This window comes from Lissotriton helveticus, chromosome 5_1 (genome assembly GCF_964261635.1).
Source record: "Lissotriton helveticus chromosome 5_1, aLisHel1.1, whole genome shotgun sequence".
NCBI lineage: Eukaryota > Metazoa > Chordata > Amphibia > Caudata > Salamandridae > Lissotriton > Lissotriton helveticus.
Genome location: NC_136065.1, coordinates 1,910,254,036 through 1,910,326,124, shown reverse-complemented (window position 1 = coordinate 1,910,326,124; position 72,089 = coordinate 1,910,254,036). Strand labels below are relative to the sequence as shown.

Genomic DNA, 72,089 nt, shown 5'->3' with positions numbered 1-72,089 from the left:
GGATAACCCTGTTCCCAAATAGGTTCATTTTGAACGCTCCCTCTTGAAAGATTTTTCTTTTCAACAGGTAATTTTTATGTCAAATTTTACCTTATTGTCTACAAATCCCATTTGAAAATACTCCAGAGCTTTGCTATATAATACTTCCTCTAAGGATTTTACTCCTTTCCAATGTTTTTTGTCTTCCAGTGTATGGTACAATACATTTCTCAAATATAAAGGTAAATCATTTCACTACAAATACTGGAAAGAAAAGGGTATTGTTTTTGTTCATCAATTATTGCATGACGTTTCTATTATCCCCTTCTCTACCTTACAGTTACATTATCAATTACCTGATTCCTCTCTTAATGAGTATGATATTATTGTTAATGCCATACAATCTCATTTACTTACTTTTTCTCTCCCATCTCATGTACCGCCAATATCCCCTTCCACACCTTTATATTCTTTAATATCAACTCACAGCTCTAAAGCCGCAATTGTATATAAGTTATAATGTCAATTGTTGTTGAACACCCTAAGTCTCCAATTGAACATGCATGGGAAACAGATTTATCCGTTTCTTTATCTGTCATTACCTGGGACAAAATATGGTCCAAATTATTTAAAGTTTCTGCTGCTGCCCGTATTACTCAATCTTTGAATTTTATTTATCGAAGGGCACTTATTACTCCTATTACCATTTGTAAATTTTCACCTACTTCATCTCCATTATGTTGGTCATGTTCCACTGAAATGGGCACATTAACACATTTATTTTATGAATGTTCTAATGTTTTATCCTTTTGGAATTCTGTTTGAAATATTTGCATGTTAGTGTTTAACTTTACTACTTCTTTAACTTTACAGAATGTTTTCCTTGGATCCTTATCTCCTGATATAGATGTTGCAATTCCTTCTGCTAGATTATTTGATCTTTTTATTGCATTAGCTTTTAAAGTTATTTTATCATCCTGGAAGGATAATTCAAAGATTTCTTTACTCACTTAGTGGAATTTTATTTGTGATGAACATCGAATTGCTTCTTTTTCCTCCTCTTCTGTTTCCCAAAAAATCAAATCAGATCTTCTTTGGTTTCCTTTCACTACTTATCTTTCTAAACACCCTCCTGCTCGTTAATTTTCTCTCTCTTCCTTTTTCTATTATCGTTCAACATGATTTCCAGTTTTTTTTCCCCTGACTTTTTGCTATTCTTCTTTTCTTTCTTCCTCCTTTCTCTTTTATGCTCTTTCTTTCTCTCCCTTTCTTTTTAATCCTAATGTCCTTATTTTTGGTCATTTGCCATTTGCCTGCTTGTTTATCTTGCCTATGTTTTATATGATATTTTATGGCTTTGATATGTATTTGAAAAAATTAATAAAAACTTAATAAAAATTTCTTAAACAAGGAGAAACGGACACTTGAATCCGGTATGCGAATTGCAGAAGAATTTTATTTCATTTATTTGTTAAGTGAATCAAGAGTGCTACAAACCACCAATGAAAAACGGTTTACAGATTGTCATGTGACCATTAATGAGCATGGATGAAAGACTTTTACCCTTGGTCATACTTACAACCAACAGACTAGCGTTTTAACAAATTTTAACATTGAATTGAAATTACAAATATTGCATTATCTTTTGTTAATTTGAAGGTGATATTAATGTACAAATACAAATACAGACATTAAACAACCAATGAGCCATCAGAAAATTTCTTTACCACATATCACGATAAACGCGATTCTCAAAATTGATGGGGTGTTATTGTAAAAGATATCTAAACAACAGAAGAGTACCTTCAATAATCCAGGAGACAGTAAAGAGAAATACTCAGATTTGCCACCACCAAAAAGTATGAAAAAATATAATAATAAGGGGTGAAGTGGGGTTAGATAATATCAAGAAGAAAAAGAACCCTCAGGCACCAACAAAAGTCGGTAGCCAGTTGTCTTCATTGGGTTCTTGTGGTAAGTACGTGGAAAACTACGTAGTGAAAAGAAAGTGCCATGTTAAAAAAGAGTATTGGTTGAGAAGTGTGGCTCAATGGTTAGAGCAGGCAGACCTTGATGCAGAGCTCTGGCCAGGGACCAGGGTTTGATTCCCGCCTCGGCGGGTCTCCGGCTCTCTAATTCCCCTGACTGGATATTCTCGCCTCAGTGCCTGTTCTGATCATGGGTCCCACGCTGCAACTCTGGGCAATAGCTTGCTTAGTCTCCACAACGGCCCCAAAAGCGCTGGGATGCCTGGCTTCACGGGGGGGGGGCCAGGAGTGGACATTTGCCAGGAAAGCCAGGAAGGGTTCCTAAGCGGTATACGGACAGCGCCGGGACACCTCCGGTGGAGGTAGCTGTGCGCTTTACAAATTCCGACATTTATTTATTTACATTTACTCCCCGACCAAAGATTTAATGTGGGGCTAGTGCTAACTCTATTAAAAACAAAAGTGCAGAAAGTCGGACATGTATATGGTTAAGTTAATTTGAACCAAATGTCCTATTTAGAGGTTGACATGTTTCTTGCTATCAACGGCCAACATTCAGCCTAGCATTCTTCAGGACCAAACATATCCTTATCTCATGGACAGCACTCACTAAGGCGCTGAAAAACCATGGGAGGTACAAACAAAGTGAAATAAAAAAGTTACCAACTTGGTTGTGGGTTGCAGCACTGAGAATTACACGTGCACACACTCCAACATGTAGGTGCTGTTGGATCTGAAACGACAATATATTACAAAGAAGGAGATAGACAATTAATTCTATATTCCCGTTATTGTAAAAGAGCCACAAAAGCATAATTAAACTTCGCTTCTCCCTGCATAATACAGAATATCTTTGTAGCCCTTGACATACAAATTGCTCAGTTTAATCCATCTGCCTCTGAAAAACAGATCCAAATATCAATATTCAATGTTTAAAACATAGTCACATATACCTTTTTATAAAAAGTTTATTCAATCCATAAAGTGCTTGAGTGTAAAGTGTCAAAAATGAATTTTTTTAAATTACTAAACAGGAATTCCCAGCCGGGAATCCTATACTGTAGCAGGCATCAGAACGAACATTTCCTTACATATAGAAGTTCTAAGATTAATCTCAGAAACATCATATAATGAAAAACTCTCTCAGAATGTGGATCCATGCTTAAGACCCTAGATAAAATCCAGGGCTAAAGTGGCTAGTGCGTTGTAAATTATTATACATTTGATTAATACAGGAATCATATCTGTGCAAATGGCGCCAATAAATAGTATAAAACCATAAATTCATATACATAAATTCATGATAAAACACACACCTAACGGACACTAGATGGAGATATAAAAATTCATATCCATAATAAATAGCTAAAACCACTCTATTCAAAACTATACATAAATACTCTAGATCTAAAAAGAGAATTAACCAAAATTATGTACCCTCCCTACCATGCTCTTGTTTCTCTCCCATGCTGAGTTGGAGGATATTAACGGGTGTTTTAAAGATAATGATGTAAATCCTCACACATATTGAGACCTCTCGGACTTTTTGTGTCGAGCTCAAGAATATATCTTGTCTCCAACTGTCTCAGAGCTTTTTCCCTGTTGCCCCCTCTTTTGCTTATAGGGACACTGTCTATTACAAAGTAAGTTAGAACATTCAGATTGTTATTATGTTCGGATTTGACGTGTCGGGCAACTGGGTATGAAGAGTCCGAATTAACGGTTGCTCTCAAGTGCTATAAAATCCGTGCATGGACCTGGAGTTTTGTGCTCCCAACGTACTGGAGACCACATACACAAGATAGAACATACACCGCATGGTCTGTTTTGCAGTTATAGTTGCCTCCTATCTTGATCAACTCGTCTGAAAATGCATTTTTATAAGAGTTGGTGTTAACCCCAAATCTAACTGCACTTAAAAAAAACTTTTTTGGGAGAGAGCCAAGTATCCTTATTAGAAAGCTCAGGGCTGTTTTTAACCAAGTCACTCCGCATGGAACGAGCTCTCCGGTAGGTTAAATTGGGTTTTGATGGTAAAACTTCTTTAAGAACTCCATCTGTTAAGACTATAGGCCATTGTGAATTTATAATTCTTCTTATGGTCTGAGACTGCTTATTGTAAGTAGAAATAAATCTACATTGAGAATTAGAAGTATCATTATCCAACTCAATGGAATCAGATATTGATTGAGTGCTTCCAGCTATTGATATTTGGGGACTACCTTTAGTAATGTCGATCTGTCCTTTTCATTGGCTTTCTTTAGTGCCAGATCCAATTTGTATGCATCGTATCCCTGAGCCAGAAGCCTACGTTTGGCATTCTCTTGGGACTCTTTTAGTGCCCTTTCAGAGCTGCAAGCCCTTCGAATTCTCAAAAATTCACCCAAAGGAAGACTGGCTATGGTATGATACGGGTGGAAACTAGCGGCGTGTAATAAGGTGTTACCTTCCGTAGGGTTTTGATACAGGCTTGTTTCTATAACCCCTTCCTGGACAGAAACATGAATATCCAAGAAGTTGGTGGAATTAGAGTTAATGTGAGAAGTGAAAGTGAGATTGAGGTCAGTGGCATTGATACGCTCAACAAACATATTAGCTCCCTCAATACTTCCCTTCCACACAATAAACACGTCATCTATATAACGCCACATATGCATCACATGCAAGTCATAAAGTGCCCTGTGTTGAATCCTGAGGACATGCTCCTCCCACCAGCCCACATGTAAACATGCATAGCTGGGGGAGAAGCATGCCCCCATTGCCACGCCTCGTTTTTATCTAAGTACTTTGCCATCAAACATGAACACATTATTCATCAAACATCTCCTGATCATCTCCAAGAGCATATATATATATATATATATATACATTATCTTTATTTAAATAAACCGTCTTCACTGCTTTCCATTCTTGGATTCCTGGCATTCTTTGTGGCTATTTCATCTTGCTGGGCGTGAGGCTTCTGAGGTCCTGACCTGTTTGGTTCCGCCATTACTGGACGGGACTAGGACTGCTTTCTCATATATATATACATATACATATACATATACAAACAAAATCCTGCTACCAAAGTTCAATTTCCCCTCTGGGCTGGAGGAACCAAACAGGAACAGCCCACCAACAGCTTGTGATAGTAGGTGCTTGTTTATTTTAAGCATGACGCGTTTCGAACGGGTCTCCCTGGTCTTGCTTCACCGTTTGAGGACCTCACACGACGTTTGAATTAATCCATTTATTGTTGGAACACATCAAAGGTTAGCAACAAAGTCTCTTAAAACAAAATTCCAGTATTACCTCTGATTTAAAATCCAAACATGTTTCGGGCCACAATACCCTTGATCACTGGGTACCTCCGCGATCTTAAATCACCGCCGCACTGAGCAGGAACCCCAGATGCTTCCTGGTAGATAGAGTTCTACCGGAAAAAAAAGTCCATAGTGGGTGCTGCCAAATCCTGCACACAAGTAATGTTTTCCACAGTGGGTTGTTTTAATATCATCTCTGCCGCCCACCTTTATTTTCAGTGTCATCCAACTGGTTCCGTAGTTTCCAGCGCCTCTTGTCTTTTGCACTGTGTACCTGCTGATATGCAGCGGGGCTCCTCGTGATCTTGAGCCCACTGCTAAGAAATCCAAACAAAACGGCTCCACCGTTTGAGGGCCTCACCCCCCCCCATGTAACAAGACGGCCGCTCGGCTCTGAAGCTCTGTCGGAACTGCTGCATCAATGACGCCTGCCAGCCTGCACTGGGACCCTCCCTGCCCTACGGACATATGATATTGCCATCCTGAGTGGGGGGATCCTACTGGGCCCATTGGATGACACCTGGACTGCCAATGGAGTTGCTTTCCATCCATATAGTGCTTGCGGGCTGATGCGGCCCTCGGAGGCTCCGCGGCGACAGGGGCTGCGGTTGAGCCTGAGGACGGGTAGGCAATTCTTCCTGGTGTGCTGATTCCATACTGCTGGAAACCTTGCTGGATGTCGCTGGCCTACGTTGCTGTGGGGCTTGGCGCTACCCGACTCCCTCCCTGTATCAATGGGCTATGCTGGCTGGGAGGAGAGGTGCAGCGGCTGCTGAGTTACATGAGCCAGGGCTAAGTTTATCGCCTCCTCACACACAGACGAGCTGCCTGGAGGCCACCTAGCATTTCCTGGGTGCTGCCTTGCTGTGGGCTCTCCTGGACTCTCCCTCACTTTACCTTCGGGGGGTGCTGTGGGACACCCGGCCCTATTGTGGACCTTGGGAGCCTGATCCTGCTGACTAGATTGGAGGTACATGTTGGAGTGCCTCACCTCCATCGTACATTTCACAGGCCCCGCATGCGGCGATATTGATTCCTGTGCTGAGTGCCTGGACACTCCCTGAGATGACGACTTAGCTTTGCTGCAGACAGTTCATTGCCCATGTTTCACTGCAATATGTGACTGATGTATTTGCCCTGGTGAGGTTAATTCCTTGCTGGAACAATTGTTTGGAGTCATTTCATGCAAGGTCACTCGAGTGCTGCCTGTCGTCCTTATTGCATTTGGGGGAGAGGTGAGGCGCCGCGGCCAGGGCGACTGACGCTGGAATCTGGGGATCAGGGTTCGATCCCCGGCTCCGGCGGCAGGTTAGCCCAGCACCATGTGACTCTGGGCAATAGCTCGCTTAATCTTCCCGACGGCCCCCAGCGCCTAGAGACCCTTACGGGTGATTGTGCGCTTTACAAATGTGGATTATTATTACCTTTTATTCGCCTAGTTCGTGGTTGGTTTCCTCTTCTACTCCCTACTATTGCACCCTTGACTCATAGCATTGTGCGTACCCTTAAGTCCATCAAATTTTGACTGCTCCTGAGCCATTTTCAGAGTAGTGCAATGGGTCAAAGTGACCCTAAGCAGCAGTAACTCAATTTTGACTCAATCAGGACTCCCCGGCATCAGAGCTTGGAAGACCCCACTGAGGGAGATGCTGGTTTATCCCTATATGGTGTTCCCCCCCAAAGGGAGCTGCTGCCATAATGGCTGAGTTGAAATCAGTTGTCAAGGCCATAGACTCTTGCTTTGACGCTCTCTCTAGGCAGCTAGATGGTATGCATGAGCGCATGGAAAGACATGAAACTAGATTAGACGCTGGCGAGCAATGAATCTCCGAGATTGAGGAGGGTGGCACTGCAGTGAATAAACATCTCGAAAAAATGAAAACATGAAGTGGACCCTTAAGATGATGGCTCCAAAGATCAAAGATTTGGAGGTGTACTCCTGCCACAGCAACATTCGAATTACTGGGGTGGCTGAGACCACCAACACCGGGCATATGGACACTTTAGTTGAGAATCTATTATCATAGCTTTTTGGAAGGGACTCGTTCACAGCTACATTAATGGTTGAGAGGGCACATACGTCTCTCGGTCCCCGGACAGTATCGGGGGCAACCCCAGTCTCATTATTGCCAGACTTCTCCACCACAGAGACCATGATATTGCCATTTGTCTTGCTCTTGAGAACGGACCACTGCACTTTCAAGGTATGACTGTGTTGTTATAGCCCAATTTTACACCCTTCGTGCAGGAGGTGCACCTTAAATACAGTGATGTCAAACGCATGCTCCAGAAATGCAATGTACGTTATGCAATATTATACCCTGCCCGACTGAATTCAGCTTGATGGTTGCCAAAATATTTTTGATTCACCAGCAGACTTCGCCCTTTTCTGCAAGCCACAGGGACTTGGTACTGAGGTGACAGATGACCGTTCCTCAGCTTGTTCACCGGACCCACCCTCCAGGGATCTGCAGTCCACTTCACCATCCTGAAAGCATATATGGGCACATGCATCAACCTATTTAGGAAGTGCAAACGGTGCGAATCGGTAAATTCGGCCGTTTGCGCTTCCTAAATACGTTTTTGGGATGCATGAAACAGAGTTTCAAAATTCGCTATTTTTTGCATTTCTTAAAAATGCGAATGCATTTAAGGAATCTCATTTGTGCGATTCCTTAAATGCAATGCATCAATTTTTAAAAAATTGCGAATTTTGAAATAGGAAGTGCAAATTAACACGAGGTTGACCCTCGTGTTAATTTGCGAAAATCTTTAAAAAAGCAAAAAAATGCATTTTTTAAACTTTCATGTTACAGACACACATGTCCTTAGGACATGTGTGTGTGAAACATGCACTTTAAAATACATTTCAGGGGTGCAGGGGGGGTCCTTTGGACCCCCCTCTGCACCCTTGCAATGCATCAACAAATTGCGAGTGCAAAAAAAAAAATGCAAAACGGCATTGATTCCTATGGGCCTCTAGGCCCATAGGAATCAATGTAATGCCATTCCTTAATTGCGATTCGCAATTAAGGAATCGCAATTTCCGAAAATTAAGAAATCCTAAAAACTTTTTGGATTTCTTGATGCATAGGATTTTGCAATTCCTAAATTGCGATTCCTTAATTTTCGCAATTGAGGAAGTGCAAAATCCTACAATGATGCATGTGGGGGATAGACTCTGTAACATTGCTTACTACAAATCCTTCTTCCCCCCTCGCTAGACATACAGTATTTAATAATAAGGCACTATATACCCTCTTTTCAGTTTCTGTATTTTTTGCTCTCCTTACAGGCTTATAAAATCTTTGGGGCATATATACAAGCCCCTATCGCCACCACAATGTCACAACGTCACTTATAGTGACGTTGTGGTGGCGATAGGGGCTGCGCTGGGGCTGCGCATAAGAGCTGTGCCTTATGTACAAGCCAGAGTTAAGCCAATTAACATAGCTTAACTCTGCCTTGTACATAAGGCCCCCTTTCACGCTATGATCAGCGTGAAAGGGGTGGGCAGTGGGTGTCGCGGTGGGCATTCCACCACAACAGCCATTCATTTTGACGCTGCCCCCTATGTACAAGGGAGGCGTACATAGGAGGCATCGCCAAAATTAAGACCAGGTAAAAACTGGTCTTAAGATGGCGAAACGAGGAGAAATGCACTATTTATCCTCGTTTTTGCTTTCTCCATGTGTGCTGCCTTGTGCAGCACACATGGGAAAAGCAACATGCTATTGTTTGTTTATTTACAGGAAGGTGTCCCTTCCTGTACATAAACAAACTTTTTTTTAAAACTCCATTTTGTCACTTTCATGTATGCTGCAGGGAGCAACACACATGAATGGCATTTCTAGGATTGCTTATGTGCTCGAAGGGACACCTTCCTACACCTAAACAATCCTCCCCAGCACGCAAACACCATTGCACAATGGTGCAAGAGGGCCTGCATTGGCGCTAAGTTGCTAAACTTAGCACCATCGCAGGGGGTAATGCAACCCTGCACCACATTCTTGTAAATATGGTGCAGGCTTGCATTTCAGAAGTGGAGGAGAGCGGTGTGAAGCCAGGAAGGCTAACACCTTTCTCCTCCACTTCCTTGTACATATCCCCCCTTTGTTTCTTACCATTATCCTATCACAGCATTCCTCCCTTACCCCAAGGAGTACTCTGCCTGATTTCAGTTGTTGTTCTCCTTCTTTTGGGTACTAATAGGTTCCTTTGCCTAGCCTACTCTACACCAGTTCCTTAGACTATGACAACAGGATTTTCAATATTTTTCAATTTCCTAGAGTGTGTGCCTTATCACTTCTCAAATTGTCGTGGTGTAGCAATTTAATATCTTAAAACCCATCAGAGGCTTCATCCCACCCAAAAATCACCAAAGAATTGTGGAAAAAGTGTAAAAAAGCGTGGGAGAAGAGAGAGAGTACCTCACAGTAGAAACACCCAGGGGGCTGCTGGCTGGTACTCGCCAGTATGCCCACTTGTCATAATCGGTCACTCTCTCTCTGTATAGAGAAAAGATAAGTGTGAGTTCTCCTTTTGGAAGAATCTCCAACCAATAGGTTAAGAGTGACAGAAAAACATAAACAATCAGTGCCTAGTGTTTTTCATATATGTGCCCATTGGATCCCTGTGAGAATCTGAAAATATAATTCTCACCGTTAAAAACCGGTAAAGCTTGCTGGCCTGACACAACTTTATTGAATGCTGCAAGTTTCCCCAATTAAAAATGGTTTCCGTAAAACCATGATCAACTTTATACTGCCAACATGTTTCGTTGCTGAATCATCACGCAACTTCTTCAGGGCTGTAAGGGGTTCCAATTCTCAACTTCACTCGAGATTCACCTAAAACCTAGCTGTAGCAAAGCCTCCTCGTACCTGCAACCGTCTTAACAGTGGTACACGCGTCTTCCGATTGCATGCCCCTCGGGTGACTGCACACTGTCTAAAGCCCAAGGAGGCGGGTTGTTCAAATATCGGACAGGTGTGTGATTAACTTTGCTTTTCTTCTCGAGTCCACGCCACTGAGGAAGGGATGAACTCTCCTGAAACGCGACTGGCGTTACACGGACTTTGATGCTGTTTCTTGTCCGCTGCCAACATGCAAGCCGTCAATAAAACTGTATGAATTAAAATAAATTTCTACTTGTAAAGCGCACTTATACCCCAAATGGGGTTTCCTGGCGCTGTACGCATACCGCTGGGCACCCCCAAGATGAAGCCAGGCATCCCAGCGCTGTTGGGGCCGTTGTGAAGATTAAGCAAGCTATTGCCCCGAGTTGCAGAGTGGGACCCATGATTAGAATAGGCACTGAGGCGAGAATGATCAGGTCTGAGGAAATTGAGCCCAAGACACGCCGAAGCGGTAATTGAACCCTGGTCCCGGGCCAGACATCTGCATCAGGGTCCGCCGCTCACACCATTGAGCCACACTTCTCCACTTCTCTATGAGCAATGCTTCGTGTCTGAGGCCTGACTTCACTTGGGGCTACCTGTTTGTTTGGATTGAAGCGGCTGTTGCTCAGTCGCGAAGTCGGGCCCACTGCGTTCCAGCGGATCCTGGATGGCTCCAAACGGTGCCGTCATCTATGGAAGACACACAGCTCATATTGGCGCCTGTAAAGCGGGACTGGCAGCTGGCAAGTCCTGACATCAACCCACGAGGGCTTTGAATTGGGGTTTTATTTTCATGAAGATTAGCATGCCCACTGGGGAAAGTGAATATCCACACTACAACGACCAGAAGGCCGTGGGAGGGGCACGCCCAAGGAGGTGGGTTGTTCAAATATCGGACAGGTGTGTGATTAACTTTGCTTTTTTTCTCGGGTCCACGCCACTAAGGAAGGGATGAACACTCCTGAAACGCGTCTGGCGTTACACGGACTTTGATGCTCTTTCTTGTCCGCTGCCAGCATGCAAGCCGTCAATAAAACTCTATGAGCAATGCTTTGTGTCTGAGGCCTGACTTCACTTGGGGCTACTTGTTTGTTTGGATTGAAGCGGCTGTTGCTCAGTCGCGAAGTCGGGCCCACTGCGTTCCAGCGGATCTTGGATGGCTCCAAATGGTGCCGTCATCTATGGAAGACACACGGCTCATATTGGTGCCTGTAAAGCGGGACTGGCAACTGGCAAGTCCTGACATCAACCCACGAGGGCTTTGAATTGGTGTTTTAATTTCGTGAAGATTAGCATGCCCACTGGGGAAAGTGAATATTCACACTACAACGACCAGAAGGCCGTGGGAGGGCCACGCCCAAGGAGGCGGGTTGTTCAAATATCGGACAGGTGTGTGATTAACTTTGCTTTTCTTCTTGAGTCCACACCACTGAGGAAGGGACGAACACTCCTGAAACAAATCTGGCGTTACACGGACTTTGATGCTGTTTCTTGTCCGCTGCCAGCATGCAAGCCGTCAATAAAACTCTATGAGCAATGCTTCGTGTCCGAGGCATGACTTCACTTGGGGCTACCTGTTTGTTTGGATTGAAGCGGATGTTGCTCAGTCGCGAAGTCGGGCCTACTGCGTTCCAGCGGATCCTGGATGGCTCCAAATGGTGCCGTCATCTATGGAAGACACACGGCTCATATTGGCGCCTGTAAAGCGGGACTGGCAGCTGGCAAGTCCTGACATCAACCCACGAGGGCTTTGAATTGGGGTTTTATTTTCGTGAAGATTAGCATGCCCACTGGGGAATGTGAATATCCACACTACAACGACCAGAAGGCCGTGGGAGGGCCACGCCCAAGGAGGCGGGTTGTTCAAATATCGGACAGGTGTGTGATTAACTTTGCTTTTCTTCTCGAGTCCACGCCACTGAGGAAGGGATGAACACTCCTGAAACGCGTCTGGCGTTGCACGGACTTTGATGCTGTTTCTTGTCCGCTGCCAGCATGCAAGCAGTCAATAAAACTCGATGAGCAACGCTTCGTGTCTGAGGCCTGACTTCACTTGGGGCGACCTGTTTGTTTGGATATATATATATATATATATATATATATATATATATATATATTTATATATAGCACTCATTACCATTTTCTCCAATTGTTGTCTCTCCTTATAGTTGAATGGTCCCTTTTTCTCCAGGGATAGATTGTATGTTCCCACAATGTGATGGCCTTATGACTGTACATGAGATTCCATTACCTCTGTATTTCTCATGGTTCTTTTATTTTTGTTTCGTTCTGAATGTGAGAGAACATAATAAATCAAGATTACCAAAAAAAAAAAAAAAACTTCCGCTTCCTCTTGTTAAACTCCTAAAGTAGATGTGAACTCAGCTTTCACTACAATGCAGATGGGACACCAATATTTTGTGTGCCAGCAGCCCTCAAGAACACTCTTTCCAATTGGAGTATGATCTGCTTTCCTGGAATATTCATAGCAGCAAGTGGTTTTAAACTGAACGGTCTAAAAATTTAGCTAATCTCCTGGACCACAAACAGATGGCCACTCTGACTATGACTTTATGGAGAAGCAGAGGGTTCAAAGTTTCACAGGCAGATCTATTGCAGGAATCAATTTGCTAAATTATATTTATTGTTTTTGCACTGCATTTGCCAGAGGCATCTTCAGTGTGCTTTGCATTAATGGGGAAAGAAAGTGCCTTACTAATGCTTGATAGCCGCTTAGAGTAGTCTTCAGCTTTCTCTTGAAAAGAGTCAAGGACGTAGCAAGCTTAAGTTTAATGGCAAGGATTTCCAGAGTGAGCTTAAGTCTAATGGTAATGAATTCCAGAGTCAGCTTATATCCAATGGCAAGGAGTTTGAGAGCAAGCTTACGTCTAATGGCTAGGAGTTCCAGAGCAAGCGTATGTCTAGTGGCAAGGAGTTCCAGAGCAAGATTATGTCTAATGCGACCGCTGAGCCTGTCACCAGTCTAGGTTGCCCCCACGCACTGCTGCCTGCCTGCTACCTTCCAGGTAGCCTCCACGCTTCCTGTTTTTGCCAGAAGTCTTGCTGCTCGGACGACCCAGCCCCCGCTGAGCCGCCTGCCCCAGACTCTTCCCGCCGCTGCCTCCCTGCGGCCCCGCCCCCCGCCAGCCCATTCGCCGCCCCGCTTCCACCACCCCGCTGCTCCTCCCTCCCGGCTCCTTACTTATGACGACCCCAGAGCGACCGCGCAGTGGACGCGCGCAGCAGGCACGCCGATTGTGCGCCGAAGGCACGCCAAAGGCAAGCCCATCCGCGTCTGGACCGCGTCCAGCGCCAGGACCCCTGGCCCCCGAGGATGCCAGCCCACACGACGGACTTACGACGCCGCCACCCTCAACGCACTCAAACCCGACAGGAACCCCGCCTGCTACCGAGCCACCTCGAAATGCACCCACGGACCCTTCACCTGCCAAGCCTGCAAGTTCACCTGCATCCGGACCTGCACCGCACCCGCCAAGCCAGACACCAGCAACAACCACCTCAAGTGCATCCTGCTCAACACCCGCTCCGTCCACAGACACGCCGTCGAACTCTGGAACCTGTTCGACACAACATCACCAGATGTCGCCTTCCTCACAGAAACATGGATGAACGCCTCCTCAGCCCCCGACATCGCCATAGCCATCCCAGAAGGCTACAAGATCACCCGGAGGGATTGCGTCAACCAGACCGGAGGAGGCATCGCCATCATCCACAGGAACACCATCCGCATCACGACCAACTCCGACGACACCTTCACCGCCGCCGAACACCTCCACTTCCAGATACACACCGACCCCAAGACCACCCTCAGAGGCACTCTCATCTACAGACCCGCGGGACCACGTGCACAATTCAGCGAAGACATCGCAGACTTCATCAGCCCGCACGCCCTCACCTCCACAGACTACATCCTCCTAGGGGACCTCAACTTCCACCTGGAGAACAACAAGGACTGCAACACCGCCGCCCTGCTGGACAACCTCGCCAACCTCGGACTCAAGCAACTGGTGAATACCAACACCGACTACGCCGGCCACAGGCTTGACCCCGTCTTCTCCTCTAGCAAGCACATCTCCTTCAGCCACTCCACCGGACTACACTGGACTGATCACAGCTGCGTCCACTTCAACTTCAGAAGAACCACAACCCACCACTACCCGCAACAGGCTCCCCGAAGGAGCTGGAGCAAGATCACCGCCGACCAGCTCACCACGTACCTCAGCCAGAACCCTCCCACCAGCACAATGGACCACAACGAAGCAGCCCGCATCTTCACACAGTGGCTCACCAACTGCGCAGATGACCTCGCACCACTGAAGAACCCTTCCAGCAGACCCGGCAGCAAGAAAGCCGCACTGCCGCACCCTCGAGAAAGCCTGGCGCCATGAACAGACCACAGAAAACATGACTGCCCTCTAGAACGCCACCCGCAAACACCACCAGCTGATCCGCACCACCAAAAGAACATCACTCAAAGAACGACTGGACAACAACACCCACAACAGCAAGGAACTCTTCAGCATCGTCAAAGAGTTCTCCAACCCCAGCGCCGGAAACAACGACATCACCCCCTCGCAAGACCTCTGTGACTCACTCGCCTCCTTCTTCCACCGCAAGATCGCCGACATACACAACAGCTTCGGTGCACCTACCATGCACCCAACTACCGAACCAGCGCCCCCCACCACCACCCTCTGCGCCTGGACCCCGGTCAGCACCGAAGACACCACCCGCACGATGAACACCATCCACTCCGGATCCCCAACCGACCCCTGCCCCCACCACGTCTTCAACAAGGCCGACTCTATCATCGCACCCCAACTCAGGGACATCATTAACATCTCCTTCAATACCGCCACCTTCCCGGAGAGCTGGAAGCATGCCGAGCTCAGCACCCTCCTGAAGAAACCGACAGTGGACCCCACCGACCTCAAGAACTTCCGCCCCATCTCGCTCCTCCCTTTTCCTGCCAAAGTCATTGAGAAGACCGTCAACAGACAGCTCGCCGCCTCCCTCGAGACGAACGTATCCCTCGACCCCTCGCAGTCCGGTTTCCGAGCCACCCACAGCACCGAGACCGCCCTGATCGCAACCACCGGTGACATCAGATCCCTGTGTGGAAAATTAGTACGGTTTGGTAAACATTATCTGCGCCATCTTGCCTTTTCCCCTGATGCCACACTTTTTGTCATACGCACCCGCCATTTTAGGTGCCTCGATCAGAACCACCCTCTGCACGCCACTGGCCCCCAGCACAGCCCTTCGCCCTCACAAACCCCCCACGCACTGGCCACCCCCCCCCGCTCTCACATGCCTTGGGTCATAAACCCCTCTTCAGCGCAGCTCTGCCTCAGAACCCCATCCTGTTCCCAGCGCAACACCTCCCTTCGTTCCTTTCATGGTCCCAGACCCTTTGATACAAACCCCCTTTTCCTGCGTGCCCGTTTGTCTTCCCCGTTCCCAGGCCGCCACCTGGCCCTGCGGATACTGTTTATTGCCCCCCCGTACAGTAGGAAGCTTCCCCCATTAAAGGACCCTCGAATTGATCAAAGCCCCCACCCTATGATATCCGATCAACCCCACACATTCCGTGAATCGGCGGAATGTCCAGCTGCGCGATAATCATCACCTATTGTGACCGGGGTGGGGACTTCAACTGTAAATGTGTGTGGGAACGGGCCTGAAGGGGAGATTCCGAGGATGTCCTTTCATACTTCAAAGCATTGCAAGAATGTGTTAACTGCAATAAAGATCACAAAACTGTGTATAAGAGGCCAGGCCTCAGAGATGCGGTTAGAGCACCTCGTGACGATACTGGCTGTCCGAACTGATGTGTTCTCCTCCGGAGAGAATAAACCTTGTTTCCTGCCTTCCAGTCTCCAGCGCCTGCCTCTTCATTGATTAATATTTTGTGGGTTAAAGAGGCGATACCGCCGGGCAAATATTGATTGTCCCTGACCTGTTTTTACAATTGGCGTCCCAAGCGTGGGGCCCATCAGCGACACGTGGATCCAGTGGGAGAGGTCCTGACGACAGAGTGAACGACTGCAACGATCGGGAGAGCTCTTGCCCAATAGACCCTCGTCTGGCAGCCGATCATCCGAACTTCACTGGTTCCGAACAGACCTCTCTCGAGTGATCTACGGTCCTGACTGGGAACCATCTGGAGTGCCGCGAGGAATACGAGGAAAAGAGGACGATCGGGCGCTGGATTCGGAAGATAAGAAACTGTCCATACGGTCCGGGTAAGGTCGTGTAAACACGACGAATTGCGAAATGATTGTTTTATTGATCGGAAAATACTAGTATTACTCTTTGTTGACTTGTTTGGAGATTCACTGTCTGCAAACGGAGAAACAACAGGCTCTCTCTCTTTGCATACAGTGAAGGATAGGTAACGCAGCCATCGTGCCTATCTTTCTCCCCCACTGATTGATTGTTTTGAACTCTCGGGAGATTTCCCTCTCCCACACTGATTAATTGTTTTTGACCCCGAACTACTGTTCGCGGATTGTTTTCTGGAGATTCTCTGTCTGCAAACAGGAAAGAACAGGTTCCTCTTTGCAGATAGTGAAAGGGTAGAGGACGCAGACCTTTTGCGGGCCTACTTATTCTCCCCACTGATTGTTTATTGACTATTTGATATTGGTTCATGAGGTATTCACTGCCTGCAAACAACGTAGAATAGAAATATTCTGTCTAGTCTTTGCACGCAGTGATAAGATAGGCAGTGCTGACTTTTGTCCTCTTTGTGAGCCGTCATGTCTGTCTTCTCCCCACTGATTGGTAGTTGGTTCAGCCCGGACCGTTTATTAGAGGTGGACCATCTAGCTCCGCTGGAAGGCACCCCTAATAAAGACATGTTCACAAAGTATGGATTAGTTACCATAGCCTATAGTAAGCTGTGGCACAGGTATACCAAAGAAAATCAAGAGAAACAGTGGCCACTGATAGGATCCTTCGATCTTGATAAAATAGAAACGTTAGAAATAGCCCTTTGTAATAATAAGACAACGCCTATTATGCTCGACAGTCTCGGTATGTGGCGCAAAGAAGCAACGCAACGAAAGAAAAGAGACGAAGTCAGAGTAGGTAAAGGAATATATCGACAGGACAACCCCAAGACACAACGACCCGAAAGTAATCCCCCGACACTACGCACAGGACGACCAGACTTAGGGCAAAACCAATGTGCTTTTTGTAAATATTCCGGGCACTGGAAAGCCCAATGCCCGACTCTACTGAACGAGGGTAAGAGCAGAGGGCCGACAGAAATAACAGGCCGGCAGAAAGGGAAAAGGCGTGAGACAAAGATGAATCAGACTGACACGGACAGGCCAGATAGAACCACCACGTTTGATTATGCCCGATGGCACAGATTTCGCCAGACCGATTTCAGCGACATGTTTGAGTCCTCATAGATCGAACAACGCTAAGACGGGAAACCCAGTCTAGCTCTAAGTTACCCGGTGACGAACCCCGTACTACTGCTACTGTTCCCTAACACAAAAAAAGCCACCCTTTTCGGATAACCTACAGAAACAATACACAGAGTAGTCTCGGACAGATTAGTATACATTCCATTAATGAACTCAAACTTCGAGTGCAATGGGACTGATTACTCTCTGTTGCCCCCCCACTCTGTGAAAAAAAAAGAGCAATTACAGGCCTGCATAGACAACCCCCCATTACCCAGACATGCCTGTCCAAACAAAATACCTACCCCCACTCCGGAAGTTCCCGAAATGCCGCAGGTCACCGGTCACGCCCATCCGGAAGGTGAAACACACAGCACGTGTGGGGCGGGGCCTGCTGACAGCCATCGATCGAAAAGATCACCAGTGGGATGTCCAGGAGGCACCACGGGCCCGGCATGAAATGGCCGTCCCATCCTCTTCTTCGTGGGGTGGCGTCCCCCGGGCCACGAGTAGGGAGGGGGCGGATGCAGATGACCCCCTCCCTCGTATCTCCTGGTCCGGCCATCACAAATACCTCCGCTGAAGAATTGGTACGGGGTGGGCTGGGAGGGAGAGGCGACGCGAACGAGCCTCTCCCACCTCCTCGGATAGGAGGTTTCCCAGCCCCGGTCCGGCCATCACAAATACCTCTGCTGAAATTGGTACAGGGTGGGCTGGGAGGGAGAGGCGACGCGAACGAGCCTCTCCCACCTCCCCGGATAGGAGGTTTCCCAGCCCCCTGCCCGGCGCCGAAATCCTCCAGCCGGGCGGCGCCCATACTTGCGCAGCACAGGACATGCAACGGCGGCGCCCATACTTGCGCAGCACCGGACATGCAACGGCGGCGCCCATACTTCCGCAGCACAGGACATGCACCGCAGGCGGCCATACTTCCGCAGCACAGGACATGGGATGGCGCCGGCCATACTTGCGCAGCACAAGACATACGATGGCCCTCAAGTGTACTGTGGAGCACGGGATGTGGAGTGGCCATCATGTATGCCCGTGAGAAGGGGCGGCGTGGGGTGCACTGGGAGAGGGAGGCGGCGTGAACGAGTCTCCCTCGCCCCCCCAGGTGGGGGCACCACAGCTGCACCCTAGCCGAATGTCCTGCTCCCACGGCACGGTGTTCCATTTTTTTTCACCCCAAAAGGTCTCTTCCACTCTTGCAGACTCGACGAAGGGCGGCTGCTGCAGGGTCTCAAAATGGCGTCTGGGCCCCCTGGAAGGCGGGTCTAGGCCGCTAGAGTAACTTTGACCAGCAATGTAACTCGGACGCTTGCCCACCGGGGCACGAGCCCCCACCTCCGACAGCATCCCCACAGCCTTGAAGATTCTACAAAAGTCCCCGGAGCCCTCGGCCCCTGTAGGCTTCCGGTGAGGAACAACTGCCTTGGTCGCTAACGAAATAACCACGACATAGCCACCCCTTCTGTTAGCACGAGTTTTTTTGAACTGCCGAAAAGGACTCTGGTCCAACCGCCGGTTGTGGGAAACATTTTGTCCCTGATGCAACTTCCGGACTAACCCGGCCCCGCCCAAAATGGCGCCGGTGTCAATAAGAACTTACGAACACCTCGTGGTGTTTTTTGCTAATAAGACTTGATGTTCTGAGATATGTATATGATCCTTTGTACACTGAACGAAAAAGAGGGAGGGTTCACTCGACGAACATGTAAAAGGATCCCGTTAAAAATGTTGGTTTCAATGTACGATTTATTATGATATTATTGTAACTGATACATAACCTCGCTTGTGACACACGCCCACGATATACATTTAGGAAATTTGATTGCAACTAGTCTGACTGTGCTTCCAATTATGAAATGAATGCCCCTTGATCCCTCACCTATTGATAGACCTTTTTAGTTTCCTGCAAATGACTAAATAAACCATTTTAAATGTTTTTAATGCTGCAAAATACCCCCCTTACTGTACGTGCTTCAGCCATCGCCGTGTCCGGCCAAATACGATTGCACTCTCACATCTACATGCTGAACGATTGTGCAAATAAAGGTTTTCCAAACTATGAACAGGTATTGCATGCTTCTTTTAAAAATGTGGGAACAGCGGGACAGTTTTTCTGTGCACCCTGCTTTGTTCTCTTTTTAAGGTTATTAGAAGATGGTTGCTCAGCCCCGGATGGAGGATCGAATCTAAGACACGATACTCTGCCTCCAAGTATGCGACTGGCTCAGGAACTAACGCATGGAGAAGGACCTCGACTTCTGAGGACGGGTAAAGTGAAGCGGTGTAAATGATAGAATGTTATAAAGGTACGGCACTCAAAGGTACTAGGGAACAGAGTTGGCCGAAGAGCTGATATGCCTTAGAACATCACAGCGTTGGAAAAGATTTAAGGACCCCGATAGCTAGATACATCTACCAACTAGATACCTCGCACTAAGTGCCTCTGATTTTTAACGTTTCCCTACACCCGGCCTATAAGGACACACTGCCCCCCCGCCCCCCAGGCTTCAGAAACCAAGACCCCAGGGATTCTATCCCGAGGAGATAAGACGAGTATGTGGTAAGTAAAGGACTTTCGTGCCCATGCATTTGATATGCTCGAATGTTGTCCCCCTCCCTTCCCCTCTTTTCCTCCCTCTACAGGTTACATTGGAATCACGACTGAGGTATGGTGAAGATCTGAAGCCTCGCCATGTCTGATACATGAAGCGGACTAACGCTGCAAGGTGGCACCTAAGCACACCCACAAACTGCTCTTGTAACGAAAGAACCAATAAGTTGTATGATATGATGAAACACGATCACCCCTAATCCGTGTTGCGTGAATGGGCACATGTCACGTATGTCTGAAACTATGAGAAAATGTTTTATGCGACTGAAGCGTTGACTTAACTAGTCAAAGGACCGAGAGTGCGAGAAGTGCGACACAATGGTGCCTTTTACTCAATGCATGTCCCCTGTACCCGGCCTAATGCTCGTCCGTCCCAAACTGCATGCTTTCGAAATTCTAACACAGACCCGTGATGTCTCATGTTGTGTAATGCGCTGAATAGCCTATCTTAATACACGGCCACTCCCCATGTCGCACGTGTACTATTTAGCCTATTGTTGCACATCTCTCTCTCTCTCTCTCTCTCTCTCTCTCTCTCTCTCTCTCTCTCTCTCTCTCTCTCTCTCTCTCCTCCACACTCTCACTCTTCTGAACGACTAGCACCTAATTGGCGAACCGCCACCCCTGGTGCACCACCCAATTGGCTCCAAATACCGCAAGTATTTGCGCAAATTTGTCTTAAATAAAATCACCTTGATGCCGTGTCACTACCTCTCCTTTCTTCTAAATATTGATGAAACCTAGAATTGGCCAAAAAGGAAAGGACTGGTAATACGACTGAGGTTCCCTAATCTGACCCGTAATAAGGGAACTACATGTCAGTGGCTTCTATGATAAACAAAAATGCCTCAGATAACGCGACCTTCCCCGTCCCGAATTGTCTCAATACCCAAACAGTAAAAGTGATCGAAACATCCCCATCTTCCCAGAACGCCCTCAGTTTTGTATCAGCTGCCCCGGACGAGAGTTTTAAAAATGTCCCTCACCCCCGGTTGTAAGAGATGGGTCGACTTACGACTAACACAGGCCAGCCGTTGTTCCTAGAAATGATTTGTTGATGAGCAAGCTACCGAGTTTAGAATTCGAGAAATGTCACTGAACGCTTACCAACTGAACTGTGACCTTCTGCTAGATAACGCCCTCATGACACAAAGCAAGACGATAGTCCCTCACCACAGTTTGCTATGTTCCTAGTTGTTTTCCATAAGACCTCGGTTTTTAATGAAATAGTCAGGTTGTAAGAGACTATGTAGGAATTAGAATGATGTTTGCAAAGTTAAGATTAGACCGAAATGAAGAAATTGTTGCAATAAACTTGTAAACTTGGGGATTTATAAACCCTGTTAAAAGTAAAAATGTTTAGCTGAAAGGTAGGATGCATTGATAGAATGGAAAATTGTTTAGCCTATGTTCGTTCCTCAGAAAGATACCTATCAGACCATGGTGATAGCACGTTGCACTTTTTCGTAAAATATAAAGCCCTGGAGAACTGTATAGCTTCGTAAGGCTCGTACTAGGAAAGTGGGTCTCTGCCAGAAGAACTGACGTAACTGTAATAAACAAAATGCAATGAATAGGTACCAGATCTCGTACCACGACAATGAATGTAACACCAACAAACACCAAAGAAATAGTTACGAAGGAAAGTTATAGGAAATCCAGCAAGCCCATCATCAATTATTTATATGTTGGTTGTGAACCCCAATGTAACGAATGTTTCTCATTTGCTTGGAGCTGGGAGAGAAATAGACTTATGTGATTACCTTCCTCTGCCAATTCTCTAAAGACTGTCTTTTCAAACTCATTTAAGGGTACCACTGTCGGAGGAGAGAGAGACCGGATGTGGGAGCACGCGGCCTGACTACAGATCGTGGAACATCTGCGACATTGGCCAAGGCGAGACCGCAACAGTAAGGAGTCGCAGGACGAGGCACTGTTTTCGACAAAATGAGAGGAAAGGGCTGACCTGATGCCCCTGCTCGACGATCAACATGTGCCGAAAAGTCCCCGCTCTCTGAACTCGGTCATGGGCCCACCTACCTAAAATTTTCCGTCCCCCTGGTCTGTTCCCGATCTGGCCCTGCTCCATCCCCTTTTCCTCCGACCTACCCTAAGGACTACTCACACAACCCCTTCTTCCACCTGAACTCTTTGACAATCGACTCAAAAGGACACAGGGCGAAAAGGACCTTTTTGACCAGGAAAGCGAGGAAAAGGTCATGCCCTGCAACGCGGGACCTAGAATAGAGCTGGACACATAGCTCCACCGCCGGTGCTCCACAGTGCCAACAGAAGACGACAAAGAATGCTGAGAACTCACTAATAATGGCCCATGACCATAGGACTTCCCCTTCGAACAATGACACCCCTGATTATCGCTTTTACTACGTCTCATTTCTCTCCCAGCCACCATTGTATTGATTGTGCTCCAACCGAATGCGAAAAGAACTTACATATGTAATAACCTATCAGTTCATATTCCGAATGACTATATGCATCTATGAAATGTACCCAACGCTCTCACTACAGAATCGTTTTTGTCCGATATTGCATTACTATGACTTTCCTGCAAACGAGCTTATCGATAGGCCCGCCTCCTAAGGCGAAAGATTTTAAATGTAATGTTTATAGCTCCTTCACCTGGGTTCCTACTTCTTTACTTATGACCGCCACAGTAGACATGGATAGGAAATAGGCCAGCAAGATGCCTTGGAAATGTTAAAGGGAGGACTGTGGAAAATTAGTACGGTTTGGTAAACATTATCTGCGCCATCTTGCCTTTTCCCCTGATGCCACACTGATACGCACCCGCCATTTTAGGTGCCTCGATCAGAACCACCCTCTGCACGCCACTGGCCCCCAGCACAGCCCTTCGCCCTCACAAACCCCCCATGCACTGGCCACCCCCCCCCGCTCTCACATGCCTTGGGTCATAAACCCCTCTTCAGCGCAGCTCTGCCTCAGAACCCCACCCTGTTCCCAGCGCAACACCTCCCTTCGTTCCTTTCATGGTCCCAGACCCTTTGATACAAACCCCCTTTTCCTGCGTGCCCGTTTGTCTTCCCCGTTCCCAGGCCGCCACCTGGCCCTGCGGATACTGTTTATTGCCCCCCCGTACAGTAGGAAGCTTCCCCCATTAAAGGACCCTCGAATTGATCAAAGCCCCCACCCTATGATATCCGATCAACCCCACACATTCCGTGAATCGGCGGAATGTCCAGCTGCGCGATAATCATCACCTATTGTGACCGGGGTGGGGACTTCAACTGTAAATGTGTGTGGGAACGGGCCTGAAGGGGAGATTCCGAGGATGTCCTTTCATACTTCAAAGCATTGCAAGAATGTGTTAACTGCAATAAAGATCACAAAACTGTGTATAAGAGGCCAGGCCTCAGAGATGCGGTTAGAGCACCTCGTGACGATACTGGCTGTCCGAACTGATGTGTTCTCCTCCGGAGAGAATAAACCTTGTTTCCTGCCTTCCAGTCTCCAGCGCCTGCCTCTTCATTGATTAATATTTTGTGGGTTAAAGAGGCGATACCGCCGGGCAAATATTGATTGTCCCTGACCTGTTTTTACACCTGCTCGACAACGGGGACACAGCGGCCCTCATCCTCCTGGACCTATCTGCAGCGTTCGACACTGTCTGCCACCGCACCCTAGTACAGTGCCTCAGCAACATCGGAATCCAAGAGAAGGCACTGGAGTGGATCATCTGGTTCCTCGCCGGAAGAACCCAGAGAGTCCGCCTCCCCCCGTTCAGATCCGTGGCCACCGAAGTCATCTGCGGCGTACCACAAGGATCATCACTCAGCCCAACCCTCTTCAACATCTACATGAGCCCTCTCGCACGCCAACACAACCTCAACCTCATCTCCTACGCCGACGACACCCAGCTGATCCTCTCCCTCACCAACGACCCCGCCAGCGCCAGAACCAGCCTACAGGAAGGGATGAAAGACGTCACCGAGTGGATGAAGAACAGCCACCTGAAACTGAACTCAGACAAGACGGAAGTCCTCATCCTGGGATCATCGCCCTTCGCCTGGGACGACTCCTGGTGGCCCCCTGCCCTGGGCACCACTCCCAAGCCAACGGACCACGCATGTAACCTGGGCTTCATCCTGGACTCCTCCCTCTCGATGACCAGACAAGTCAACGCCGTTTCATCATCATGCTTCAACACCCTGCGCATTCTCCGCAAGATCTTCCGATAGATCCCCACCGAAACTAGGAAGACAGTCACCCAGGCACTCGTCACCAGACGACTGGACTACGGGAACACCCTCTACGCGGAAACCACAGCCAAACTACAGAAAAGACTCCAGCGCATACAGAACGCCTCCGCACGACTCATTCTGGACATCCCCCGACTCAACCACATCTCTGGCCACCTGAGAGACCTGCACTGGCTCCCAGTCAGCAAGAGGATCACGTTCAGACTCCTCACCCACGCATACAAGGCTCTCCATGACCTGGGCCCCAAGTACCTCAACAACCGCCTGACTTTCTACACGCCCACCCGCCAGCTACGATCGACCAGCCTCACCCTCGCCGCCGTACCACGCATTCGCAGAGCCACCGCCGGAGGAAGATCCTTCTCCTACCTGGTGGAACTCCCTCCCCATCCACCTACGGCTGACCCAGGACCATCTCTCCTTCAGGAAGCAACTCAAGACCTGGCTTTTCGAGCAGTAACGGACCCCTCCCCCCCAGCGCCTTGAGACCCCTCCGGGTAAGCAGTGCGCTATACAAATTATATGATTGATTGATTGATTGAATGCAAGGAGATCTAGGGCGAGCTTATGTCTAGTGGCAAGTAGTTCTAGAACAAGCCTATATCTAATAGCAGGGAGATCCAGAGCGAGCGTATGCGTAGTGGAATACAGCTCCAGAGCGAGCTTATGTCTAGTGGCAAGGAGCTCCAAACACACAAAATCCCCCGCACCAGGTCCTAACATTAAATACAAGCACCTTCATAAGAGGTAGGTCTTGCTGTGGCCAGCATATGGGCTTCAGGAGCAGCGTGATGTCTTTTCCGTTTCAGATGCAACGGGGGAGCATCGACTTCATTGGACTAATAGTCCTGATACCTCAGACTGCTGCAGTGAATCTGCTGAATGCGGTGGATCGGAAGCCTCTCCAGGGGCAGACGCTGGCTGTGGGTTGATGGAAGTGATATTACTCCGCACAAGTCTCTGTATAATAACATGAAAGTTTGACTGCAGGTCTTCTCATTGCTTAGGCCTGGCCTGACAATGCATGAGTCTAAGGTAATAGTGACAAGTTCATGGTGTATTCCAAAACTTTGTAAATGTTGGAGCGCCATATACCAAACATTTCATACGTGTTACCGTATTATCATTGCTCTGAGACATGCATTGACTCCTGTTTTAATTTGAAGTCCCTTGAAACTACCCTCCCTCACCTTCAAATCTCAACAAACAACTTTCCGATCTCCGTCCTGACTTTAAGGTGTGAGCCGAAGAGCTAGATGTGTTGCTGCTCTGGCCAGACAATGTATGGATCTTGCAGCGATGATTTATCTCAGATATCTCATCTTATACTTCATACTTCAATCTAGACTAAAAAACTCATCGTGCCCCTGGACTAGGGATGATTTCTAAATCCATGGTATTATTCTTTTAACTGAGACCATATGAAGTAAGATGTACTGTAACAGTAATTCAGCACCTAACACCACCAACCACAGCTGGTAACCCGCATAAGCAATAAAAAAGGAAGTGGGATGTATTATAATGTCATGGGGGATTTGTTATGGTAATAGTACTGTTGTGATATTACATCTCCGGCAACAGTGCACCTATAATACCACGACTCTGCAATTATTAGTATGTATTAGCTGTATAGAAACCATTGTTCATCGGTGACTCTGGTATTCGTCAATTGTCTTAGATAAATTGGGTGTGCACATTATTTTTATAATTTTGCATTATTACCCACACATGCAGACAATAGTGACTATTAACACCCTATTGCAGTGCTCTTCACACTTTTTAATGCCCGGCCCTCAGCATAAAAAAAAAATCATTGGGAGGCCCCCTCAGAATTTTTCACATTTATTATATTCAATTTGCAATGTTTAAGTATGTCTTGACTTATTTAAACATTAGAGTTATGTTAAACCTATTAAAATGGCTAATTACTGAGTTGTTGGCAGCTGATCACTTGTACTCGGCTTAAAACAAAGCACTGCTATCAGCAGGATGCCTCTTTTGATCAGAGCTTTGCGCCCTCGCTGGGATCAGTTAAGGCCCCCTAAAGAGGCTCGCCCACCTGTTTGAAGACCCCAGCCCTATTTCCTTGAATTTATGGTAATAACTAGGCTGTTGGCACCACACAACCCTAAATAGGGATTTGCAGCCGGATCAGCATCTAGCTCTCACTTGGAACACTGGGAAAAAAACCACCATTCCCCTCCAGTGCTTCTCCATCTTCCTCCACAAAAGCTTTTCTTTGACAAACGTCTGTCTGGCCACCACCCCTTGTTTTGCTAAAGGGGAATGTCATTGCCACAGAGTAGCAGAAAAAGATTAAAAAAACATGGTAGTTTATTCATATGTTGATGCTTTTATGCAGTTGATAGTGCTTCTGCCTCAACAAGCAAGATGTTGAAGCATCCAGTGCTGTCACTCACATCACTCATTGTTTTCACTTTTCAGTGAGTAATAACGAAAATAATATCTCTCCTTCTTTGCTTCACCTACACAATGCACACTCAGAAATTGTAAGTTGTGCATTTTTGGCCCTTAGTCCTGAAGAATGCCTGTGAGCTAAAGAGATGGGTAGAAATATGTTGACCAGTAATACATGAATGGTCCTAAAACCCTTTTGTTCTTAATTTTGTGCTAGGGAGGACCAATGACCTGGAGTCAATGCTACCATCAGGCAGTTGTATTCTTGTGGTCTACTATCTGTAGAACACATGAATTGTTGATCTGACTCCCCCCTGAGGTAAAATCAAACACAAGGAACAAGCAAGCGCTTCTATTTACTGATATAAATTGTTAAAGGGCTCTTCTCGAACACACAGTGACTTACAACATCCTTCTACAGTAAGGAGCTGATCCTATGGTGAAGCATGGCACTTGCCTTGGTGAGGGTCTGTCGCCCTTCTGACTCAGAATGTGGAGTTAATAAACAATAAGGTAGTCACTCACTTCAAGCACAGCGGACCAGTGTGAGTGGAACCCGCTTCGTTCCTATAAATGTGTAAAGACCAAAGGATTCTTGTGTTGAGTTTATCATGCATTATTTTTGGGCACAAAGCACTAAACAATTTTCAAACATTGATGCCCTATTTTGCCGTTTGAGTCTTCGAATTTTCTTTAAATCGTTTTTGATCATTGTACATAGTTTACACTACAGAGACAGGAGTCAAGTTTGCATCAGCCAAAGTAACAACTTTAATGTACGTTTCTTGCAAAAACAAGATGACACACCCATGGAAGTCCTGAAACAGCAGGAGGAAGAGAACCAAGAGAGGAAGAAGGGTAATCAAGGCAAGGTGATGGAGGAGAAGACGTTATCAGTGAGAAGTTCAGAGAGGAGGATATTGTTTGTCAAGGTCAAGTGCAGAGAGGAGAAGATGATGGGAAGGAGAAGTGTAGAGGGGAGAGGATGGAATGTCATGTATGGGTGCCTAGAGGTGAGGATGGTTTCAGGGACATGTGCATAAAGACGAAGGGAGCTGAAGAAGACAGAGGAAAAAGGACCTATCAAAGATGAGGACAAACGGGTGCACATAGACCCTCAGTGACAAAGACTAGAAAAACTGCTGCTGTTTCAATGAAGAAGCCTTGAAGAACCCACAGAAGCTGTACATGGAGAGTGTTTCAAAATGGCCACAGCCTGTGGCAGAAGGGTCGGGGGCACTCGGACGCCTCTCGGACAGAATCACTTTAGGAGGCTGCTGTTCGTGTTTGGGCAGCTGTCTGATTATTTCACCCTAGTAACTGACAGAGAGAAAAAAAAGTTTCATATGGACAACATTGAAAACAAAATGGCATAATAATAAAAAAAAACAAGCTGTTGTTCTTTGTTATTGGTCTGATAACATAAACATAACGTGTATTTGTAAAGCGCATGTTCACCCAAGTGTGACTCGGCACCAATTAACAGATGTTTATTGTTACCCACCTCAATGGTATTCATTTTATCGACCGTAGAAGGATGAACGGCTGAGTAGACCTGTCAGGCTTTGAACCTGTGACAATGAGGTCGATCATATGGCCACTGTAGTGGAAGCATTAGTCCACTAAGCCTCCAGACATGGCTTTCTGATTAAATTTAGATTTGCAAGTTTCATGCAGAATGATGTTAAGCATTACTTTTGTTTGTACTCAGTAATGATCACTGCTGAATAGAGCCAATATCAGCATTTAATTTAATTTAATTTAATTGCGGGTTTATATAGCGCTAGGAATAGTTCAATGAGTTGTGCCTGCTGCCCAGATCTCTATATAATTTGGTAGTCACAGGCTTGAATGCTGGTGGTTTAAGGAAGCCTTTTGTGAAATGAAAACCCTGAGCCAAGAATTGGTAAAACGTGGAATTAAGTTCATAAGCATGTTAAAGGTTTCAAAGTTTTGCAAAACAATTGCACCAGGTGAGCTAAATCCCTTGATCAGGACCAGGAATGCTGAGGCTGTTCTTGCAGTTTCTTCATGTTTATGTAGCACAAACCTGGCCTAAGGGTTTTAGAATGCTTTACACAGGGCTTTAAGTGGGATGAAAAAACTGAGGGGTCTCTCAAAGGGACGGGACCAATGTAATTAAGGGTGTGGCATAAAAACATACGCAAAAAATCTGTGCTTAGCATAGTGTGCCGCCCGACTTGTATTTTGCTGTTTCTGTCATTGCATCCAGATATAGGATACAATATTTAACATATTTAAACAAGTCAGGACTATTGGCTTTGTGAATGGAAGATAAATAAGCAGCAACTATGGCTTGTATATAATATTGAAAAAGCTTCCACTTAAAGCAGTGGTGATACCACCAAGATGTAACTGCTCCTCAGTTTCAAAAAGAAGGGAAATCCAGAGAGAAAATGACTCTCTATAAAGGATTTCCCTTCCCCTTGAATGCTCACCTGGCATGACTTTATGCCGTAACTTCTCCACTAGTGAGGAGTGAGCAGTGTGAGTATGCACACATCGATGTGCCTGCTGTCACTAGAGTCTGGGAAAAAATGTATCGCCTGTGCCAGGGCACAAACCAGAGCCCGATACACACCCATTTCGAGGTCCTCTTTAAAAAACTGCTGGTGCTCAGCACCGGTGAGACCCGGCCCACTTAAAGCCCTGGCTTTACAAGAGAACCAGATTACGTTACACATTTTTTTAGGCACAGGAGAAAGTGATTTGCTCAGAATAACAGGATGTTGAGCCAAATCGGGGGTGCGAGCCTGGTTTCCAAGCAGAAGCTCCAGCCACTAGGCCAGATCTTAGAAAGAAGTCTAGCATTATGAGACTCCCCATCTGCCATTGAATTTGAACTATCAACCTAGACAAGAAAATGGTCACCATCATCCGCAGGACAAGAGCAAGGTCCAGCTGAAGTAAAACATGTTTAGAGCCACTCTCAGGTCACGAAGCCCTACATATTAACCGGCCAGACTCAAACCCACAAAGCATATGTTAAACAGTGCTACTCCTTACGGGGGGAGAGGCATTCGGACCATGCATGGACTGCACTTGTGGCTGAGCATATACCACCCTTGGATCTGCCCAACATTTTGCATGAGTTGGGTAGACCAAGGTCCCCCAAGTGAGGGACATATGAGCTATTTCCTTTTTACCCTTCATCCATGGATGGTGCCCTGCTGGCTGAAAGAGAGAGCTAAAGATGCCTTTTACCTATTCCTAAGACAAACCCAGTGCATCCCTCAGTTGCTGAGGGAACCAGGTGACATAGGGATTACCATCACCACTAGAAAACTTAAAACACATCCATCCATTCACAAGATTCTCGCCCCTAAAGTTGGTTTGGCCCTTGGGACCTCACTGTGTGTGTTCAGGTTTAATTCCCTGTACCAGTGGCTCCCCGAAACATGAACATTTCGATTGTAGAGAAAGAGTCTGGTCTCCCTGAAGTGTTTCTGGTTTCCCTTCCCACCAACCAGAAGAACTCTGCTGATCATGATAACGAAACACCGGTGGTCTCAATGCATTGTCAAGTACACACATTTAGCACATCTCAACATGTAGACGTGCATACAGTTCACTTTTAGGTGGTGGATAATGGGGTGTGAGCTACAATAAATATACCACTGTCGCGGGCCCACTGAGCTACCAATTATTAAACCAGACTTGAAAAGATGGCTTTCGTTACAAATAAAGGTAAACTGTAACATTTTGGTTACCAGCAAGGCTAAATGATTAGTCAAGGACAGAAAACAGAGCTATGGATTGCCCCCACTCAAACAATCGAGGACAGTATAATATCACATTTAGCAGATGTGCTAATGCTGCTGTATGGGGTTTCTAAGAGCTCGACATCTCTCTAGTGTAATTTCATCTCAAGATAGGGTTCTAGGTTCTTCTGTTTACATTCAATATCCTTCACATCACTGTCCTTCTATCATTATAACCAGTAAATAAAGAGCATAATAGCCCTCACTGTACATCGACTTTATTGTTTGTGATAGTTGTGGCTTTCTGAGTCTGGTATTCAAACCTAGGGCCTGATTTAGGGTTTGGCTGACGGGTACTACATCACAAGTGTGATGGATAGCGCGTCCGCTTTATTGCAAGTGCCTTTATGACTATGCCATTTGTAATAAGGCAGATGGGATATCCATGCTTTGTGACCGAGAACCACATGACAAACTCTAAATCAGGCTCTAACGACAATTCCTCAATAGTACTCGAATGCTCCCTATCTGTATCCTTCGGGAGTGGAACATATAAGGGAGTAACTTAGTGATCCACTTGGAGTACAGCAGAACAACAAGAACGCCGACACCAATGGAAAAACAACAGCACCCACCACAGAAAATGCACAGTAACAACAGACTGTCACAGACACAGAATAAAGGCCCCATAAACTGAAAAGAACCTACAGTCAAGAAGTATCCCCTAGAGTACCTTTCATCATGCATGAAGAGTATGACCAGAACCCCCAAATATCTCTAGAATCACAATATTACCGGCGAGATTGAGCCCCTCTTCATTCTTCGAATTAAAGCACAAAATGGCGCTTGTCTGACTTACCTCCTCTGTTAGTCTGATCGGCAGGTTTCTTGTCTCCACCCGGTACCCTGTTGGTCTGATCGGCAGGTTTCTTGTCTCCATCCGGTACCCTATGAGACATGAGTATGTGAGAAGTTAATGTCAGAACAATCGAATCCCTGCAAGATTCAAGCTACCATCTATATGATAACTAGGAATCTTCCAATATTAATGGTCCTAAGCGCAGCACATTTTAATATGATGTAGATAAGATTTTAAACCTATGTAGTGAACTTGATTTCAGCAACAGAGCTTAACTGTCCCATAACAAGAATAACCTCTTATCTTATTTTATTGAATATAACTTAAAGGTTGAACTAGTGGGGAGTTATTAGGATAAAATATTTAATTGTCTAAAGAAATAATACTTAAAATGTATCTGCCCATTTTGTGAATTACAAAATGCCAGATTAAAGAACTCATTTGAAGCTCAGTAGGTCTGCAAATGTGAATCAGGCTGAAACTTTTAAAAAACCACCGGTGTTGCGTCACAATATTAAATAAGTACATTTTCATTCTGATTCAGATTTACAACTATTGAATCTTTTTTGGAGATAATTAGTTTGTTTCTCAAATGAACCGGTTGTTTTTTGAAGAGTACATTTGTTTGGTGTTTTTTGTCAAAGAAAAACATTCTATTCTTTCTTTTACTTGTTTTAATGTTGGGAAAACAATATATAAAATACACTTAAAAGGAAAAACGTATGGAAATATTAAGAGGAGTTTAAAAGACACAAATAATTAACAGTTTGATAAATTAATATAGAATTATATTTAATATGTTACAAACCAGTTAAACAAGCATTTACAATGCAACGGTTTCGCCTTTGGAAAAGTTAGAGCTATTGGCAATGTAAAGGACAATGCCATTTATTTATCTGTTTTCAAAACCAACACATAAATACAAATGTTGTCATTTACAATGCCAATAGCTCAAACTTTTCCAAAGGCGAAACCGTTGCATTGTAAATGCTTGTTTTGTTTTGTGGCTGGCTGAGGTTCTTAAGATTTTTCCAGCAGTGATCTTTCATATATTCCCTAACATGCTGGATTTATTTCTCATGGCCAGGTGTGGAGTCCTCTGCGTATAAGTTTGAGCATCAGTGTCAGGATGCACTCGCTTATCATTGTAATATGCACACCCTATCCACACAATGCTGCCAGACAGGCAGGAGACAACGCACACTTGCAAATGTCCAAAAGAGCAAACTCTCAGGAGGGACGCAGCTGGGCTTCACATGCATCTTGGACACAGGGTGGGCAGGAGTCACCTCAGCGGACCCCAGAGTCCACCCTCAAGAGCTGTGGAAGGTATTTGGAGGGTGGGGCGGTGAAAGTTCGATGCAGAACGAGTGCAACATCATAACCAGCCCAGGAAACTCTGAAAGCCAGGAAGAAGTCAGGATTTATTACGGACATGCTAGGAGAGGGGAGTGTCAGTCACATCCTTGGTTTGCCTCCAATAGGTTAGAGGAGCTGAGGAACAAACAGTTGCACATCAGCCTCACTTCTTACAGGACAGACAAAATTGGGGGGAATGTGCCCAGTGTCAGAGACATGGCTCTGTAAAGTAATGGCAGGACTGGTGAGTGAGACATGTTATCCAATGCATGAAACGTGACTAAAACCATGTATTTTTCCCAGTAAGAAAAATAACGGAACGCGATACAATAGCAATCATAATAATGTGTAACATTGTTATCAATATCACAGAATGTTGAACAGTATGCTTCTATCTATTGCCAGTTATAATCTAATCACATTTACCTTAAAAGGATGAGTTGACTGACAATATATGTACCACTGACCTGCGAAAGACAGTCTGAAGCATGGAATGTTAACCCAGTGGGGTTTATTCAAATAGTCACTGGAGTTTCCAATATATGTAATGTAATGTAATGTATACTTGTAAAGCGCACTGTTGCCAGTCGGCGTCCTGGCGCTGTATACCGCTGGGGAACCCGTCCTGGCTATCCCTGTGGGATGGTCCCTGCTGGGAATCCCCAAGATGGAGCCAGGCATCCCCGGCGTTGATGGGGCCATTGTGGAGATTAGGCAAGCTAATGCCCAGAGTTACCGAGTGGGACCCCTGGTTAGAGTAGGCACCAAGGCGAGAATTATCGAGTCCACTGACCCTGGTCCACGACCCTGCCGCGTCGGGAATCGAACCCTGGTCCCGGCCGACTTCTGCTTCCAGGTCTGCCGCCTCTAACCAGTGAGCCACACCACTCCTATATATATATATATATATATATATATATATATATATATATATATATATATATATATATATATATATATATATATATATATATATATATATATATATATATATATATATATATATATATATATATATATATATATATATATATATATATATATATATATATATATATATATATATATATATATATATATATATATATATATATTGGAAACTCCAGTGACTATTTGAGTGAACCCCATAGGGTTAGCATTCCATGCTTCAGTCTGTCTTATACACATACCTTATCCAGTTCAACGAACAGAATGTTCACTTTGTGTATACAGACAAGTACAGTAGCCAGAAACTGGAAAAAGCAGACCCTCTACGACAAGGGCTGAGCGAGTGATTCTTCTTTTTAATACATCACTTTTGGTGAGTTCACTGCACACGCTAAGTAGTCCCACACTTATTTATTTTTGGACTTGCACCCTGTTCCTCACACTGCACTTGTTTGGCTCTTGAACGGAAAGGACAACCAATTATGACCTTTTCCTGTGAAACTAGAAACAGGATGAGATAAACGTTCTTGCGTGGCTCTGCAGACAGAGTGAAAAATCTCTGCTTCCTTCCTTTGCTAAATGTTTGATCCTGTGCAAACGATTTGACCTCAGTGCACACCATGCTCAGTATCTTTGTCTGGATCTTGCATTATGTATGTCATAGTCTCACATTGCACTCGCTGCTTGCACTCCTGCGTATTTTAGACGTTGACTACTAGCAGAGTCTGACAGTTGTGACAACTATTCCAATGTGGGCCAAAGCTTTAACTGCTCCTTTTCTATCTTTCAAGCTGCTTCCTGAGTGCCACAACAGTGACCCGTCCAATGAAGTCACTTCCTATGATGTCATGGTACGTCGAAGAGCATGCCTTACGGGTCAGCAAGCTAACTACCGCACCTCTGCACCCCCCTCAGTTGGCGACTCTGGCGATTTATTGTAAACGAACTCACTTCATTACTACAGTTTATGTAGAGCCAACATACCTCTTTTACACTCTCGGCCCAATTCCCTCTAGGTGAAGCACTAAGAAGGCATTTATGCACACACGAATTACAGCTGAAAACAGGATACATTTTTGCATGGTTTTCCAAAAGCGGCAAATCATCTTTGGCGATTTGGGGCTACCCACCCGAGTAAATTTCTGTTACATCAAGGTTTTTGCTTTTTGTGAAATAGCTTTGAATGAAACCCAACTTCTGTACTGCACACTTATGTGATTGTTGGGTTTTATTCAAAGGTATCTCTCTGTAATACAATATATATTATACGTACACAGCGTTGTATCGGTAGACAGCGCCGACTGTCAAAGGTGCCAAGAGGCCATAGTCATGGCAGATGTACGCTATTCAAATAGCGCGCGCACACACGCATATATAATATTATATTAGAGTGAAATAGATGATCATTCTTTACTCTTACGGGTTTCTATACAGTGCCAATCGCCCACTAATGTAGCGTCTTGGCGCAGTGAGCTATCCAAAGCGGAAACTGCCACGCAGCTGAGAGTACCTTTCAAGAAGGTCTGGGACTCCTCCATGTCAGGGATATTTGAAGTGCTAAAAGGCATGTAAAATTACAGTGCGCCAATTTGGGAGATTCCACTGAGTTCCGGGAGACCAGTGCAACCTACCAGAAAAGGGTCGACGAGCACCTCTAAAAAAGGCGCAAACTTCTGTCTGGATTTAGTGCGCGCGCACACATTTAATGGATAGACAAGGCCTCCTGTTTTGAATTCGAAACATTGCATTTAAAAAAAAGAAGGGGGTGGTACACGCACACGGCTAGGAGATCCCTCCACGGGGGGGATGAGGGGTGTACTGCTTCTCGGAGAGGGCGGCGGAGCGAAGAGTTACTTTTGTTTATCGGTCAACTCACCAGAGATCCCGATGCTGCTCTCCTCTGGATTCCTTTGTTTTTCGATTCAAATCAAGCCGATCTTGCAAACGCCCGGGGCCAGAACAGCGGAAGAGCGCCGTCCCTCTTCTCGCACGTGCCACAGCTTTAAGCATTTAACACAGCACCCAAAACTGAGGAATTAGCACCCATTCTAACAAGTCAGGTCCCGGGCCGCGCTGTGATTGGCTGACGTCACGGGGGTGTCCCGGGCCGGCAGCCAATCACAGCGCGGCCCGGGAATGACGTCACGGGGGTGTCCCGGGCCGGCAGCCAATGGCAGCGCGGCCCGGGACAAAGGGGCGGGGCTTAAAAAAAGCACCAGAAACGCCCCCGAATCGCGTTTTCGTGAGAAAGCGCGATTGACAGCCTCTGCCTCCCAATGGCTAGCCTCCATTTATGGAGCTAGCCAATTGGAAACAGAGGCTGTCCTAACCTCACTATTAAAAACAACAGATTTCGATCTGGGAGGGGCTTCGCCCCTCGCCAGGTTACGAAACCTAAAAAGGAGACCCTCAGCCTGGTAGCAGAAACTTTTATTAATTAGCTAATTTATCTTTAAATCCTAAAAGTGTAAGAACCTGGTAATTGGATCACATTTACATGTAGGAGTACATAGCCTATAAGTCATCATTGCAGTTGCCTGTGCAGAACAGAAACATGAGCTATACTCCTGCCACCACTAGATGGATGATGGAAGGTGGTTGTAAGATGTAAGGCCCCTTTTGATCGATGCCTAAGCAATAGTTAGTTGTACAACAGTGCTTGCATCAGCTACCAAAGGCTGATAACCAGATATTTTTAATCCTTGATAGTCCCACCCAAAATAAGGAGGATGGAGGAGTGCTGATACCTAGATTTGCAGATCAGTTTGACTCTAAAAAAAATCTTGTCCCAGGATTTACACAATTCTTAATAATCAGAAAACATAAACGAGCAATCTGCCACGAGTCTTTTTTACCTGAGGCAAGAAGATATCGCTTTTGTCCCTTTTGAAAGGGCCCATGTGGAGTATAAATAATCCAAACTATTGTGTGAAAGCATTGAATACAGAGTTTCTCAAGTTTCAATGAGCACAATTTTCTTTTCTTTTTTAAATAGTTTTTTGCTGAATAATTTATTGTTTTTGATATGATTTGCAGCTTGATGCAAAGCACAGTTTGAGTCAGAATTTGAGCTATTTGCTTTCAGGCAAAGTACATTTATGTAGTGCTAATCCTTGTATGTACAGATTATCTCCAACCACAATAACCTTTTAGAGCTCATCTGTACTGGTATGCTGGGGCATACTATATCCTTTGTTTCATACAACATGGGCCAATGAAAAAGCTCAATCAGAAGCCATTTTAAGTAACCATCTTTAAAGGAGCCGCTCAGTGTTTTTGTTATTCAATCCCACTCACTTGCTGTCCTGCCCTTCCAGGAGGCTGCGGTATTTTCCTATCTCTTGCTCCAAACGTGCTTTGATGTCCAGGAGGGTCGTGTACTCAATGCTGTTTTGTTCCATGTCGGATCTCATCTGGCTCAGCTCTGATTCAATATTGGTGATCCTGGCCTGCAGCTGCGACAGCTGCATGCAATAGCGCCCTTCTGTTTCCGCTAGACTGGCTTCTAATGAGGCTTTCTGCGAGTAGGAGGAGAGGTGATTTTAAGCAAAAAAGCATCCATTCTAGGTACAAAAAATATCAAATCAATAATTGCTCTATCTAAAAAATTGCTGTTACATATGCCATCCCAATTATAAAGCCAATTACATCTACACTTAGTACCCCCTATTGGTGATGTGCAAGAACTGCCCCGCGGCTTATAGTGATACAGAATGTAAGGTAGAAGAGGTATCCAAACAAACAACTTCCCCCAACATTTAGTAGCTATGATAAGGAAAAAAGAAAAGATTTTGTTTCCAAATGTCGCTTCTTTCAATATCCCAGGGATAGGTGAGGTATTAAAACAGACACTTCCCGTTTTTGTTAAATATAAAATAGCATTTTGTATAACATGAAAAAAAATATTTAACATTTGAACATTGATGTCAATAGACCAATTGCAGGTACAATGTAGTGTGTTATTACAGTTAGTTTTCTGTAGGGAGAAAATAGGATACTTTACCGAAGGGGTACGAGGGCCAGGAAGAAAACAGAGCATTCAAAGTCAATAAGAGGAGCCTCTGGCAATTTCACGCCCTTTTAAATGGCCCATTGTCACAAGAGATATGGCTCATCGTTGTGGAATGATGTGCACCGCATTGGCCCTTACAGGAAAGGTGCCTAAAGCAGATCATAGAGTGAAAGCCTTGAGTTTCATTACTTTGGAGAGTCATGTAACCTGTAATGAGGAGGCCATGCATTCCATACTGATTATGGACTTTGTTGTGAACATTTATCTACCCTAATAGTTGCTAGTATCTTACATATTGTTTACTACTTTTGGTCTCTTGATTTCGCCAGTAACTGAGAAAACAGTATTTAAATAATTAGTATGAAAATATGTCATCCTCAAGGCTAAATCTGTCCTAAGTAGTCTAAGGATCTTCTTATGAGCCAGTGTGAGTATCCACATATTTGATAAATGTTAGTTACAAAAGCCTGGCCGCTGGGGATGATCAGATGCCATCTATTGTTATAGTTGTATCAGAAAGGGATTTCCTCTCCCAGAGGTTACTTTGGGTATAGAATTTTTACAAAAAGAAGGCTTTATCTGAGGCTACTTAAAGTTGAGCATCATACGAAGGCTACATACCCATTGCGTTAATCAATGCATACACACTCCTTGGATGCTGCCCAAGGTTACAGGTGATGGGACAGTAGACACTGGGGGTGATCACTACATCATATGTCTATACATAGCAATATTATTCCCTCTGGATGTAGAGCTACTTTAGGAGAGAAGTAAGGGCAGCTTCAACATCTGCCTTGAAGCACATTACAGCAGAAAATTATTTGGATCAATACACATTTTGTGAGAAATTAAAGAGTAAAAAGTCATCTAAGGGAGGTACTATTATGGTACATTTGACTGTGCTCAGGAATAGAGACCTTGTCACACTGTCGACACTCATATTGCAAATGCACTCACACAAGTGGTCGACTTTGGCCAACTAGGAACATTTCATGCTGCTTTTTCTTAAAGACAAAGAATCGAAGGGGCTATTTTTAAAGTCTACTTAAAGACAATAATTCGAAATTGATGCCTCGGTGACCCACAGCAGCTGCCCCTGTCCTACAGTGTTAAAGAATGCCACTGTGCAGCTAAAGCACATGCCACAAATATGGGTTCAGGTTTCTATCAACGAGAATATTATGAGATTATCTGGGTAGATTTATATTTTAACAAGTTCTCTCATAACTTCCATCTATGTTTTTCTCAATGGACGGCCAACTCACCTTTCGAAGGTCAGAGAAATTATTATTATTCAGTTGCAATATATTAGTAGTGTTCATATTATTCGCCAACATCAATCTTCATGGGCTGATTCTGCTTGTTTTGTGCAATATACATATGTTCAGTCTTATTTTGTGTTTGAAAATAGTGGCTAAATTCTGGACCCACAGAGGTGATAAAAAAGTAAGTAATTCTACAAAGACTCTCTATCCAAACCAAAGCACTGCCTACAACATGAACCTGATTATGGAATTGTGGCTTTACCCATAATGCCGTGCTGAGGAGCATAAGCTCTGAACTCACCATGCTGAGCTGAGACTGCAGTTCGATCTCCAGACTCTGCAAGGTCTGACGGACACTCGATATCTCGCTCTTCGATGATTGGACGGTTTGGGTATCTGCGACAACTTTTTGAATAAGTTCTTTGCTCTACAAAGAAAACAATGCATAATTTGTATGGCCTCATCTTTAATAAAACAGATGTTATCGATGTATGAGACAGATGACTACTGGATGAAATGGCTAGACTTCACCTGCTCAGTGCTACAAATTGCCACAAATTTTTCATCAAGAATTCATTCTACTAGGAACACCAATTGTGTTGCGTTCGACTGTTCTTCGCGCTAAGGTGCTCATTACTATTACAAATACAGGAAAACATTTTACATTGGCAAACCCAGTGATAAGCAAAGTGATTTGCTAAAAATTTATTTTGTCCATGTACTAAACCACTTTTGCGAATCAGAAAGCCATTCTTAGGGGCGTAGCCAATCTCAGGGTATTGCAACTTGCAACCTGGTTATTTAACATCCCTTAGGCCTGATGTTCTATGATCCCTCTTCAAATTGGATTTTAGCACAAAATTACAGTATGTTTTCAAAAAGTCAATGCGTAATTTGCACCCACTCTTTGCCGCCCCCTTCCTCATACTTCTGGCCCATAGTGATCTCTCAAACACAAGACCAATAGTATGTAGTGGAAAGTGTTCCTTGCTTCTAAGCAATCTCCCTTGACGTTGCTTTATGAGAATCATGTGAGAATCTGTACCCCATACCCATCAAGAAAAATGTAATTCCCAAATTCAATTCTTTTAATCAAGAGAATGGGCCAGATGTGACTAACAGGCATGTGGGGGGTGTGGGGGAGGAGATGGTGAGAAGGCTTCTCTCCAAAATAAGAGAAGCAAATCTGATGCAAATAGTTTTAAAATGTTGGTAATGGTTTATTGGTAATGGGTTGAAGCAATGGTGTTCTTTAATTTCTTATAGACCCTATCTCTGTTTTGCCTTCAATCCCAAAATCCCCCTGTCAATGACTTGCGCACCAGCATTGGACCAGACATCCCAAAAGCACGGTTAGCTGATTGCTTTAATCTTTAAAACACACTGAAAGGCCAGGGAACTAAATATTCAAAATGGTGTCTTCCACTGATACTTCAACACATAATCTCTACCATAAAACAAATATGTAGATGATGAAGACAGAGTTGCAATGTGCTCTTTGCCCATGTTAAATTGCATGTCAAGTGGGTTATGTCATCAATAGGTTAGGTGAAGGTGTTCAAGAGGAAATAGTTGAAGCGATCCATTTGTCTACTCACCCTAGCCTGGTACTGCTCCTCCGCCTGCTTCCGATAATTCTCAGCCAGCTTCTCGTAGTCCAATCTCGATTCGTTCAGAACCTTCAGCAAGTCTGCTCCTGGTGCTGCGTTCATCTCAACATTGAGGCTTCCGGCCTGCTGGTTCTGGGCCGCCTTCATTTCCTGTGTAAAACGTCAGAGGGTCAGTTGCCTAACTAAGGCCTGGTAAAGCTCAGGTAATGCAACTGTGGGAACATGCACTTTGGTGATGTTTCATTTGTGATGCCACCCACATCACTTATAGTGTGTCATTTCTCTGATATCTGTGATGTCCTACACTCAAGCTTTCTTCAAATAACTTTTGTGTATAATGCCAGTTTTCTTGCTCTGCTTTGAAACATTGCACTGCTAATGGCCCAGCATGAGAGGATTCTCTGTCACAGTGACTGGATTCTGCTCTACTTTTGAGCTAACAGCACTTTGGATGATGGGATGTGTAGTTCTCATTCCCACCATGTATACACTGCTCTACAAATCAGAGCAGGCAGATGGATGTTGGTTGAAGGCGACACATGATTTGTGGCCAGTGGATGGGCCAAATAGAAATCTCTGCAAATAATGCACAGTGTGATTTGGGCGAGTGTGTGTGTCACTGCTGTGTAATAGAAGGTGTCAGAAGAAATATACCATATGGCAAGGACCAACATTATCAGTAGATGTACATAATAGCCATAAAACTAGAGAATCACGTTGGAATGGATATAGATTTTGTCCAACCTTTAGGTTTGTTAAAGGTGCTTTGACCTGAGAGCGGGCACTCATGGTAGTCGGTCCTCTAAATGGAAAGGTACTGAGTACCTACAGTGTTTTTTTAATTTAAAAGTACATACCAGCAGTATGTACTTTTGTGTTGGTGCAACCCTTTTAATGGGAATGACCAGTACTTATTATTAGCAAAAATATACTTTGAGATATTGAGTAATTGCACCTTTATGCTTCTATTTCAAGCACTGATGGTCGGTGAATCGAAGTGCATCGCTAGTGAAAATACTTGGGAGCATGGTTTTATTTACCTTTGCCATACTTCAGTCATCAAGAACTGTGATCACACAGTGATTGCAGGATAGCCTCATGACATAGTAAAAAAACAGTATGTTAAGATTCCAATGACATCACAAACTGACAGACTGATGCACCAAATATAGACAGCAAGTCGCCGGTATATATTTGGTGCAGTACTATACCTATTTTTGCTCTCATTGTCGTCCCAAGATACTGGCCTGTCTTGACCACCTGGAACTTCTATTTAGAGTCCTTTTGTATTTTGTCAACACACTTTTAGTGCTTTGACTCAAGCTTCCCTGACCATACACTAAATTCTCAGAATAACAAGGCATCACATCCTTTGAGAAAACCTCCCCTTAGTCAACTGCTTCCCTACCTTTTTGAGAGCTTTAGATTTTTTGGTTTGGATACAGCTTTCGTGCCTTGAAAAAGTTATTCCTGGACCAAAACACATGTCAACTGACTCTTTAAAGTCTATGAACAATCACTACATTGCAAATTGTTGATGTACATCTATTTGATCGAAGCTAGGGGTGGGTGTAGCTTGCGTAATTCTGTGTTGTGTAATCATGCGGAATTAACTAACAATTTTGCAAGACAATGCTTGAGTAATTCTGCATTTAGCACCATTTCTTAAAGCAAAAATACCAGCCTGCAACCTTACAAATAGCAGATGCTCGACTCGAGCACACTTAGGGGGTCATTAGGATCGTGGTTTTTCCGCATCCTCGGGGCCGGCGGAAGGCACCGCCGGCCCAGAGGATGCGGAAAAACCGCAGCGGACTGACCAAAGACCCACCGCCACATTAGGATGGCTGGTGGGTCCTGGTTTCCGTCCGCAGCTTTTCCGCCGCGGCTTGCTTACAACCGCGGCGGAAAAGCTCTAATATGGTGATGGTGTCTGTCAGACACCGTCCACCATATTAGGATGGCCTGTAACGTATGCTTTTCCGCGGCGGGTTTTCCGCCGTGGAAAAGCATACGGAACTTCACTGCGGGGGCCCGTTGCGGGCCCCCTAGGTGAAGGGGGGGTGGGGGGTGCACATGGGGGGTACCTATGGTACCCCCCTGCATTTGCATGCAGAAAGCGGCAGGCACCGCACGGTGCCTGCCTCTTACTGCATGCAAATGCAATGCGTGCATTTTTAACATTGCGGCGGGTGCAGCTTGAAGCTCCACCCGCCGCAATGTTAAAAATAGAGGATGTGACCGCAACCCTGGCGGTCACATCCTAATCAGCACGGAGGGAACGCCGCAGCCCCTGCGGACGTTCCCTCCTCCTCAAGGGTGGCGGACGGACGCAAGTCCGTCCGCCATCCTAATCGGCCCCTAAATGTGCTCTGGGGGAAGGATTTTTCCCCAAATTACTACCAGCATTTAGTGCTAGTTTCTTAGCACCAAATACACCCTTGCATCAAAAATGGACACAAGCATGCATTTTTCCCTAAGAAACAGTGCTTAATGCAGCAGAAAAGGTATATTGAGTGTGAGGTTGCTGCTTGCACTCTTTAAATGTGCTTGCAGCAGGAATTTCCCCCCAAATGATTCTTAATTATGCAAGCAGTAGTAACTATGTAATTACTGGTATTTTCGCATCATAGCATAATACAGAATTACCTAAATTACCCTGATTACTCCAGCCCAATCAAAATTCTGCCGAGGTCTAAGCCCCAGAAGTCTACCTTAACATCTTACTAGATTGCTGAGACACAACATTTCTTATGTTCTTCATTATTCATGATATGGAGATCTCATGGTCGCTGCATTTGCTCATTCTGTGGCAGATGGAAATTCTCTTCAAATAATAACACTTTTTATTCCTAAAACAGCATTAACTTTTCGTCTAAACCATATAGCATCGCTAAATTGTTATTCTGAGATTCTGTAGCTAAAATGAGTTGTGCCGTGGCATTTGTGCCACGCATTTCGTTCTTGGACAACCTTTCTGATTTGAGTGGTCCAGAATGCCGCAAGGTTCAGCACATCACATACCATATCATTCAATGTGTATTTGTTGCTATTTCACCTGACTGGATTGGGTTGACTTGTGAGTATGGATTTCACTGTCACTGGTTTATGCTCATGCAATAGACGTGCCTAATACGGTTCTCAGTGAAAGTCATCTACATAGATAGTAGTTGTCTAAAAACATTTAAAGCTAATATAGGCATTGATGGCGGCAGTCATGAACTAATGGGACTAATCAAAACTGAAATGTTCTTACGTCTTCGTGGTTCTTCTTGAGTGCCGCCAGCTCCTCCGTCAGACTCTCAATCTCTGACTCCAGGTCAGATTTGGACAGGGTCAGCTCGTCCAGGACTCGGCGAAGCCCGTTGATGTCAGCCTCAACACTCTGGTGAAGTATCAGCTCATTCTCATACCTGGATGAACATTTGGAGAGAGAGGGGATGAGGGCTCAGCTAGCCTGAAATGATTGACCCATTGAGGCAACAGGCAAAAGCAGCAAGAATCAGCAGCAAGTATCTACCGAAGGAACTCAGACCACTGCCTGCACATATTGAGGTGTGCTTGTGGGTGCCAACAACGCAAATATTATTTACCTAAGGATACACCATGTCCTGGTTAAGTTCTGGAAAAAAGTAAACAATTTTGAATTGTTCCACAGAGGATAAGAATGGTATGTTCACAAAGGAGGGATTGCAGATTGTTAGAACTTGGGGTCTCTAGTTGGCAGTGGTAGGTACCTTAGTTCAAATAGGGACCCTTGCTTTTAGTCAGGGAAAGGAGGGACACACTCTCAGATAAACCCTGCTCACCCCCTGGTAGCTTTGCGCGAGCAGGCATGCTTATCTCCAAGGCAATGTGTAAAGTATTTGCAACCACACTCCCAGTAACACAGTGATAACACCACAAATGGACACCACACTGGTTTTATAAAAAATAGCGGCATCTTTATCAAAAGGAATACAATGAGACCAAACGATAGAAATCTTGCGGTATTAATGAGGAATTCACGATGATCTAATGCAGTCCTAATGCAATGCTATGCAGTACGTAAAGCAGTTCATAATGTAGTTATAAGACAGTCATTAATACAAGAATATTGCTGTTCGTAATGCCAGAATCAGGCAGATCATAATGCAAGAAATATGCGGTTCGTAATGCAAGAATCAGTCAGTTCGTAATGCAAGAAATGTGCTGTTCGTAATGCAAGAATCAGGCTGTTCGTAATGCAAGGAATAATACTATAAGCCAATCTGCGCTGTGAACTCGGGCACCCCTAGACCCCAACAGCAGAGACAAAGGTCATAAGCTTACAGCTTGGGGCTCTCGACCAGAGTCCAAGATTTACCTGGAGGGTTCGCTACCTCGCTTTCTGTCTCCACTCGTCCGACGTCTGACTGGGCGGCCCTGATGACTTTGCAGCTCCATTGCTAGGCGACGCTGTAGCTGGACGGGTTACGGCGCTGCCTTCTCCCTCTTTGACGGTCTTGGGCAGATTCCCCTTGGCGAACAATGATCATGATCCCTTTCACCTTGCAGCTTCCTTTACTTCAAGAAATCCTTTAGCACGTTGTGGCTCGGGCAGGCGGCAGCGATCCTCACTCACAGCCTCAGTTGCGATGACGGCTCAAGCCACAAACAGCAATGCAGCAGCTTGGACGATGTTTCACACTGCGGGGGCAATGCGGTAATGGGGCTCCTCGTAAATAGCACCACAGACTACACAGCAGTCTCAGGCAAAAAAATGTGCAAAAGCACATGCACCAAGCGTTGCTGAGACTCGGTTGGAAACTGATGTTCCTGAGTTTCCACAACAGGGGACCAGCTCTGCTTGGGCCCTTGGAAACAAGCTACTGCAGGACACAGCACACCGCAAAGTCCTCTCAAGCAAGGGGACACAGCACACAGCAAAGTCCCTTGTCCTCTCCTTAGTCAAATCAGAAAACTGCAGGCCATCCCCAGAACACACAGCAAGGGCAGTCCTTCTCTTCAGTCTCTTCAGCTGTTCTCCTTTTGCAGAGGTTCCTCTTGATCACAAAGTAGTTTCAATCTTTTTTCAGTTGGGATTTCAGTCTTGTGTTCAGGGGTTTCAGCTCTTACATTTCTACCCCTAAATGCCTTTGAAGTCTTTGTGTTCAAGCGGCTCTGAGCCCGGTCCAAACCAGTTCTGGGTGTCTTCCTGCCAGTGCACAACTTCTTCCTTTGATAGTGAGGGTCTGGGCCACAGACACTCCGCAAGAGGTGGAGCTATTCTTTTGTGGCAGCAGCACAGGCCTCTTCGCCTCAAAGGGGCTACTTCTCCCCCTACACCAAATGCAGGCCAACCTGGGCTGACTCACCTACTCCTGACTGGTGCCAGGACACTCCCCAGACCCTGTCACATCCAAACCTAGACAGTCAATACACAACCAGGCAGAGGCACACAGGATGGTCAGGACAAGAAACCAGCCACTTCTAAAAGTGTGGTTTCTAAAGGCACAATTCAAAAATCATCTTCATAGAAAGATGTGTTATTAATTAATTCAGGCACACTAGACGTCATCTCTCCATCTTATGCCTATGGGAAGATATGCTGAAAACATGGGACACAGCATTCCCCATTCTGTCCTATGGGCAAGATGGCCTTGCAACAGTGAAAAACTAATTTGGCAGTATTTCACTGTCAGGACATGATACACACCTCAGTACATGTCCTAACTTTCACATACACTGCACCCTGCCCACGGGGATACTTTGGACTAACTATAGGGGTATCTGATGTGCATAAAAGGGAAGGGTAAAGCCTGGCAAGTGGGTGCACTTATCAGGACAACAAGGAAGTTAACAAACTGCGTGCAGGCACTACAGTGGCAGGCCTGAGATCTCTTTTTATGGCTACTTGTGTTGGTGGCGCAATGAGTGCTGCAGGCCCACTAGTAGCATTTGCATAACCAGCCCTGGCAAACATAGTGCACTTTATTAGTAAGGTAAACATACCAATTATGGAACACTAATTATCATAACACTTTATACAGGGAGCACTTGCTCTTTGATACTGATCAGCAGTGGAAAAGTGCTCAAAGCATCTAAGTCGGCAACAATGTCAGAAAACGTTCTAGGAGGAAGGCAAAAAGTTTCAGGATCCTAAGCGAAAAAGGGCCAAGTCCAACAAAAATACTTACCACAACCAGCCTAGCTCTTGACTTATGTGCTTGCTGTCTACGCATTAGAATTGCAGGGACATTTTGAGCCCCGCAGTTATACTGTAACAATAGGACCATTGGTATAAAACATTGTCCATTCACTGCCCGGATTCACCGTTTTATGCCTAGAACTGCATCCCAAGTACAGGCTCACTCAAACACTGATTCAGTCTGTCTTCAGATTTCTCTATGCCCTTCGACCACAAATGGCACATTAATGGAGTGTACTTGACTCTTCCTTTCTTCCAGGGAACAACTTGGATGCGGGGGTTCTCACTGTCTCCTCTCCGCAATGCTTACTTGAGTGAAGTGTATCAAGTATGCCAACTTCGAATTTGAGATGCACTGATACCCCTGTGCTGGTGACTCACACCAGGCAAAAGTCAGCCAAGTTACAAGTGGTAACTTACCTCTGCTGACTCCGTATTCGCTTGCCTCAAAGATCCAGTGAAGACGGTTAGAACCTGTTGTAATCAAGGATCGATACTCGCAGGTTATAAAAGATGTAGGTTTGTTAGATTTATTTCAGGTTACAGGTAGGCCCACCAGGAGCAAAAAGGATGCTGGGCTGAGCAGCAAGGATGTTGCTACTGGTGGGGGGTTACCAGTAACTAACCTGAATAAAGCTACATCTATAACTTACAAGGATCCATCATATTTGTATCACTGGTGATAAGAATGAACCTACGTGTGAAAGGCGAATTGAAAAAGATGATTTACTGGGAGAAACAGAGCAACCAATAATAACCTACTGAGAAACTAAGAGTACATTAAACTGAAGCTTGAAATGAAGAGGATTGCCTGGTAGGCCCACCTCTGTCTATTACATCTGACAGCCTGCAGGCAATCCTTGTATGAAAGGCGTTTTGGATCTGTTTAACTAGTGCAGATGGAGTTGGAGTGGATGGGCTGAGCAGCAAGGATGCTGCTGCTGGTGGGGCATTATCTGTAACCTGTAACTAAGCTAAATAAACCTACATCTAAAACTCACAAGGATCCATATTGTTTGTAACAGAACCATAACAGCATTCCTTAAGAGGAGTGGGCAGGAGAGAGGTTTTCCTATTCAAACTCCAGGTGCCATCTCCTTTTTGAAGGAGCCAGACAAAGTTGTAGCTTCTTCAAATGTTTAATTTTCATTAAGTCCTAGAAGACAGCACCACCAACCCACAGCAGGGCACACATCTTCCAAATGACTTCCCCAGCAATTCTCCTAACCCACCAATGCAGATGGGACCATAGAATTTCAGATAAGATGCTACATCAGGCATCAGGCTTTCCTGGCAAAGGTAAGCCACAACAACACTCTCAACTAAATATTTTCTCTGCCTACTGGTTGGACAGTCTTGCCAGTCAAACATTACTGGCCTTGATTACTAGCTCATTTGTGCCGGTGGTAGTCAGTGGTCTCCAACAGAAGTTTTTCTGCCCACGGGGACTCTCACACTTGTACAACAAACAGCATCCTGGTCAAATCCCCTGCCTGTCCTGTCCCTCAGTCAGGACCCGCCCAAGCTCAGGCACAGATGTCATGTGAATGATGATGTCATAGTGGGTCTGGTATAATTCAGGGCATGAGTTGTGCAGCATGGCGTGTTTACACAGTCAACCTCAGGTCTGGAGGGGAATAGAAGAGCGACAAGCGCACCCTGCAAACTTAGTCCCCAGTAAATAGCAAAATAGAAAGCGATATTACTCGGTAACATGTCATAATCATAACTTTGTGCTGATGTGTAATTTGTTAGCATAAATAAGATCTTGATTTGTCGCAAAATCGCAATGGACACAATACGTAGGAAACAAGTTACTAAATAATGCACTACTTTTTTTAGCTGTGAGAAACAACACTTACTTCATTTTAAAATCATCCGCAGCCAGCCTGGCGTTGTCAAGAGTCAGAATAACCTTGCCGTTGTCCAAAGTGGCGGCCAAAATCTAGGAAGCAAAAGACTGTGTGAGGCTGAGATCAGACAGACATGTGCTGGCATCTCTGGGCATGGGAGCCCTTCTTGTACTGTGTGCACCTCTGCTTGCCAATCTAAAGGGAGAAACGAGAATTACTGGGAGCCAGCATGTAAGAATAGATGCCAGCATGTGCCCCCTTCAAGCAGTCCTTGCTTTTTAAGCCAACGTGCCTTTACTTTCCATGAATTGACTTGTTTGCTATTCTAGCTTAGGCCACAATTCAGAAGCCAAATGAGAAGCGGCCCTAGCCCTGGCGTCACTGAATCCTCCCCAGCCCTACTGGCCTTTATAAGAGATATTCCTTCTGTTGGGTTATTCGCTATCTTCTCCATAGCCAAGGGCACATCTGCAATGATGCCAAGTGGCCCCATGTCACGTGTGCGCCCGCCATCTTTCAATCTGCGGGCATTGCACTGTGGACAGGGTTGCTTTCTTCCATTATATCTGTGGGGCTGTAAATCCGGAAATGCTAAGTGCTGGTGGTTACAGTGCCTGGGCACCTGAAAGTGAAATATTCCAGATGACTCCATGTCACGGAGACACCCAGTTTTCACTCCAGGACATTCAGCTAACTTCTCAATGCATTCTGGGAGTTGCAGCTTGACTCACTTGAAATTTAGAACTAACATAGCTGAAAACAAGTTTGTAAAAATAAACCCCGAAAATGTATACCTGTGAATGGAGATATAATATTATGAATGTGTCAAAATCACACTGGAAGCTCTGTGAAGCTATACTAATGGGAGATTGGGCGCTACATAAATGCCAGAATGTAACATCGACATGACACCGGGTTCCTTGTCAATTTCCCTGTTGTTTTTACAGGCTACACAAGCATTCTTCAGTACCACACCCTGCCCTCGTATTCACCACTGCATGAGGGCACAGATGGTTTCTATATTGCCCACGAATAGTAATGTATGAAAATCAGGTTTCAGTGAATATTATCACTTGTGAATCACCAAGTAAAGAGCCTTGGTCTGTTTTGATCCTATTAAAGTCTTTCAGTCACACTTCCGAATTCCCCCGCAAAAATTGCTTTGTTTTCGCTTTCCGAATTGATGACTCTGTTCGTTCACAGGTATTTACATGTTGTTGTATGTTACAAGAAACTCACATTATACAGCCTTTCCTTTCACAACAATAGAGTGAAATATGGAACAGATTGTGACATAATTCACTTTACTTTTCATTCGCTGACTGCTAAGTGAGATGCGTTTGTAAACACTAAGATGTAGGAGAGGAAATACCAGTCGGTAACGGCCGAATTCGGCCGTTACCGACCGGTATTTAGGATTTACCGTTTTCTGTAAAATACCGAATCGGTAATTTTACCGATTCGGTAATTCCACATGTAGGTGACACTCCTGAGAGTGCCACAGGCCTGTAAGAGTCGGTATTTTACCAGCCAATCCTATTGGGTGGTAAAATACCGAATTCAGGTGTGCATGCACATCTGTGCATGCACACCTGTGCGATATTACACACAGACATGCCCTTAGGGCATGTATGTGTGCCACATGGCACACATGCCTGTATTTCGGGTGCTAGAGGGTGTCAAAGTGACACCCCCTGCACCCTTGCAGGATTCGGTACTTACCGATTCGGTAAATACCGAATCGGTATTGCCCATTGATTCCTATGGGCTTCAAGGCCCATAGGATTCAATGGCCAATACCGATTCGGTATTTACCGAATCGGTAAATACCGAATGTTACCGATTCGGTAATTCAAATTTAAGAATTATCTACATCTCCCACCTTCATATTTACCGATTCATAAATACTGAATCGGTAAAATTCGGTATTTATGAATCGGTAAATAGGAATTACCTACATCTGGCCCTAACCCCCTTGTAAAAAAACAGAAATGCAGCAATTGGCAGTACACAGAGCCTGGCATTTGACCTGTATTTGAAGCAGCAAATGTGAAAAGGTAAATATAGAATTTGACGGGCATCTTAATTTATTACTTGGACTTTCTCAACCCACTAAAACTCTGCACAACTTAAATCTTCACAGTTTGGGAAACACTTGTCTAGAGACACATCAGTGCCTCACAGGCATATGAACTACAGCCCTTCCAGAATGACTTACTACCTGCCATAGACTAGGTTCTTGTAGTCTTGTTTCTGCCATTATAGAACCAAGACTACAAGTCCCAGAATCCAAAGAAACAACCTGGGTTACAGTAGCTGACAATGTAACAACCTTGTAAACTTGGCAGCTGTATATTATGTTCACTTCTGAGAAATGGGGTCGTAGATTTCAAGTGTCCAGTGTCGGGTGTGAGTTCTGATTTGTCAGGGCATTGTGCAAAGTGATATCCTGATTTATAATGGATGGAAGAATCAATACTATATATACCCCCAGAGCCACAACTGAGCACACACTTGCCATAAAGCAGCTCAAGATGTTATAGCATGAACAGCCACAAGTCACCAGGAGCAATCCTACTTAGTGCTGACTTTGTAGCCACGAGCACTTTGCATGTTGGGATTTATAAGCCAAAGGTTTAATGGGACGACTTAAAGAGTTTAATTCTGGCACGCAAAGTACTGTTGTTAGTGCCTAATATTGTTGTACATGGCTTCCACCTGAAACCTTAGCATGAACAACCAGACTGGAATTTGGTTATTCACTGGGGTGACGTCTTAATTGTGATCAACCAACGAGGTTAAACACTGTTGTGACGTCTCCCAAGGTAAGCAAAGCTTCTACTTTTTCCGCCGCATTATCTGCCACGAGAACCGCAGAAGAATGATGGTTGGCGGTTAATGGGTGAATAAAAGGGCCGGTTTATGGCATGAGCGAGCTGGGCCATGGCCCAGGGCGCCAATCTTCAGAGGGGCGCACAGAGCTGTCTGCATTAAAGTCCTGCAGAGAGCAGCGTCTCTCTTACTTGACTCCAATGGATGATACTGAACTGCTTTTAGTCTTTTTATTATTATTTTTAATTGCTGCAGTTGACATTTTGCACACCATGTGCCCCTTCCTTCCCTTCCCATCTCCCTATCACCGACCTGCTGACACACACAGCACGGAGCAGCATCAGCTCTCTGCTTTACTTCACCCCTCCCCTGCCAGGCCATCGCTCTGAGGCTATGCTTGGCTGAGGAGGGGAAGAGTAAGTGAAGGGGCCGCTGGGGGCTGTTGTTGGCACCTCAGCAGCAGAGTCTTTGAGGCATTGGTAGAGGGGGTGTATGTTTACATTGGCCTCGATGTGAGGCATCTTTCACAGAGAGGAAACTTGAGAGGTTGTAATGTTAGGGTCAGAGCTTCTGAATTTGGCAAATAGGTTCGAGTCCCACCCTCAGCTCAACATCCTGTGATACTGGGCAAATGGCTTAATTGCCCTAGTTCTAAAATAAAAAGTAATTTGATCTTCTGTAATGTGACTGGTGTGCATATAATCACTGCTGTTGAGACAGTTCACGCTAAAACTACAATAAAAATAATCTTCTGTTTGCTCATGTTTTAAGAGTCTGCAAAGGCTGGACAAATAATAATAGAGGATTCTTTATACAATAATAAAAATGTCCCTGGTCCTTCTTGACATGGCTTTTCTGCCTTTGTTTAGTTTATAACTACCTGTCATGGATCATTAAAGCAGCTTTATACCACATTTTAAACACCGTTCACTTTATGTTTTTTGTTTAAAGTACATATTTATTAAAGGAGAAAATACCAGCATTAGGTGATTTTCTTAATTTTTTCTACGACCAGGACATTAAAATACCAGTAATGCTGGTTAAAAAATGGACAGGTGGCAAACATAGCCACATCAGGAGTTGTGGCCTTTGGGCCACTTTATTTCACATCTCTCACCCAGCCAAAATGTAGTGCTACTAGAATTCACCAATGTTTCTGGTTCTATGAGCTTTAAAATATGTAATTTATCAATTATTTCTCTAAAAATTAGCCCAATGAGACTAGCAAATGTTTATGTTTATGGAATTTGTAAAGCGCTCGTATACCAACGGTCTCATGGCGCTGTTGGGAGAGCGGAGCTATCTTTCGGGCTCTAACAGTAAGCTTGGGTAATTACCATTTTTTTCCTAAAGCTGGTATATTCTGAGGTTAGTCTGATTTCAATTGGAAGGGAATTCCACAATGTGAGGCCTAATACCGAGAAGCGCGAGCCACCCATTCTCTTTCGTTTAAATCTTGGAATATTCAACATGTTCATTGTCGCTGATCCAAGATTCCGTATAGGCAAATATCTTGAGATCTTGGTGGATATGAACTTGGGGCCTGATTCGTGAAGTGCAAATGCTGTTTTATAAATAGGTGAAATCCGGGAATGTGGGACACTTTTTTAATGGGTGCCAGGGCCGAATTGTGATCCCAATCGGACCCTGCTCGTGAACACAAACGGACCCCCGTTTGCTGTAGAATGGAGGGCCGAGTTGAAGAAGGGTAGAAGGTACAAAAAGAGCAATTTTTGGGAGACAGTTATGAACCGAATCGCCTAGCTTTTACCACGTCATTTTGTACAGGTGAAATTCCACTGTGAACAAAAGTTACATTTTATCAAAACAATAACTTTTTTGTATAAATTGTTAATAATTCTTATAGACAATTCACATTCACGCTATTCTACTAACATCAAAATCGGTAAGATTTTTCAATTGGTTCATGTAAGGTTTTGTCACAAAAGAAGAATTTCCAATTAGAGGCACCGTTTGATCTTGTTGGCAATTACTACAGATGAATATGTCAGAAAACCTTTTGATGACATCATACCCCACCAAAATAAAACATTTTAGAAGCACAGCTCCAATTCATCTTTTAGCATAAAACAATTATTTTCTTGAGACATATTCACAAACATGTGCTAAGAAATATTCCTCGCCTTTGTGCATATTTCAGAGAATATCAAACTTCGTCATTCACAAAGGATGCACACATTTTCTGAGGGAGAGCGCAGTTGAATAGCTGCATACACACTACACAGATGGGAGCTGGCACAGCCTAGGATCCTGCATACCATTGGATCTCATGCGTCACGTGGTGCAGGGACAATGGCCAATAGGGGACACCAGACTTTTGTCTTTGCGCTACACAAGCTTGGAGTCTTTACAAATGAATTGACGATGATTAAGGGACAAACAATGGTCAACCAGACACGACACGCCCTACTATTGGGGAGGTGCTGCCAACACAAGCCCCGATTTTTCACACAAATTGAATAATTAAACACGCTCGCCTTTGTTTGAGACTTATTCGTGGAATTACAGATGTGAAGGTATAGGGGATCTTCCACAATCTTTAGTAAATCAGTAAATGGATCAATTCTGAATGGAGATATAAATATACTTTGCAATGCTTTCTGGCATCTCTAGTATTCAACCCCAACTGTATTGGAAAAAGATTGGTGGCTGGGCACTGTTTCCTTCCACCAGTAGCAATGATTACACTGAGTACTACCGGGTGGTATGGTTATTAAATAGGATGGGATTGGCTGGAGTTGCCCCAGGTCTCGTGAGGAGGCTTGGCTTTGAATCTCCAATCACAGTTATGGGAAGAGTAAACATCATCTACCTTTTGCTGGAGTTCCTCGATGGTCTTGTAGTAGCCACTGTAGTCGCCTCCTGTGCTTGATGTAGGTTTGTGCTTCTCATACCACTCCCGGATCTTGCGCTCCAGCTCAGTGTTGGCATCCTCCAGCTCCTTCACCTTATTCAGGTAGGTGGCCAGGCGGTCGTTGAGGTTCTGCATGGTGGCTTTCTCATTGCTCCCAGAGAGGAGGCCCCCATCACCGCCTCCCTGCAAAAAGCCACCTCCATCTCCCTGCAAAAAGCCACCTCCACCTCCCTGCAAAAAGCCACCTCCAGATCCCCCACCAAATCCGTACCCTCCACCAGCTCCATAGGCCCCAGCCTTTCCATAGCCAAACTGAACCTCTTGTCCCCCACCTGCCTCAAAGCCTCCGCCAGAACTAAAACCTCCAGCAGAGCTGCCACCAAATCCAGTTCTGCCCCCACCACTAGCATAATCCCAATAACCACCCATTCCGATTCCAACGCCCCCTATGCCACCAGCGCCTCCCCCACCAGCTGAAGAGTACTGAACCGAGCCGCTAGATCCTTTGAAGGACCGCGAGGAGGAGTAATGGGTCATGGTGCTAATCAGTTGAAGAACTACAGAGTACAGTGTGGCAGCCGAATCCCTCACCTGAGCTGTGCGAAGAAAAAGGCCCCAGAGCCTCCTTAAATACCTATCCCAGTGGGTGGCACCCCAAGCATCTTCTCCTTACCAGAGTGCGCGCCAGCAGCAGAGCTGTATGCCAAGGAGGAACTGATTTATGCTGAGTTGTGCACAGATGCCTGTTACACCCACCTGTCTATCAGAGGGTTTCAGCTCCAGGTTTCTTGGGAGCGGCAGTTAATCTCACTAGGGTGGGTTCATCTTTGGAAGTGATTATAATTCTCTTTGTTTCAGTTCCTAAAAAAACAGGCAGTTCCTGGAAGAAGATTCTACTCCTTGCAGAGTACACATTAATCATCTGGAGGAACAGAAAGTCTTGGACAGGTGCCAAAGAAGGAGGTGACTTCTGATCTGATCTGTGAATAACAAATGTATTGACTTCAATATGGTGTCCTTACCTAGAAGAAGCAAGCCAATACCAGTAACGAAATTACCTGTTTAAAACTTTCTTGAATGTACTGCCTACACAGCTGTGGTCAGAAGTGAAGTCTCCTATATGCATTATGGGAATGTCCAGCGCTGAAGGACTTTTGATCCATGGTGGAAAGATGCCTTACAGACATAACTGGTACACGGGGGCTGCTCTCTTCTGAACTGGTCATTCTTGTGAGATGTAACCCTACAGCAATATGCTGAAAGTTTTTGTAGGTTGGGTCTCATGGTGGCCAGGAAAAACATTGTCCAGCAATGAGGGGCTCCCAAGTCTCGCAAGTCCTGGATCAATGGAAAATGGACATGAACTGGAGCTCACTGACTGAAAAACAAGATTACGAAAGGAGAGGGTGCCTAAAGTAATGGGAAAATATTTGGAAATCGTATATATCAACACAGGAGGTAAGCTGATCTTATTGTGCCTATGGGCCATGACACATTTGGGAAAGGGTAGTTTCCACACAAATGTTAGAGAGGTCAATTGATATGTATAAGATGCTTCATATGTGATACTGGTTTATTGCACTGCAAGGCTGGGCTGTATATTTTTAGTTTACTGTAGATCATTAATACAAAGATTTAAAAAAAAGTCTCTTTAATGTAAATTATTTTATATTTGAATGCCTTTGAGCTACATTTATTATTGCAGTTCAAAGTGGTGTAGTCTTCTCCACATATTAAAAGATTGCATTAATATGATAGTAACATATAGACATAAAGGTGCTATTTTCTATGATTTGTTCACATTTAGATTATCCCTAACTAATGTAGGCCTACATTTTAAAATGCCTAATGTTGGTTTCCATCTTGGTTTGTGACAAGAGAACATTTTATTTCTAGGTGGAGCTGGAGTCCTAATTATCGATTGCAATGTTCTCTTGCTTTCTTTCCCATGTGAAATGTTTTCTTTTCCTTGTGATTATCATGGAATGTTTTAATGATTAGTGCATTAGCAAAGATGCCTGCAGAGTTCAGTCTAGTCCCTGTATCTCATCTTGTTATAGATAACGCAACTTTAAAGGATGTTGAGAGAAGCTTTATTTTGGATGGTTATGAGAAGATAGAACGCATATAATTGTATCATCTCGCTTTAACCTGATTGGATTTTTTTCATGAAAACTGTGTGTAGGTATAGCAAATGTTGGAATCGTGTGATTTAAGTTAGTACAGTATAGGTTAGTGCTCAGACTGGATTTCAAGGTGCTCAAAGGAGAATATTTAGAGTACTCTCAAAATGGTAGAACCTATTGTCGGTTCAGTATCGAAATATAGAGGGACAGAATATTGAATTACCAAAACATCGACGCCAAAATACCGAGGAACAGAATATAGAATGCCTATCTACAAACAGGTAAGTACTAAAATATCGATTCCAAAATAAAGAAAGTTAAAATATAGTTAACTAAAATATCGAATTTTTAAAATGTATTAAAAATACTAGAAATGTAATTAAATAATGAACATAATTAAATAAAACATAATTACAATGATGTAAAAAACCATAACATCTAAAAATAATAAATGAAATGTAATAAAATATAATTTAACTTAATATTATTATAAAATAATTACTAATCTGAATATTAAAATATTTAGAACATTAATGAAAATATATTGACATAAATATATAAATACACATATTTACATATACAAATAAATACAATATAATCATTAAAATAATAATTTTTATGTTAATTAATAATGAGTGCAACAGTAGTGAAAACGTTGGATAGCGTAGGGGTAAAAATGACTATTCCCACTCCAGAGAGTGCAACAGTAGGGAAAGCATTGGATAGCGGGAGGGAAGAAATTACTATTCCCACCCTAGAGAGTGCAACAGTAGGGAAAACATTGGATAGCATAGGGGTAAAAATTACTATTCCCAATCCAGAGAGTGCAACAGTAGGGAAAGCATTGGATAGCGGGAGGGTAAAATTTCTATTCCCACTCCAGAGAGTGCAATAGTAGAAAAAACGTTGGATAGCGTAGGGGTAAAAATTACTATTCCCACTCCAGAGAGTGCAACAGTAGGGAAAGCGTTGGATACCGTAGGGGTAAAAATTACTATTCCCACTCCAGTGAGTGCAACAGTAGGGAAAGTGTTGGATAGCGTAGGGGTAAAAATTACTATTCCTACTCCAGTGGGTGCAACAGTAGGGAAAGCAGTGGATAGCGTAGGGGCAAAAATTACTATTCCCACTCCAAACAGTGCAACAGTAGGGAAAGCGTTGGATAGCGGGGGGTAAAAATTATTATTCCCACTCCAGAGAGTGCAATAATAGGGAAAGCGTTGGATAGCGTAGGGGTAAAAATTACTATTCCCACTCCAGAGAGTGCAACAGTAGGGAAAGCGTTGGATAGCACAGGGGTAAAAATTACTATTCCCACTCCAAATACTGCAACCGTAGGGAAAGCGTTGGATAGCGTATATGTAAAAATTACTATTCCCACTACAAAGAGTGCAACAGTAGGAAAGCGTTGGATAGCGAAGAGGTAAAAATTACTATTCCCACTCCAGAGAATGCAACAGTAGGGAAAGCGTTGGATAGCGGGGGGGTTGGTAAAAATTACTATTCCCACTCCAGAGAGTGCAACAGTAAGGAAAGAAATAATTTAATATTAAAATAAGATTAAATTAATTATCAATACCAATAAAAAAGTAATTAAAAATAATGACCAATTAATAACAATTAATTACCAATTAAAAACAATGATTACCAATTGATAACAATTAATTACCAATAAATAATTATTTATGAATTAATTATCAATAGATAGAAATAAAAATAAATATTAACTTTATTACAATTAAGTAACTTCCCACCCAATTCCCCTATAAATCCACAACCCGCTCCTAATAATAAAAAATACAATTAACATCATTATCAATTAATCAATTAATAAAAATGTATTACCAACTTATAAAAATGAATTGCCAATTAATAGAAATGAATTACAATTAATAATTAATTATCAATTAATTAATTATCAATACATATAAATAAAATGTAATATTTAATTTACTATAATGAAATTACTCCCCACCCTATTCCCCTATAAACCCACAACCCGCTCCTAATAATAAAAAATACAATTAACAGAGTTATCAATTAATCAACTGATAAACATGAATTACCAATTGATACAATTTAATTACCAATTAATAATTAATAATCAATTAATTATCAATACATATAAATAACAATTAATATTTAATTTAATATAATTAAGTTACTTCCCACCCTATTCCCCTATAAACTCACAACCCGCTACGGAATAAATTATCCAAAAATTAAATTACATAACATTCATTACTTAAAAAAAATTAAACATACATTACAAAAATAATACATAATTTTAACACATATACTACCATACATTACACTAAAAATAATTGATATCATGGAAATCTGTATTATAAAAATCGATATTGTGGAATTTGATATTTTCTACCCCAATTTCGATATTCTGTCCTATATATACTTTGATAATTCGATATTCTGTCTATTCTATATTTTTGATTCGATATTCTGTCCATTCGATATTTTGGAATCGATATTTAGGGTGTTCACCCCTATTTTCTGTTGCTCTTACCCTTTGAGGCAACCGTATAATGGTTTGTTCTCTTTCTTATTTGGGTTTCATTTGATTTGAACGTCATATTATTTCATGCATCCATGTTTGATTAATCAATTAATAATCTAATTTTTGCTTTCTGTAAACCTTTTAACACTTAATAAATGTTTATGTTATGTTATGTTATATTTAACTTATACAGCACACAGCTACTTGAAAGTGTCCCGGCGCTAGCTGAAGAAAAGGACCAGAAAGAGCACACTACTGCGACTAGAAAAGCAACGTTTTCAGTTGTTTCTAAAAGAGCAATGGATCCTGGGTACACCGAAGAGCCAAGGGCAGCAAGTTCCAAGCCAAACTGACTTTCCCCACAAACGAGTTGCCACCCAGTCTTTGGCAATTGAACCTAGGGGTCTGTACCAACCGCAGGGCGGACGAGCACAGCTGTCTTATTGGAATGTAATAGTCGAACCTCCTCTGCAAGTAAATGGGACCCAACCCATGGAGGGCCCTGTGCACAATAATCAGCAAATAAAGGCGCACACTGTGCCTTGATGTTAATCTGAAGAGCAGTCTGGCAGCCGAATTTCAGACAACCTGCAGTTTCTTAATAAGGAAACCAGGGCAGCCGACCAATAGGGCATTGGCATAGTCCAGAAGGGACAAGATGAGAGCCCGGACCACAGTTTTCCTGGCGCTACGTGGCCAAAGAGGAAGAAGTTTCCTCAAGGTTTTTAAAGTGCCAAAGCAAGTGCTCGCCAGCTTCCTTTATTTGAGTAGAGAAATTCAGGTTGTCATCGAACAAAACGCCCAAGTTTTTTGTGGCACTTTTGTCAGCCAGTGGACGGGGAAAGCCAGGAGGCCACAGTCGTTCCTTAAAATCCAAAGAGAATGAGCCATAGAGGAGCACTTCCGATTTCCCTTCGTTACATTTCAGCTGGGCATTAGCCAGCCACTGGTAAATAGAAGACAAACAATGTTGGGCCGTCACTACCGAGTCGTCCTCCTTCCTCCACGAGAACAGGAGCTGGGTGTCGTCAGCATAAACCATCACTTTAGCCCCTAGAGACTCCGCAAGATAAACTAGCGGAAACACATAGATGTTAAAAATTAGGGGGTTAAGTGGTGACCCTTGCGGTACCTCAGTGGTTACCTCCATCGGCTCAGAGGCACAAGGCGGGAGCCAGACCCGCTGTGTACGGCCTTCCAAGAAGGACCTAATCCACAGCAGAGCTGAGCCCGAGATGCCTATTGCTGACAGACGATCAAGGAGCAAGGAGTGGGGCACAGTGTCGAATGCCGCCGAGAGCTCCAGCATAACCAATGCGGTTCTCCCGCCGGCATTCAAACACTCCCGGATCGCCTCGGTCACCTCAAGCAGAGCTGACTCCGTGCTATAACAAGCGCAGAAGCCAGACTGCGCCGGATGGAGCAACCCAGATGTCTCGACATAGTTAGTAAATTGGGAGGTAACCACTTTTTCGCAAACCTTGGCCAGACTTGGCAGGAGCAAAATAGGGCGATAGTTCTCGGGCAGCAACAGATCGAGGGACGGCTTTTTAAGGAGAGGCAAAATAAGCGCCTGCTTCCATAGCGATAGGCACAAACGCCTCTTGGAGTGACTGGTTGACCATTAGGTTCACTTCTGCATTAATGGTGTCAGCCACATCTGACAAAAGTCTGGCAGCAAATGGGTCATTGGGTGAACTCGATTTGAGTGCCTACAAGATCCTGAGGGAGCTAGACATGTCCACCACACTAAACGTCGGAAACACGGGGGCTGAACCAACCTTTGGCATGGTCAGCAGCCCCCCTATAGGCTTCCTAGATGGGGTAAGAAACGTCACTTGGATACTAGTGATTGTGTCCTTAAAGACTTTTGCCAAAGTATTGCACCAAGACTCAGACGTTGGGGCCCCTATCACCTGAGCGCTGGGTGCTAGGAAATTCTGAACAATGGAAAAGATTTCTTTTGCATTGTTATTAGCCAGATCAATGCGAGATGATTAATACTGGCCTTTGGCCAGACCAATGTATGTACAATTGAGCTTTTGTTTGGCTTGCAGGGCGTCTTTGACCAACTGACCATAGCCCCCAGAATGCCAGGCTCTCACCAGCACTTTACACGCATGTTTCAAGATCTTTTTGCTCAGGCATAAACCAAGGCTTAGAGGGGGACTCTCTCCTCGGCCTTGGCTGACAAGGGGCCGATATAGTAGAGACCGAGCTAGAGATCCAAGCAGTAAACTTTGACAGATTTCCCTCCAGGTCCCACTACAAAGGGGGGCGTGATGCCGACAATGATCTGCTTAGCTGCACAGGAACCAATTTCCTCGTAAAAGGAAGGCGATGACAATTAACAGAGCATGTACGATGCTTAATGTCCCATGAGAAGAATAGTGGGAAGTGGTGTGACCAAGTGAATGGTCTTGGCCTCTCCACCATTAGGGGGAAGTTAGAGCAAATAGTATCCAAGGTGTGTCATCCTTGGTGGGTAGAATACTTAACCCTTTGAGAAAGATTGGCCATGTGTAAAGAGTCCAAAACCGCGACAGAATCTGAGGACTCAGTCTGCTCAAGATGGAGATTGACATCCCCGAGGAGCACATCATTTGAAAAGCGTAAGACACGTTCAGCAAGCACATCCCCACAAGTGTCCAAGAAACTACTGGCCGAGCTTGGTGTCCGGTATAACAAGGAACCCCCCAAAGTAAAATGGCCTGAGAGTTGAACACTAAAATCCAGCGCCTTGCAGTCAACCCAGCAGGTGGGTGATTCATTGTGGGGGGTCCAACAATCCTTATACAGAATGGCCAGACCACTGCCTCCACCCACTGAGTGGTCAACCCTATGGATCTTAAAACCCTCAGGAGTGGCCAAAGTCACAATAGGATTAGAGAAGGCATCAAGCCAGGTTTCTATGATAAACAGTAAGTCTAAACAATTATCATTAATAAGATCTGCCACATCAACATAGTGCTTCTTCAGTGATCTCGTAATTATTCTCTGTGTTTCTTGTGCAGCCTAATGCGCTTCATATTTATTGAATGTAATGATTTGTAGGCAAGCCTAAGATGCAAACTTTGATTAATCTGCTAGCGCTTTATGGGCCCCAAAAATTGACCAAAGAAAAGAACTAACAACTGATTTGGCAGTTTTTTTCTGTATTATAATGCTCTACACAGACGAAAACTTGAACTCTGGTTAACAGAGAGATTCTAGCCTTCAGATTCCATCATGTTTGTGACGTTTTACTGCACCACTTGGATAAAATTGCATTTCCATGTATCCGTAGAATAAAGTTTAAATATTTTTCATGGGCAGGACCAGCAACCTTAACAAGCCATTCTGAGTTGCAAAGTTGCCAGGTTGCATCTAGCTGGGAGAATTGCACAGGATGTAACAATATTTGTACCAGCCCAAGTAGCATCCAAGAGAAGTTTTATGTTGCAGAATCATTTGCAACAGTTTTACTCAATTTAATTCTAATTGGTTTAGTTCATGAGAACTATATAAAACTGCAATGAATGTATGAAATTCTTTGTTTATAATCCTACAAAACTGTGTTCATTTGCTTGTACAATGCACCTTTTCCTTCCTGACCCTGGGAGGTGAATCCATACTGGATTTCTCCTCCCCTATACACTTTGATACTTGTTGATCCGAACTTTACTGAGATCTTTCATTGCTTTCTGTACTTTTACTGAGCTTTGCACTCTGATTCATTGATTTACGGATGTTGAAAATTCCAACTGATTTCTGTATGACCAAATTTGGAAAATAAAACCTCTAAGGTTTCAGACTTCCTTGTCTGTCATTTTTGTAGGATCAAGTGGGTTCTACACATTAATTTGAAATCCTCATCTTCTAAAGTTAAAAATTGAAGCACAGGTCCAGCAGGGAGCAACAAAATCCTGAAGGGATTAACACCGCTCCGGGTCCATCAATGCCACAAAGGTTTAGAGCTGCAGCGCAGCATCAAAATCTTTTAACAGAGGATGGTTCATACTAGATCAGTTTCAGTTATGATTGGGTCTGCAGAGGTAAATTTGCCTTAGATACAAAGGACTGGACCATTTTGGCACAACTGGCCTTGCCCAAAATTGTAATTAGCCATTATCCAGTCTGCATTCCCGATTGACCGATTGGAGATCTGGCAGATGCCTTGAAGTCCTCAAAATGGTGCAGAAGGTATACCTAAACAGTGCATGTTGGGGCTTGTATTTCAAGAGAGAGATAGAGAGAGAGAGAGAGAGAGAGAGAGAGAGAGAAAGCAAGAGTGGTGTCATGAATCATTTGAATTTTGGCTCTACGTATTACTAGGCTTTAATTTGTGGGTGATGTTTTTCTATGATTTCTGAGGATGCTATCTGTAGGGGGACAGAGAGGGCGTATGTTTTGTGGTTTCACTAATGCTTGCTGCACTTAGTGCAATTGTAAGATAAAGCTACAGTTTAAGTTGGTGAACCAGTCGAAGTCAGTGAACTCGAGATCCAATCATTTTGCTGAATTTGGCTGCTAGGGTAGTGGTGTGTGCTGTGAAGAGCTATCAATTACATCAAGAAAGGAACATCATATCAGCTGTGTGTGATTGAACTAACCTGGATCAGTATTTGTTTATTCTTTGGTGCACAGAGTGAGAATACCAGTTAGAAGTAAGCTGTCATAGATTGAGAGGTTACTATTGTATGCATAGCATAAGAACCATATGTATCTTCAAACTTTGATTTCCTTTCTATTTAGGTGAAGCAAACCCTAGTTGTTTATGCAAGTTCATTGAGTGTTGTTTATTGAACGTTCGCTGTATTCTGAGTCGTTGCATTATAAGGTACCGTGCTGAGATAGGTCAGTGAGTGTTGAGAGTCGTGCTGCGGTTGGTTGACCTTCGTATTGATTGCGCAGGGATTGGTGGAGAAGTAGTAGAGGCCATGCCGAGATTGGCTCATTGTTGCAGAGGATTTGGTGAATCCTTTGTTTACCAATGACTGAGAAAACATGGAGAATCTCTCTTTGACAACGCAAAGTCTCTAGCTAAGAAGAAGAAATTGCTGCCTCAGGGCACACCTGCCAGAAGAAATATTTATATATGTTGGCATATGGCTCAAATGATGGTATCAGTGCACCGAGAAAGACAGGGGTTTAAAATTCCCATTATGATACCTTTCATATAGGGACCTTGAAAATCTGAGAAAGAGAATGTATGAGATGAAACCCCAGACCCATGTTATATGAGACGCGAAACATTTGGGAACAGGTAGCAAACATAAAAAAAGCACAGACCTGCAGGAATTTGGACACCAGACAAAGTAGCGTCGCCTTGAGAATATTGCGTACTGATTCATCTCCCCATTATGCAAGCTCAGTAGCCAAGTTCTTGAGCTGGACCATTACATCACATACCCTGTCTGTGAACCAATGAACTTGGAATTATGATTATCTGTGGATGTGATGCTGGCACCCTATTCCTGAGCTTCGGCCATTTTTTATACTTATCATGTCTGTTGCATTCGCCTTTAATCTCCACTGTTGCTGTTTTTTACTTTAGGATATTGTCCTCTCAAAGGAATTAGGATGAATTAATTATTTCTTATGATTGCTTGCACATGTCCTTAAATGTTTTAAATATTTGAGAAAAATCACAGTTTTATGGTTAAAATTATTTTCTTATGCGATATTGCTTTTATGATATGTACTGTTGAATAAACCTTATTTGAATTGAAACATAAAAAAACCAGGAGAGATATAAGATACAGATAAAAAACTACATTTTCTCTTAGCTGCATGCACAGTGTGATGAGAGTCAAAGAAACTGGCATCAGGATAATATCGAAGCAGTAGGTTCTTACCCCACAATAGCAAGCAAAATGTCAGAACAAGAGAAATCACCTACCAAAGAAAAACAGGAGAATGACGTAGGGCTGAGAGTGATGAGATGATGATTGTTTGGATAATTTGTTGAGTTCAAGACCTCCCTTTTACAGTCTAGCTCTCAGATGAGTAATAAGGACAAATCTCCTTACAGAGGCAATTGCACCCCTAATGTACAAGAATGCTAGTTACCCTCACACCCCAGCAATTCAGAGTGTTCTCCCAACACCAGTAACCCCAGTCTCTCCCCAGATTTTGGCAAATACTAACCTGCCCCAATCCACTTAAGTTTGAACACACAATAGGTTCGAGCAATTTCAAGTATCCCACAGACCTTAGTGAATGCAGGAACTCCCTTACCACTGAAAATCCCAGAGAGAGAATCCATTGAACACAAAAGGGGCTTTGCTTTAATTATGATGGTGACTACTCCATTTCTGTCTTGATTTAATCCCTCACCGGACTTGTGGAGTTAGGGCTGTAGGAGGCAGACATCTAATTTTACCCACCTACTTTAGATGGGTGGAGTAGAAGTCAGTTTTTACTGCTCTTGAATGCCAGGAATACCCTGAAGGTAAGGGCAGTGGAAACCTATCTTTGCATTTTCTTGTTGAAAATTAAAAACGGGACGTGATGACAAGCACGCCAATGATACCAAAAAGGTTAAGAAAGACTCCCTAGACTCGCCCCCAAAGCAAAAAATCGACCTAAAATGCGAAACAACTTTGGACACACTATTAAAGAAGATCAACGAAGGCAACGAGTTAGCAAAAGGTACGAAAAAAACGATAGACAATATGCAATTGGAGCTGGCAGCAATAAGGGCAAACCAAAGCAAGACCAACTGCAGAATTGACGCAGTGGAAAAAAGAATCAGCGATATAGAGGATACCGCGCACATCGCACATGAAGACCTGGGCCTGGTCATAAAGAAAACTCATGGACTACAGAAGCTGTTGGCGGAACAAGACGACCGAAGCAGAAAAGGTAACATAAGGCTCCTGGGGGTACCAGAAGGAGAGGAAGATGCCCCAGGATCATGCGCAGCCCTACTTGAAAATCTACTGCCAAAGCTAACAGGGTTGAGGTTTGACAGACCCTTCGAAGTTGACAAAGCCTACAGGGTCCCGGCAAACAAACCACCACATGGCAAATGGCCAAGGCCGATAATCTGCAAGCCACTCCGCGCCAGCCACACTGAGGCAATTTTCGCCTTCGCAAGGAAAGGTCAGAATCTCAAAATCAATGGACAGAAGGTCATCATAACACAAGACTTCTCCAAACACACAGTCGAAACAAGGAAAGGCTTTTTAGCCATGAAAGACAAACTGCGGAATGGGAACATCACCTTCAGCTTCGCGGGGCCGGCGAGAATGAAAATAACGGATAGACGAAGCACCCTGGTTTTCGATGAACCCGACGATCTTAGTAAATACCTAAGCGGCCCAGAGCCAGAAGTAATGGAAGCGCAGAGCCCGGGCGCAGCCATGAGAAGGGCCTCTTCGGAAGCGGTAGAGGGAGGAGCAGAAGAATGAAGACCCTAGGATCCAAAGGGCAACTCAAAGACTAGAGACAATGCCACAAGTGCCCTTCACCTCGGGACCTACCTCAGGCAAGCCGTCTTCGTCACAGACTAAACGGAAGACTATAGACAAGTGTTATTCTACCTCAGGCCGCGCACAAACAGATCAACCACCGACTACCTCACACAATGACCGAACCTCGCTGATACAACGGCAGCACCCACAGAGACGCAAGTTTACAGACATATCCTTTTAAAGAAAATAACCTCTTATTTTTGTAGCTTGTGGAAAAGTAAATTTTGCCATGTTGTATGTGCCTACGTGTTCCCCATCTTATGTTATATGTGCATGATCGATATGCATGTATTCCCCTCTGATCGATTAAAGACGCAATTATAGTTGTGTCCATCTCTAGTATGCCAGTTTCCAGTCATCATGAAAACAACGAATATTAGACCTATGTAAACCTACGTTGCCACATTTTACAGTGTGCACGTTAATTCATTGAATTGTCCCCGTTTCTAGGCCTCAAAAGGGCCCGGACTCAGATTCAGCTCCTGTTTTCTGAACCCTCTCCGAGGAGCGATACAGCCCCCACCTGTATCCCTGACCCTTCGCTTACTTCATGCCTCGCAGTGCCCGGCCCGGCCTGGCTCTGCCTCCCAGTCTGCCAAGAGTATGTTATGTTTCTAGTTATCAGTCCAGCCCTCCTTCTCTGCATTCCTAAGCTACTGAATCGCATCAATAGTTTCCGTCATGGTCTAGCCTTTATGTCTCCATGTAAGAGAAATACTGTATTAATATTCATAGAATATTCCTCGCTCACGCAATACATGTAGAATAATGCATGCACCAGTCTTAATGTCTATTAGCCTTTGCCCTGATAACTTTTGGATTCTATCAATATGTACTCTAAACACCAGATACTAGATATGCCCTAGGTACATGTCGCTCTGACACTCCAGACTTTAGTCTCCTCTTCTAGCGCAGAAGTCATAGCCCCCAGTTCTCCCTGATAACACGTCCTTGCCCGTTTGCGCGCACCACTAGGTTAGAGGTCCCAGCTGCTCAGGTAGCCCCCTCCATGTTTCCGCCCCATTTATGACATATTCTGTTACGTTTACATCACATGTCTATGTATAGGCCCTGTACACGCCTTCTTGTTACATCATTTTGCTCTTATCTTTCGCGACTGTTACGAACCACGCCTACTGCTACGCCTACTGTATTGAATGTAATGTATTTGTTTAAGTATATATATTGTGCACCCATATTAAAAGTGGCTAGTCATTCCCAGATCCTGCCCCCGGCAGCTGCCATCCTATTCCCATGCAGGCTGTCCTGTTCCTGTCCTTTATGCCTGATTAAAGCCTGTGACTCAAGATACCTCGAATCCTGACTCTTATTTATTGAGCTATCTGTTTATATGAGTATCCTGAAAAATAGAACCGGTAATTAATTATTTATTTACCACATAATGGCGCCCGAACAGGGACTTGCCCTTTCCCCACGCGCCGGAGAAGCCACGCAGGCCCCCTGATCCTCTGCAGCCGTGACGGAACCATACCGTGCACGTGCAGATATTTCTGCTTCAAGTATCCCTCAGGCCCACGGAGGAGACGGAGGTTGCGGTCCAGCGTCCAGACGAGGCGGTGGAGGAACGCGGCGAGTCCCGACCAGAGCCCAAGCCGAGAGTCCAAGGTCCGAGGTATCCGGAGGCCCACCTGTAACGTAACTGAAGTCCGAAGTTCGTAGTCCGTCGTCGTAGCAGTCCAGTCCAGTCCAAGGCTTTCCGTTCTTGCTGCCCGGTGAGTACCGTTGCTGGGGTAGTATCTAGACAGGGTCAATTAAGTTGTCTCTGGTCCGTGGGTTTGGGTACACAGATCCAACACGAAGTGTCCACCTAGGTGGATGCGGGTCCTGACGTGTCTCTTCATGGGACCGGTATGTTTCGTACTGTTTTAGCAGTGCATCTAGTCATTCCAGTAAGTTCTGTTCTCGAGAAATTCATGTGTTCTGTTCTCAGTATTCCAGGTAATATTCTGTCCGAACTGTTATTTTAAATGTTATTTCATGTGTCTTCAATGTCGTGGTATGAGTGATTTGTTTTTCAAGTTATTATTGTGTTTATTGTGTATTGTATTGTGTCTAGATTCCAGCCTAAATCATGCCTCTATTCTCGAAATTACGTCAGTTAAAGACTAGAAAAGGATTGTTAGAGGAAGCAGTTCCTGTCCCGCCTAGGGACAGTCCAGGTCATTTTATGTATCACAAGCATGGCTTAAGTGCCATATTGTACTTAGACTTATGGGTCGAGTATACTAAAGATCTAGAAGAGAAATATAGATGGCCCGTATCAGGTACATGGGATGCCGAGTGCATCATGCGAGTAGAAGAAGCATTATGGAAAAAGAAAGCCAGACAGTCCCAGAAAGATGCCATCGAGTTATGGCGCAAAGAATCTCATAAAAGAACAGAAAAAGAAATCAGAAAAACAGAGTTAAGTAGGGAATCCTCAGAAAGAGCCCAAGAAAGGGAATTAATCGAAATAGGTGAACGAGTTAAAGCCGAACAGTCAGACAGACAGAGAATCCTCTTCTTGCCGAGGGCTTGCCAAAAGCAACCCCGGAAGCACCATGTAATTTTCCGCCGCCATTAGTTCCGATTAAGCTACGTCACAAACCGACCGCAGCTGATATTTTTCTCTCGTCCTATTTGGACGATACAGTCCCAGAATACGCCAATCCTGTTCCGCCAGCACCCGTAAATAATGTAATTCCTGTTCCTCCAGTCACCGGGGCACCCGTTACAGCACCTGTTACGGTACCCCCGGTCCAGCCCACGGTACATGTACCCGCTACATCAGTTACTCTCCCAGCGCGTACAATACCCGTCGACGATTCTAGTCAAGGGGCCTCGGGGGGAAGTCCTCCTGGAACCCCGCCTCAGCACAGACGTGTGACATTAATCGAGCTACATGCCCGAGCGTTACAGCGTTCGCCCAAGCATCAGTCAGTTGCCGATATCAAGCGAGCCCTTACCGAATGCCGTTATGATCCAGTCCCAGGTGATGATAATATGGTCATATATTCACTGCGTGTAAGACGGGTGACCGAATATTTGGACACCCTACCAAATATGAAAGGTTATCTAGACAGAATATATCGTTTCATCCGTACAGGAGCAGATCCAGGAAGTGTTGGCGATGCCATGATTCAAAGAAAAGTCGAGATTCAGCTCATGCTATTAAAGTTTCTAATTAATTGTTTGATACGAGAACAAGATTATCCGGAAAAAGATCCGGAAGAAATGAAAGTCCTGACCAAATGGAGTGACCATATAGCCGAGGGAAGACACAAGACACAGAACTGTATAGAGAGTATGTACAAGAAAATCCGTAGGGAAATAATAAAGTTACACGAGAAACGTGAAGCACTACAAGCAACCGAGAAAGAAGACGCCTCTTCTACTGAAGAGGTAGACGACGAAAATCCCACCAGAATAGCGTATGTAGGTAGAACTAGACTTTCCGACCGACATTCACGCCTAGAACACAAGAAAGTTTTCCCTCCTCCAGCACCAGAACAAGGTTCTCTCGAACAAGTATTTCAAGGTACCGATCACATTCTGAAATCACGAATCGGTTATAGTGAACTCAGTACCATGCATGAACAAGAACTAGCCCGATCAGCGGTCCGATGGACTACTGACTCTACCACTTTTCCAGACGAAATAGTGGCACAAATGTTTCTGAAACTGCCCCCAGCCGAGCAGCGACTGGTGGGTATATATATGATCCAGCACCTCATTACACTGTATGAGGGACAACATTCCGATCCAGGTCCATTACATGATGTTCTGAACGAGTTACTCCAGTATAGATGGAGAGGTCTAGGTACCGATCTAATTACTATCATTCTAGAACAACGCCACAAATATAGAACGTTTCTGAATCCGCATTTTGTTCATGTCCCAACCCCAGAAAGTAAATCATTCTACATAGATAGACAGCATCCGTTACGAGAAGTACACCCGGTTAGGGCAGCGGGTGGAGATCTAGAACGAGTATTTGTTTACACCCCTATCACCAAGATGGAACTCTTAGAGATGAAGAAGCTAATTCCCTGTCACGACAAAGATCCAGCAGGGTTCCATCGAGAATTAAAAGACATGCTCCGTATGGGAGAATACACGTATCCTGATATCATTAAAATGCTAAAGGTCCTGTTGCCCGCAGGGGTATATGAAAAACTCAAGGAAAAAGAATGGGAGGTGGGAGAGAAAAAGATAGATTGGACAGCTCTAGAAGCTGAAGATAATTCACGAGTACCAGGTACCGGTCTAGGGGGTAAAGTTAAAGAATTGCCCGAGTTATTGATACAGGTTTTGCCAAGGTTACTAACCACGAAAAAGGAAGATTGGGATGCCATCTCAGCTTGTAAACAGAAACAAGATGAAGACACTAGTGATTTTTATTCTAGATTTGAAAAATGTTTTATTATTAACAGTGGTCTGAAGACAGGTAGTGAATCGTACCCTCATCTTTTTGTTACCAAACTAGTCGAGAATTCAAGTCCACAAGTTAAAAATCGAGTTTTGAAAGTCGAAAGTAGTTGGCAAGCTAATACCCCGTCACAAATGTTACAGATGCTCCAGTATCACCAGAACAGAATCAGGGAAGAGCAAGAACACGAAAGGAGACGTATGAAAGACACGAAAATGAAAGTATTAGTTGCACAATCTGTTCCACAAGACAGTCAGAAGAGGGGTCCGAATCAAGCCAGTCATCCTGCAGCTCCCGTTAAAGGGACTTGCAATTACTGTAAACAGCCAGGTCATTTTATAAACGAGTGTGCAGTTCTGAAACACAACATAGCTACTGGTAAGACTAAAGAAAGACCACGTCCGCCTAGACAAGAACAAGTTTCGCAGACTTCTCAGTCACCACAGAATGCACAACAGACAGTTCCAGCACCGCAGCCTATCGCTGCAACACAGCATGTTACACAGCAGATGTACCAGTATGCCCAGTCAGAGTATCCAGAGTATCAACAGTATTCATGAAACAGCCTAGAGAGGGAGGTAGGCTTGCCTCTCATCGAGATACCTGTAGATCAAGAGGGTCCCTATGTACACAGTCAAGTATTAGGGAAAGACAGAAAGTTTTTGATTGATACAGGGGCAAGTAGGACTACTATCAGTCATGACGAGGTTCCAGGGGCTCCGCTCTCAGGCTCTAAAAATGTTTCCCTTGGATTTTCAGGAAAGCCGATTGTTAATGAAATTTCAAAACCAGTTACTCTAGAAGTTGGTCCATTGTCCCGAACTACTGATTTGTTACTTACGAAATCATGTCCAGAAAATGTGTTAGGTATTAAAACACTAAAAGAATTAGGTGCAGTAATTTGCTGTTCCCCAGAAGGAGTACGATTGTTTTTACGTGACTTTAAAGGTCACTATGTATTACGTGATTTTGATCCAAGATTATTGAATGTACCGCAGCATTTATGGGCGCAAGGTCCAACTGATGTTGGTTATATGCAAATCACACCCCATCGTGTGACTCTCAAGCAAGGTATAGTTTTGCCACGAATCAGACAGTACAGATTGCCACCTGAGGCTGTAGCAGCCTTATCCAAAATTATTGACGAGCTTATTGCCCAAGGAGTGGTTGTAGAAACTGACTCCAATGTAT

General features: G+C 44.4%; 1 protein-coding gene across 2 annotated transcripts; it reads right to left on the bottom strand.

The window, feature by feature from the left end:
- Nucleotides 1-27,635: 27,635 nt before the first annotated feature.
- On the bottom strand, nucleotides 27,636-54,923 carry LOC144755991 (keratin, type I cytoskeletal 17-like). 2 transcript variants are annotated; one of them, XM_078645462.1, is made up of 8 exons: nucleotides 54,330-54,923; nucleotides 48,674-48,756; nucleotides 43,899-44,055; nucleotides 40,631-40,792; nucleotides 39,334-39,459; nucleotides 37,053-37,273; nucleotides 31,470-31,558; nucleotides 27,636-28,208 (listed from the first exon to the last, which is right to left on the bottom strand). In XM_078645462.1, the coding sequence occupies exons 1-8, from the start codon at nucleotides 54,906-54,908 to the stop codon at nucleotides 28,192-28,194; spliced, it is 1,434 nt and encodes a 477-aa protein (XP_078501588.1). In that variant the 5' UTR covers nucleotides 54,909-54,923; the 3' UTR covers nucleotides 27,636-28,191. The 2 variants fall into 2 exon arrangements, with proteins under 2 accessions (XP_078501588.1, XP_078501589.1); XM_078645463.1 differs by having other exon boundaries at nucleotides 31,470-31,516.
- Between the last annotated feature and the right edge of the window lie 17,166 nt (nucleotides 54,924-72,089).

Bases quoted from the DNA above. Each gene is read 5' to 3' on its own strand.
- LOC144755991 (XM_078645462.1), bottom strand. From the start codon at position 54,908: ATGACCCATTACTCCTCCTCGCGGTCCTTCAAAGGATCTAGCGGCTCG. The intron at 48,757-54,329 runs GTAGATGATGTT...TTTGCTTCCTAG, and splicing joins TCGAGGAACTCCAGCAAAAG to ATTTTGGCCGCCACTTTGGA. The intron at 31,559-37,052 runs GTGAGTGGGATT...CATGTCTCATAG, and splicing joins CTGGAAGGGCAGGACAGCAA to GGTACCGGATGGAGACAAGA.